We start from the raw sequence: 72089 nt of genomic DNA, 5'->3' as shown, positions 1-72089 counted from the left end.
AAACGATTACACTAAAGAGGACATTCGTACATGGTTTTGGCCGCGGGTAGCAGCTTGTTTCAAGAAAAATGTGATTGGTATAAGGACAGCCAAGAAAAATCTACCCGCTGTCGTCTGTTTGCCTGATATCATTGTAGACTCATTTTCTTCAGAAAAACAGCAAGAGTGGAGAAACAATTAGTGTACATAGAGTGAAATAAGCGCACATTTTAAGTGTACAGTAATTCTAGTCAGTGTTACAATATTTTATGCGGATTAATAGAAAGCCGTTTAGCTGCTTTTCTGAGTCAAGTCCGACAATCCGGCTGTTTTGTCGCTCATCAGTGATGAAATCGCCATATCAAGTCTCTGTGATAATTAGGACATGAACGCAGTTCTGCCATTGTCTTTCAAACATTTACCCACCTGTTTTACACATATTCCTATTTATATACATCTAATGTCCCGTGTGCGTCTTTGACTTGTTTATATTCTAACAGAAATATATATAGCCAGTGCGTCAAACTTTTGTTTCAGTTGAAGCTTCTGGGTGCTACATGAAAATTTGTTGAATTATACATGCTTTTATGTATATTTTTGTTTGTTTGTGCAATGAGATTAAATTTGAAATATGTGCTGATCAGAGCGTGATAAATAAAAAAAAATGAAAATAATCTTTTGAATATGTAAATATGAATATAGTTCTAGGAAAATATTATCTGCTGGATTGTAATAAAACGACATTATTGAGATAAGTTGGGTTGCATAATAAATAAAATAGCAAAAAAAAAACCCTCTCCCAAGACCTCCCTTTTAAAGAAAAGAAAACGAAAGAAAGCAAATACACTATCTTTAAATATTGGCTGAAAAAAGGTCTATTAGAGGAAATTGTTCGAAATAGAACTATAACATCGAGTATACACTCAAATCTGTTTTTTTCTTTAAGAAATGATACAGGTAGAATATAATATGGCGGAATAAGTCACCAAGAAAATACCGATAAACCGATTGAAAAGAACCCGAATGCAAGTTTCATGATGTATTTAATTGTCGTGGATGATACCATACTGTATACCCAGTACGGACATCGTATAAACAAATATCTATTAAAATCACCCCATAACACATACAATATTCACCTATTGGACCTTAGTAATTGATCGATATTTTTCCAGGATGAGGGAAACATTCTATGGATATCTCAACAACCAATCAACTCTTTTGTAATTTTCCGGAACTAGCGGCTTTGCCGCTTTACACTTTCAACGTTATATTGATTAAAATATTTTATCAATTCTCTGGAGATCGCAATACAGTAGAAATAAATACATTGCCCAGTAATTAATCTTTAAGTACCGGTAGTCACTCACAACGATTCACTCGCTCGCAAATATGTTTCTTTAAATACTCTCCTCATAATTAAACTAAGTATTATTTTCCGTTAAATATCCCGACTTTAATGACGATATTTCATTGGTTAGTGTACCTAGAGGTACACCAACCATAACACACGGTTTTTTAAAAATTAAATGCTTCGTACGCGGAAGATAAATATAAATCATTTATTTATAGAACTAAAATAGGGCTCTGGAGCATTAAAGGGGAACGGTTTCTGTGGTGTAATCAGATACAATACAGAAATCATTCCGCTCAGTCCTTTATTAACAAGAAAACTATCATATCATGTATGAATTTTAATTGAAAAAAAAATGCATATCTGATCCTCAAACTCTACATGTTTTTGACAGTTTGAATAACTAGGGTACTTTAACCAGATTTTTAAAGATCTTGGTTAATGAGATAATTAAACTGCATTTAACTGATTTTTTAAAAGGATATCATTTGTTCAGAATAATTTTCACATCTAAAGTAATTCTGCACTGCAAAATATTGCAGTAGCTCGAATTCCACATAAAGACGTTTTTCCAGGAACTGAAAAAAGAAATCAAAATTGCGGTCAAAGAAAGGTGTGTATATACCTTAAGCTGATTAGATTTAAAATAATGTACTGCAAACACAGGGGAAAAGGAGGAAATAATAATTGTTTTTGTATTAAAACCGTTTATAAGAAGTGTTTACTCCAAGTTTTCATTTTATAAAATATATCCTAATGATTGGGTCAAGTTAAACACAGTTTACGAAAAAAGAAAAGTCATCTTAATTCGTTTAATAATATTAACATTGCAAAAAGCCTTCCTAAAATAAAAAAAGAATTATGTCATGTGCGTACAATTCTTTTTTCACATTAAATTGTACATCATGATGTTTTCCAATATTTTGAACAACTTAAAGTGTGATACTAGAATTTAAATTTAAAACAGCAAAAACCGAAATATGAATAGTTTAAATACAACGATGAAATAAACAGGAAAGTGTGTGTTAATATTTTGAAATTCCATTTGTAGCGTATATTTTAGATTTTCCTGATTGTTTGTCTAATCACAAATCAGATCTTATAATGTTGATTAATTTTTTCTCTCTTATATACAAAACGTATACGTATTAGCACAGTTCATTGTGAAAGTTAATTACAATCTTTCATCTTAAGAAAAAAATATAAATCATTTAGCCTTTTATCATTTAATATGACTTGTCTTTCTTTCCAGTAAAGACCTGAAATACGGGAACAACCGTCACTTGTGTTTAGAATAATTTTCACATCATATTAAAAGGCCAAAGGTCAATGGACACATAACCCAAACTTCATCAAAACTTAAGTACATCACAAATGATCCAAACCAGAAGAAGATTACTGACGCGTTGGTTCCGTTCATAGCAGGAACTCTGATACTATCTCAGTTGTTGAGAATCCAGAATTTAAGTTGTTAATTGAATCATTGAATCCCCGAAACCAGTCCAAATCCCGTAAACAATTCTCCACAAAAGTTTTCCTTGAAAGATTAACTAAAATACAAACGAGTTTAAAGGACAAGTTGCGGGCTGTAGAAAGAACCTGTTTGACTGTTGATCTCTGGTCAAACCGACAAATGAAGGGTTCCCTTGGATCCCAGGTCACTTCATATTGGAATGGTTTATGGAATCGATCATGATGTCATGCAAGCGGTACAGATGTCAACATTGAGCTGAAAACACACGACAAGAATATGAAGAAGCAGAAGCCTGCTACAGTATAGCAGATTATAAACATTGTAACAAACATTGTTAAAACCTTTCAGGTTATCCTACCATGATTTACATGTGATAAATATACATCATTGAAAGGAGACCTCTGCGAGTCTGATAGTGAAGATGAGGATGAAGATTCTAGTTTCGAGTCTGTGGTGTTCGATTTCTCTACTGAAGATATCCCGAAGCATGGTAAATATGTTTTTGCACATGATCTAAAATTGGTGCATTGTCAAAGATGCGTCGAAAAAATGAGCCCCCATTTTAAAAACTGTCATTGCGAAGGCAGCAAAGTAAGTCAAATATGTCATGAAATATGTGAAAACCATTAAAACTTTGGAAGACAAAAAACCCTGCAAGTTGATAACCCACTCGTTGGAATTCCTAATTGGCAATTATTCAAGTAACCGAAAAAAAAAACAAATTACATGTAACTGTCTACCATTAATTTAACTGGGTATGAACGTAAACTACTGCATGAATTCTGTTTGGTTGAAAACCTTTGAACATGCCATATTGAATATGCAACAGGAAAACAATGTTTCCGGAAGTCTAGTTATCCCTGTGACACTGGGTATCGAACACAAGCTTTCCGACTATAAACGACATTCAACAGGACAATATTAACGTTGATGTCTTTGATATCAAAAAGGCTTTCAATTTACAAAGTTGATGATGTTTACTATCAGCAGCTTTAGATCTGAAATTTAAACTTATGTGGTCAACATCTCCTGTTGACGTAGGAAAAAACTACTAGTGTATGCTAGGAAACAAGACTTGTCTTGTGAAAATTCTTGTGTGAATGTGATGAATGATCTCCTCCAAGGAAACTTAGTAAGTTTGAGAATGGACTTTTCAGTTTTATGACACCTACAAAGGTGTACATGTGTTTCGGTGATCATGTTAATATAGAAGTATCACTGCACCTCCTTGGGCCATGTAAAGGGGGCAAATTTGTTGCATTACTGGAAGGAAAATGTAGATAAAAACATATTCCTGCAAAATTATACCGAAATGAACCTGCTACCTCTGCACCAGTGGAATGACTTTTTAGTATTGCTGGGAAGATCCAATACCAGATAGTTGCAATCTAAATGACTGTACACATCAAATGTTGATGATGCTAAAATAATCTACCTGTAATCAATTACAATAAAATTCTGAGTAATAATAATTTAATCGATTAGTTTTGAAAGAAATCGACCCGTCCTTGATTATAAATTATTTCAACTGTAAGTTATCAGTTTTCATAAAAAAGGTCTCTCTTTGGCTTGTATCTTGGATTGTACCTTGAATGGAAGCGCTTAAATATTAGCAAAAATATTATCCACTCTTTAAAGATTTGTTTTCGCAGTATAGGTCTTTAAACGCATTATGGTTAAATGTTTGCTCAGAAAGTTGGTGACAATATTCTTTTTGCTATCCATATATTTAGTAACTCTTCCCATGTATTAAAACCTTTTCTAGTTAAAGATTCACTGCAGACTTGACCTCTTGAAAATAATATTTTGAAGAACTTGTTTGATATTTGTTAAAACAACCATGGCTTTTCTGGTAGTTCATTAGTGGGTGTGTGGGCAGCTTGCTAATTCTGTTGAAATATAACAATTGTCATATATATATTATATATATACAAAGATATTGATGTAGTGAAGAGTCAAGTGTGTTCCACGCACGAGCTTTAGTTATATAATCATAGGACTAGTGTATAGAATACATGCATAGAAGATAATTTTTGCACCAAAAGCTATCTTTCTTGACTCTTTTACTTATGTACACTGAATTATAAGTTTTCCATAATTAGCGACAACTCAGTAAACAAATACAATATTTAAAGACAAGAGTTATCGATCTTGTATTTCTTATTTATTTCACGACCGAGTAAACAAACATGTTTACAAAGTGAAGCTTGACCGTGAAAATGAAAGATCTGACTGTACGTTATTTCCTCATTATTTCAGAAAACATGTATTATGTCAAAGTAATAATTAAATACTACACTCTCTTAATGAGCTCCTCGATTGCAGTAAATTTAATAAGATTACAACTCGCTTAAATAATTTTTATTACAACATTATGTAGTATTTCCATACTACATCATGTTGTAATGAAAATTATTTAAGCGAGATGTAATCTTTTGTTATTAAGTTAACTAAAAATTTAATAAGATTACATCTCGCTTTATTATTTTGTTTTCTTGTTTTCTATCTCCGCAACGTGAAGATTTCCATCACGTGATTTCAAAATTATATTTTCATGTTATATGATATTTTTCAATGTGGATATATAGTTTCAATTGAAATTATATACTAAGACTATAATATTAAGCAGTCAATTGCATTTTGCATGCCATTCACGAAAAAATCAAGGACATTAACTGGTTTAAATGCAAAGGAAGAAGAAATCTATCAAGGAATTTTTTTTATAAAACTAAGGAACGTCGCATGTGTCCTTAAAGTATCCTAGGTAGAGGACATTGGTGTTTTATTGTTTTCATTTTTAAATTCACGTGCACTTTATATATTTTACCCTTACAAAAAACGCATGTAGATAAATAAAGATACTAGAATGCGTTAACTTTTGAGTCGCAAATTGCTTTATACAAAACTATTGCCTGTGGAAGAAATAAGGGAGAAATTCAATATCTGAGCTCGATCAAAATTTATTTCCGGGTGAGAAACGGAGTCTAGGAAAACACCACTTATGAAAAATCCCCAAAATATTTATATTCTATGGAATCACAGCACTTCTGGGAAAGGATAAAGTAATACAAAGATTATCAAATCACTTTTAGTTTCTTACAATGAGATTTATAAGAAAAACAAGCTGTCTGGAGTACCAAACTGGACTTTTCTTTACATAGAACCATTAGTGGACCTTTCTCATTTTGGGATGAAATAAAACAAGCTTACAACCAACTAAAGTAGAGTAACTTGTGCGCTGCAATTTATTCTTGCCATAAACTTTCAAACGCGAGAAATTTTATCGTGGCAATACCATCCACAACGAGGAATAACCACAGCTTATTAAATGTGAAAAAAGATGTTTGTTTTACCTCGGACTAAAATGACGTTCTGTCATTTGACAAGAAGCGTCACGTGATTGCCGTCTAATTTTCTTTTAACGCCGAGCGGCAAAACCTCGACGGCAACATGGCGGAAGTACCGTCATTAATAAAAACATGCATAGGATGACAAAGAACACCTTCTAAGTTTTTACTGATGACAAAACAGGTCAAGAGAATATAAAAAAAGGTAGTGGACGAACTCACACAAAATCATAAAGTTGACATAGAATCGTTTTCAGAGATAAAGCCAGAAGTGCAGGGAAGGTGAACTGTTAGTACATATTTTTTTAAATTATAGAAAAGGAAGGAGTTATACCAGGCTATTACATTAATTTACAGCTTACTTCAATTCTATAAGGATATTAAAACTTAATTTGAGAGTTTATTTTTTTGCCCAGTACTCTCATATGAGATGTGTATTTCAAAGTTGCGGCCAGATTGTGACAAGTAAGTTTCAACAAATAAACAAAAGAAAGGAAACTCATACTAAATTTGTTTACCAGTTATCACATTAAATATGTTATTTGAATAAAAATTAATACATGTAAATAAGTATTTTGAATACAGCTTGTCAAATATAATATACTAGTAAACATTAACTTTTTGCATTTTTTTTTGCAGACTATGGTAACGTCCTCTAAAATCTTTGTTGAGTCTGACAGTGTGTGGTATTGCAACGCCTTGGTTGGTGAAGAAAAGCTCAGCACATTCCTCAGCTGTCTCAGTAAAGCAGCAGGGTTTTCACAAATTTATACCAACTATTCAATCAGAGCTACTGGATCATCTATTTTATTAACATCCATGGTTGGTCCGTCGCAAGCCATCGCAGTAACAAGACATAAATCTGTACAAAAGTGTATGTCAAAACGTCAGTGACGAGAAAATTATAATAATGACGGGCGACTCATTTATCGTAAACATTCTACCTACAATGGCAGATTTACCAAACTTAAAAAATCCTGCTATTAAGCCTGCAGTCCGCACCGAAAATAACGATTTCCATGAAATTCAAAATGTCAATCTTGACTTGACAAACATTAACATGAATGGGCTATTAAGTGACTTTGGGGGACAGGAATTCATATGTACCCAGTTGTTAATTTCCGACCTTTAACCTGTCTCCATGTTCAGAAATTGATTCATTACCATACACAATCTTAAAAATAGATGACGGATCTTTACCAGAAAAGCACAATTGTGTAATTTTTTGAACATTGTCGAGCTTTTAACGTTTCATTTCTTGATAGCTTTTTATAAACGAATATAATTGTACCTTTTCTTTTGTTGGTTTATCTCAGGTTGGGTTCTCGGCGTTAGGTTTGTTATTGACTGTCTACAGAAGTTTGTCGGGTTGTTAAAGTCCATAGAAGGCTCGCCTTGCCTTCTTTGGGCTCAACAGGCTTGTTTAAGTCCATAAAAAGTTCGCCTTGCCTTCTATTGACCTTAAAAACCCGTCAAACTTCTGTAGGAACAACACGTGTTATTTTGTTAGGCTTAATCTGGATTACTTTTTGAACTTGTAAGGAAACAATTAATACATATATTTCACAAAATTGCGTTAAGCAATGAAGATATATGACCTAAAAAATTATGAAGAAATATGGTATCGGACGGTGGAAGATGACATCAGTTATAAAGAACGGAATTACGACATCATCTAAACGTTAGAACCAGTTTAACAACAGCGTGGACTTTCAGTATGATGTAACATTTTTTTCTTGCGTCAAAACAAGTTAAAAATGACGCTGTTTTCAATTGAATAATACACAGATTGCGTAGTCTTAGCTCAAAAGCCAGACAAATCTTGTTAACTTCATAAAACCACGGCTGATTGGCCAGGGATTAAATAGACAGGCCTACGTCACATTACAGTTTGATACAACTACCCAAAGTCCAAGCTCTTGTTAAAATGTTTCTAATTTGTTATTTATGTATTAAAATACAATTCAAACTCCTATATATTTTCAAAAAATCATGAGAATGTTATACTTGAAGGGTTAAAAAGTCATTAATTTATTTAAAACAACTATCGAATAATAGTCCATTAGTTTCATGATTAAAATATTCTGTTCTATTCTGCAAATCAAATCAACTAAGAATATTATAAAATGTTCACACTTTTGTGGTTAGCGTTACTAATTAAGAAAAGGTTTCAAAATAGTAACCATTTAGCTTAAATTTAGTTCGATTAGTCTAGTCAATCTGTGAACATTTTCAGCAAAACCTCAAGAAAATTGCTACAAAGCTAATTACCACTGAAATCAAAGGTGTTTGTTTATACAAATAACATATTAAAAATATACATTTGTACGATATGCGGAAAATAGTTTTTTTTGGGTAAAAATGGGTTTTCATTGAAAAATCGCGGAAATCTGGAAAAAATTAATAACCAAATTAAATCAATGAGTATCAATTTATGCTGTTTTGAAATGAAATGAGTTCATATGTACAACTGATTAAAACGCTTTTACAACAAATATTGAAGGTATTTTGGGGTAAAAAATAGCATTTTTATTGAAAAATCGCGGAAATCTGGAAACATTTTATAAATTAGTATCAGCTTATTCTAAACTATGTTTTAAGTTTTATTTTGTGCGAGTAATACATGTAAAACAATTTCACGAGAAATATTTAAGATTCTTTTTGGTCAAATATTGCGTTTTTTATGTATTGTTATAAAAAATTGTGGAAATGTGGGAAAAAGTAAAAACAATATCAAATCAATTTGTAACGACTTATCTTCACTCCAAATTACAGAATTACATCATGGTAATAAAGAAATAATTAATAACCAAATCAAATCAATATGGTATCAGCTTATTTTATAACCTGATAACAAGATTGGATATGTACAATTGATGCAAATTGTTTACATCACAACCATGAAAAATAAAATGGAAATGGAATTAGCATCCTTTTATTGTAAAGGAATATAACAGTTTTCTAATTCTAAATTTCGTTTTCTGTCTCGTCATCAAATTCTGCAGCATTTCTTGAATTGGAACAGTTGGTTCCACATCCACCTGAACACGCTATGCCATTTTTTCGACATTTCTTATTGTCGCAGTTGGTTTTACAATTGCAGTGGATGATTTTCAATAGGAAGTCGGGTGCAGGTGGGTTGGACATTACAATAGGTAGAAGTTTGCCAGTTTTAAGAGTCCAACCCCATTCTGTAGGATCAAGATCTGCCACTGATTTGCCTTTCCAGTACTGACACTGTAAGTAAACTCGCATTGAATGAAATATGGCAGCATCAGAGGTTGGTGGAAAAGACTGCAATTGGACCACAGCATTCCTTTAAGATGACATTGTTTTTGTCGTGAACTTTCTCCATCTGAGAATGTCTAAACCCTCTAGCAGTACCCCACCATACAAGTTTACTAATGCTTCTTCTCCCGCCTTTATTATATCTTCCTTGCTAGAATTTTCTTGCAAAAATACAGCTCCTTGTGATTTTAGATAAACGTCAGTCACTATCTTTTTCAAGGCAGCAGGTTTTCCAATGCTATGCAAACGACTAGTTGTGTCACACCCTGTTAAAGCATGAATAAACAAGAGTTGACGACAACTATCACTTCCAAGAACTGACTTTGCTTTTGATATATCCCAAACTCTGTGGTTTTTCATCGACGTTTGTTTGTCAGTGGTGAAAAAGATTTGTCTGCCTTCTTTTGCATAATGGCACAGCAGAACTAGCAAATCAGTGTCTTCTCCATACACAACCACTGCGTGATCGTCTGCCTTATTAACAGCTGTCTGACATATCAACAAATCTGCATCACCCTCACTTTGTATAGCTTCGATATTGCTCTCTTGCAGTTTTCATACAAGGAGTTCAGCAAAGCGTTGCTTGTTTGATACATTCAGAAGAAAAGTTTCCTTCTTTATTCTCAGTGGCATATTCTCAGTAAAAGTGATTGTGTTTGTTTGAATTCCTTTCTGCATTGAAGTAATATAAGCTGATATGGCCAGATGCAATTAAGTCATCAGTAGTAACATCCAAGCGTTGAATGCGTAGAGGATTTTTCTCTAACCCGGGAGACAAACAAGATATAATCCCTATACCATGAAAGGTGTTATTTCCATCAATGGTGTTGATGTTATGGTCTACATTATCTGCTACAAATTGTAGACAATGTGATTCGTCTAAAGGGCATGTCTCTTGCTTTGATGAAATGACAGCAGATGATTCGAATTTCTTGATTTCAGAGTATGATGAACAAAACCCCATACTGTTTAGGGTATCTATAAGAAACCTGGACCCAAACATATGATGCAGTTGCACTGGAAGTCCAATTTGAAGAGGTTCTTTCACTCTTCTTGGTCTTGTGGCTTGTATGATAGCTTGACCAATTGAATTAATTTTGGTTGATGAGACATTCTCAGAAGTTACTACTTTCAGAAATGATGATAAACTGTCTGGTAAATGATCCTCTTTTGACAGAATATCCTGAACACTTGGATAAAATGCTTTATCTACCGGCATGTTTAGTATATCATTCTTGATCAGTGTTGCCGCTGTTTTAATCAGAAACCTTTTATTCTCTTCGTCAGACTAAAAAACTGCATGATTCCTTATAGAAAGTATGCAGTATGGTTGCGGCATTCCGGCGAAATGTAACTACATTTTCTTTGCCGTTTAATTCAGTTATTATGATTGAATTACCATAATGCTCCTTTAATTTTATTTTCATATGTTGATTGGAATATGCCGCATCTTCTGAAAGACTTTTCATGTGGTGTACTAGATCTTTGATTGTTGTCTGTTCGTCGTCATTTTCTTCCAAGTATTTTGTCACTTTAAAGAACAATGTGTGTCTAGTATTTGGTCGACCTCGTGAATAAGATGCATTTTCCTTACGTTTTGAAAACACCTCTGGCACTTTTTTCCCTGATCGAAAATTACCACTACAGGTACTGTGATAAACAGCATCAGCCGCATGAAGGTCCCTAGCAAATTCTATCCTACCTTTAACTTCGACTGCCCATTCGTCGTTTCTATCATTGCAAATCTGTTCTAAAGTTGATTGAAACTGAGTTGTTTGAACCGAGTGTACACCATGTTTTTTTTTCGTTTTGCATTGTCATTTGCCGGTTTTCCGCAAAATAGTTTTCTTAAGATTAAATTGCATTTCTGATCTAAATGATTTGGATGGAATAGGGATTACCGGTGATGTTGATTTTCTTTTCGAACTTTTTATAACTAGGATTGACATAAGTGCGTCGGCATTCCTCATGAACGACTTGTCCAGCCCTAGTAGATATAGAATCACCTCTTTCAGAGCTTGCATTGTTAACACCAATGCTTCCCTTTTCACGTTATTCAATTGTTTTCCATGTACCTAGATCTTTCTTGCAGAAAACACACAAATCCATTTTCTATATTCATTCAATTCATAGTGTTTTGAGTTTTTAAATCACGTGAATCAAAGAATATTATTTTTTTAAAATTGTTTTATCGATGTATGTGCATAAATTTTAAATATTAGGCTTAAAGAATTATAAATCAAACTGAATTTCAAAAACTGCTTTAGAATTTGTACTGTTTACCTTGTATGCGTATAGAATGCATAAAATTGTCACACATGGCTCACCGTAGATGATTTTTTCAAATTCCCGTTCAATAAGAAATTGTTATTTTGGCATCTGCTTTGAAATATTTGATTTCAGATTATGGAACTTATGTTAATCTACGGGCAAATATCAAGAATCGGGCACTGGGCGATTGTTCTGGTATGCAAGCTTAGCTAGTCGCCTACTTGGCCTGAATTTATGTCGTTACCTACTTACGCAAAGCAGCGAATAAAAAATAAGTTACCTAAGAACCCAATTTTAATGTACTTATGTAACAGGAATGATCATTGCAGCTTATCTAATATCAATGAGCATGCTTTCACAGCGTCTCAGGGACTTGTGAAGTGATACGTCACTGTCTTGTGTCATCATGACGTCATATTTTCTGTGCATCGAGGACAAACCGCACCATAAATTAAAATTGAAATTTTACAATTCTCGGTCACATTAAAGATCCCTTATTCAACGTCTTCCGCAAATTATATTTTTTTATATTTTTAATGTTATTAAGACTTGTAATGTAGTATAACTTAAAGCAGAAAAACCTTTTGTAGCAATTTTCTTGAGGTCATTTTGTAAATTGACTAGACTAGATGTAAATTAATGTAAATATCGACATTTATTTTGAGCCTGCAACTATTAAAACCGCGGTGATTTTTATCGTGCCAATACCTACCACGACATGCAATAGTCATTTGCCCACGAATCCGATGTGAAATCTACCAGACTATTTTTTTTACCACTGCCTTAAAATTTTGGCAAACTCCCCCAAAAACTGATGTTCTTTCACATTCTACCAAAATTGGACCAAGGTAAAGATGCAGGTGATATTCTTGACTTTTGGATAAACCATTAAAATAAGATATAAGATAAGCCATTAAAAAACCACGCCGATTCAATGTCCTCTTTTGCAAGAAGATTTAATATTAGTTCGGATTGGCCTCACGCCATTTACCTGTCTAAGACCGTTTAATCCAAACCTCTTTATTTTGAATCTTTTTCTCATCTGACTTTGACCTTCACTTCCGAGTGTATCACTTTTACAGCAATGAGTCGAGATTTACCGGTGTGTAAACTTGGAAGATATGTTCGAGGATTGATTGCTGCATTCTGATTTTGAAACTACATTTTGGTCAATCAAGCGACTGAAACTAACGAAAATTACATTTATCAGTTTTTGATTGTTTAAAAGAAAACTCGAGTGAAAATGTTTGGTTAAAGGTGTGCAGTGATCATGAACCAAGTATCTAGGCCGAAGGTTAAGTTCATAGAAGAATAATGTGAAAAATACTTGTTCAAATCATATATTCTCTTCTTTTGGTCCAGTCTGGCTCACCCTTCACCTACTGAATGCCTTTGGTCAAAGCGTCTGTACATGAATTATTTAGATTAAGGTAATATCAAACACAGCAAACAATCTATGTTCAAAGCATATTATAAATGCTAATCTCTTAACCCTATCCAAACCATGATTTAATTAACAGAGCTTTTAGGAAAAGGGTTTAAAGTGGCCTTGAATCACGTTTTAGGTCAAATGTGAGAGCCAAATCAGATTTTTTTTTTTAAATAAGCTTAAATTAAAGTTCTATACCAACTGGAACATTTCTAAGTCATAAGTTAAGGTAAAATCAAAATTATCTGATTCAGAAATGCTTTTATCCTAAGTCCATTTTTTAAGCCAGCCGAGATGGTCATTATCTCAAAGATGTGCAGTTGTAAATAAGTTCAAATATTCTAAATACACGAAACCAAATGTTTAAAACTACATTTCCATGTAGTTTCCTCAGTTTCAAAGCTGACAGAAGTAATTTTTATATGTAAAAATATCATTGTCTAAATAAAAATAGTTCTTGACAGAAGGGCACGCATCTTATTTTGAAACTTAATAGGTCATAATATAAAATTCTCATATAGTCCAGGCATAATTTTTATTAGTGTAGAGAATCCCTAAATACTGCACTATCTCCATTTTGTTTACATACATCATTATTTGAGTGCGGAAAGGGACTGTTTTCATAGAAAAGGCTATTCAAGCATTATGTAAAATACAGCCACAAATCATAACTTCATACCAAAAAGTGACTCGCCTAATGACCATTATATATTATTTATATCATAAATTGCAGAACAGTTCCTTTTTCTTGATATTTCCATACATATGGAGAAAAGATTTTTCCATTTTAAAAGATCAGAAAATAAAAAGTAAGTACAAGTTCGTAAGCACAATAAACAAGAAACGAAACTGCTCATGACTGCTTAATGATTTTAAGAGCAATTTACATTTGCATGCACACAAGTAGTAATATCTATAAAAATAAACACGACCTGAGCGTTATGTATGATATGAGACAATACGCTTACTTTCAAGGACATAAATTAAATCTAAATAATTAAAATTATGCCGCGCCAAGTGTTGATTTACTATCATTGAAGCACTCGTTGTGATGAGAGCGTCTGTCATCCTTAACAAGCGATGCTATTGACAAGTGCGCGACAAGGCCACTAAAACTACAAATTAATTTACCTAGCGCTTGCGGTCGTATGCTAACGTGTTGCAAACCAAAGCATACATCAAGGCGTTGTTAGAATTGAAGCTCTCTTATTCGCCGAACGCTTGACTCTGCTGTCTGCACAGATTTAGGTTTAGAAAAAAAAGTTGTGAATTAATAATTGATTAAGAGATATATTCTAATAATTTGTATCCCCTTGCGCATCTCTTAAGTGTATATGTGGGTGTATTTTGTGTGTTAATGTACAAAAGCTTGTAGGCAAGATTAAAAGAAAACCTAAAATCTTGGAATCATCAGACAAACATACTTGTTTTAAGCGCATTGTTATATGTCAAACCCTTTTTATTTCCATTTATCGGTGAATTTTATCTTAAAGGCATGCAAAACAACTGATTGAATACAGTGTTAGTTAAATACAAATAGGCTAACTGAATCGAGGAATTGATGTTATGCAAGAAAAGACCGAATTACAATGAAAAAAGAAATGTGATCTGGTTTTACTGCTTGTAATTTATTTTTCAAAATAATCAAAAAATCTTTCCTCTCGCAACTGATTAATCCGTTTGGTGGTCCTACTGTTACCCCTTAGCACAGCTTGTTGCAAAACTGATACAGCATCGCTAACGGTGGGTGTCTTTATGTTTAGTTCTTAAGTGTTAAAAATGCTAGTGTGCAAAAAATGTAGGGAAGACTTAAAAGTAAAGACCTCGAATCCTTTAACTTTACATATACATGTTTTTTCAGCATTGCTGTAATCAAAGCCTCTCCAATTTCCAAAGTTTGTGGTGATTTTTTTTCTTCGAGATGTCCGATGCTACAAGCATTTACAACTTATTGTTTAGGTACAAGTTAACAAAAGAATACACAACATATACAGCAAAACAAATCAGTTAACTTGAATCAAAACAACATTTAAAAAAAAAGAAGATGATGTTCCGCTGGGCGATAATTGCACAAAATCTCAACTATCGGCAACGACATTTCGAACCAACGCTTACATAATAAGCCATATTGATCCCATTTACCACTCTGGTGAACGCTTGCGGTAGTAAGCTTGTACTTTAGTATTTTTAGTTGACCATAGCTTTACGGTCCATATATTCTACCACAAAAAGAATACGTTACGTTTGACAAATAACAAAGCTTTCCTCGTGCTGCCTTTATTATTTTCCATAATAAACCGTATTAAACAATTGAACTATTTTCAGACACTTATAACCACAATTGTTACATAAAGTGCAATTTAGGGAGGTGCCCTTGGACTCCTAACATACAAAATGTGCTCACTTTCGTAGGCAAGTATCACCAAAGTCGGTAAAAATGAAACTTTACCCCTAAACATGTACCATGAAGCCATTCCAAACATTTCTTATGTCTAGGGTCCAAACAAAAGTAAAAAACCTCTATTTCTTTCAGGAAAATAACTCACACAAATCAAACAGAAAACACATTACGTTTTAGTACATTGATAAATTTTTGTTTAACTATTCGAGTATTTCTATTGTATTGTAACAAAAATAAACACATGAAAATCCTAATCTTTGGTAGACATCATGATAGTAAAACAATAAATTTAAATCATAATACATGTATTTTGAAACATGCAGAGTACATCTGCATTTTTGGTACAATCATGAATGAATAGTAAAGTGTATAATATACAAAAATCACAACTTAAACTGCAAACGGCAGAGATAGAACATGTTGAATTTGTAACAATGAGAGAGCTATTGCTCACTTCTGCAAGACTTCATAACTTCATTACCTGATTAAGAATTGAAACATTAAAAAAAATCAAACAAGCCTCCCCTGTCCAGCATTGTTGTTAATAATGCGATTTAATACATTGTACTTGGTAAATAGTTATTTGGCTGGGTACGTACATAAAGAATTGATGAGGATAAGTTTGGTACCATATATTCGTAGGAATTTCTTTCAGGAACTTCTTAGAAGGAATGATAGGAGAAAGACAATTTCCTGAAAGCGTCGGCTGATAAGTGCCTTTTTTGGATTAAAATTCAAGTTCATATCACATACTTTCTAAATAAGGTACAATATTTAAGTTTATTTCTGTAGCAATAAAACTAAACCGATTCCTTGATGTGACTTTGTCGTTCTATGAATGATTTATTACAAATACCGTTCTGCATAATAGACAAACATTCAATAATTTAGGCAAGAAAATGTTCCATGACTTAGCAAAATATTAGTCATTGTTTCATGCTAGTATTTAATGAAAAATATTAAACGTGCAAGATACAGTGTATCCTATAGGGACTTAAACATAAAAAGGAAATTCCCGCCAAAATTGCATTTAATTTTGTTTTATTTTATTTGCTGATATTTTGCACATTATTCACGGGAAAATCAAGACAGGTTAGTTTCCGTCAGTTACTACACTTCTCATAAAAACTAATGCCAAAAATATTTGGTTTTAGATCTATTTCTGTTAGACGATCGTCGTCGGCTGATCTAGAATACAACAGTTATGACATATGTCCGCATTCTTCATACCGATACTCTCTCCATTAGTCGATGTCAGTATTACTCGAGATAGCCACTATTAACTAAAATGTATTGACAGAGGACCAAAATATACTGTAAAAAGAGTGACTATTCCATTACATTATGACAATTTGAAACTAAAAATTCATGCATTTTTGTTCATCAAATCAAAATATTTCCTGCAATATTATTTTTGGATCCGACATATACGGGCTCCCTTAAAATTTATATTAGTTCTACTATAGAGGTAGCTGTTCAAATTGAATTATAAAAATGCAGATTTAAATTTGTGAAGTGAAATGGTACTCAACAATTGAACTGTGTGGTATGAATTGATGGCGTTGTATTAGCATTCGAATCTGCTATTTAATTTTGCACATTTCTTTTTATGTGTTATTTACAAAAAATTATTGAAATAAGCAGTTTGCATTCGACGAATGCGGATACGATTGATACTCATTTGCTTTGAAGGGTCTCATGTTGTAAATTTTGAATTAACTGGGTGGGTGTAAATACAAAATTTACAAAATGACGAAAATTTTGTATTTACACCGACCCAGTAAATTCAAATGACAAAGGTAAACTTTTTTTTTAGGTGAAAATATATACTACATGTAGTATGCAACATGTATACTCATTTTCAGTACAAGATCGACGTACAATACTTGTATGCATAGACACATTTATGAAGATGAAATGAATATTCTAACAAGTATATTGATAAGATGTATACATAAGCATCCCCTCTCCATCCCGAACCCTAGACCTTAGACCACCGCCAAAAGAGATTAGTATACATGTATATAACGACCTACGGTCAACAAGTGCATAACCCATTGTAGGAGTCGATAAAAACAAAGAGGAACAGAAAGGACATGTATGATTGAATCTGACCAATGAACAGGCGAGTCGCCGCCCTACCTGTTTTTTGCACGATAATGGTTTTGTGTAGAATAACATGGGACACAATTCGTAGACTGTTCTCTGTGCTTGTTTTGTTATTGACGTAAACGTGGAAACACCCTTCGTAAAATTATACACTTTTAAAAAATGCTTTAAAGAAGTTTTTTGCAACTTGCTTACTAGAAAGTTTGTATAGTGGATGCTTTTAATGTAAGCACAAAATTGACAGTTATGTGGTTTATTTGTGTATATCTCAAAGGTGCAAATGACTTCTAAAATAATGTAGATAAAAACAATAAGCTTTGTTATACCGGTATTTCATTTCTAACATTATTACAACAAACATGTCAGGTAATAGCTCGATTATTTCAAAGAGCTTCCAGGAAAACATTAAAACTCCCGAGGGACTCCGATTTGTTGAACTATTTTCCAACATCCCGTCGCCTGTTGACGTGCTACATTCAACATAGCATGATCCAGGATGCGAAGCGTCACAAACCCCGAGACACACGGTAAAGCGACGGAAATGGCTTTTAACTTATTGATAAGCCATCAATTAAATATTTATGCTTAGGGTTTTCAGTGCTTTTGATTATGAACTGTTCTCTCCTATTCGCATGTCGGACTGTAACAGTTTTGAGTCATTTCATCATTCTGACACCGGATTTGTCGGCACGCAGTAGCAACAGTCATTAATCATTGTAAAGATTCTACTTATTACCATGAATAATTCATCACATAAGTACTGCATGATTACTACATTTAATGGTCGCTTATTAAAACATTTTCCGGAACAATCTCGTACGAAGTATCGTTTAGAATGTTCATTTTTCAAGATGTGTTTGAAATTAAATTAAGGTTGTAACCAATGAAATTGAAACCAAAGATTTTTAAATTTATTTTATTCATATACATGTAATAAATGTAACATTGAAAGTTTGTGGAAGTAATACATTGCAGCGGGTATAAAATTTAGTTAAAGCCAATGTATTTGAGCAAGAAAGTTCTACAACATTGCAAAAAAGCGTGCACAATATAAGGGAAGTGCTGGGTATAATGTATTGATATATAAAATCATTAGTATTCAATTGGAAACCAATGATATAACATTCACATACGTAATGCCACTGTTCTAAGAATGGTTTTATAGAATTAAATATATATAATCACAGTTAGAATAAAAAAAAATATTATGCAACGGATGCTTTCAAACGCCACCAAGACTGAACTCTTTTTAAGGGTGAAGTTGGAATCAAATCCGGGAGCGCTCTTTTCTCTGGAAGTGACACGGCTTTTGATATTCTAGACTTATAATTGTCATCACAATTACAGAAGGCAGAATTAAGCCTGTCCCAAACAAAGACTCTCAGCTCTTTCTTGTAATAGTCACATGATGTTGTAAATCGTATCACAGCCGGTACCTCTGTGGAATCCAATCGAATTGGAATAATTTTTCTACTCCGAGCACCTGCACAAAAATAAAAGAAGTAACGCATCATCAAATGTGAGCTATAGTTATCAATCACAGTTGATTTATTTATATGTTATATTACATCATACATCAACTGATATACGTAAGGTTTCCTCTTCGTTCAAAAATAAATCAGCTCTATATCAAAGAATGAAGAATAACAAAGCATTCCTGACATACCTGGTGACATGGAATGGGCAACTTTAAGTTGAAAATGAAACAGGTCACTTTCTAAAGATGCCGCTGATATAACAACCAGAACTTTTTTGCATCTAAAAAATAAGATAAAAGTAAGCATTCTTACTTCAACATTAGCAGAATACATTGTGAGTGCCCAATTGCGGTTCTTCGTTAAAAGTGATTAACATAACTGGAATTAAGATGATCATAAAGAATTGATGCTATTGGAAATAAAAAAGAATGCATTCACAAGCTTGTTTTTTAATTTTATCAAAAGAACTCTCACATTTACCTTTTCTCGATATTTTCAGCCGTGGCTACAGCTTCAAATGGTTCGTTGTTATCCGTCCATGGCACGTAGAGTCTGAGGTTGTATGGAGGGGAGGTCAGCACTTGAGTCATAAGACTGACAAACTCCTGGTCCTGACCATGGGGGTTGTAAATCACAAAAGCGTCGTAGTCATATGCACCCATCGTAACCCTGTAACACGCAACAGTCCGTTTTTAAGCCAAATTCTATTTTGGCACAATTTTTGTGTATAGATAACACGTTAAACAACAATCACGAAAAAAATTAATCGCTTAAAAACTCGAGCATACTGTACGTTTCTGAGCAAAAGATATTTGGTGTTTGCATTTTCCATGATAATTTGAAAATTCTCACATGAAACACCTTATAAGAATTTTATAAGGATTTTCCACTTTTCTTAGAAATAAGCATAGAAATCTTACCACTATTATTTGTGCTTTGTTACTCATTCAAAACTTAAAAATCCAATAACTAAAGTGAAACCAACAATGCATCAAATATATAGTAGATTTTAAGTGTTTGATTCAGAAAATGCACAATCCTGAAAATAGATACTGAATGAGTATACAGCATTAAAGCCAATGATTGATAAGTTGAGAGGTCGCGAAGGACCAATCATAACGCTTGCCTTACAGAATACATTATTGACAGTGCGGTTCGGTGGTTTTCAGATAAGAATATTCAATGGGATGTTTCCGTATAAGTTGTGAATGAGCTGGTCCATAATTATACATCGTACTACAATTTGACTTGCGTACTGAGAAGGAGAACACGACTATTATCAGACGAGGAGAGTGCATGTTTGCAAGTAAAACGAGGAAAAATCAAACGCTACACGGCCATTTACGACAAGCTTTGCGGAATTAATCATCTAAAATTAGCAGGAAATTGTTCAATCTAATCAATGTGTTGTTTATCTTAATGCCTTCCTGAGCGTTGTAACTTGAATTTCTAAAAAACCATAAAATACTGACAATTAATGACCATGCACTGTTATACTAGAGAACACGACAATCAATGTTTATATACATGTACGCAAGGAAGGTCACATACTTGGTAAGGAAATAATTGTAGCTACCATAGTTAAACGCACTGTAAAATTGAGAAATATCACAGGTGGGTTTTTTTCTAAATTAAACTGATATTTGTCAATAGGGGTTTCTTGCTAATTGCGATATTCACGACAAAATCAGAATCGCCAAAATATAAAACCATGCACATTTATGAATGCAAGTGAGGATAGTCTCATGTTAATAACTAAGAAAATTACCCAACATTCACGCGTTTGCTCTATAATTATGTATGTCACGTGATGCACAATTTACATTTCATTCGTTAATCAATGAATAAACAAATTTACCAACTGATTTTTTAACATTAAAATATTGGATAAAGATATTAAAGATTTTTTACCCGTTTTTTGGTTATTTTTTAAGCGTGGAGATAAAAATAACTGCCTCTGTATTATCCTAATTCACCAGTTAAACATTGCGTTATCCGATATCAAACAATCACCATTAATGTACATTTTTTCTTCTTCCAAGGAATAATAAACGGTAGCTAAATTTCTCCATCACGTATTACAGAATGATTTATATTAACGTTATGATATATCACAAAAATACAATACACTCTGCATTATCCATTCACAAACCATTAGTTTTAATTACTCACCAACTGCGTAGTTCGACACAATTAGGCAAAAAACTTCAAATGGTCATATTATCCAATGAACTTTTTTGCAACCTGATAGTTCTTTAACGAGTGTGATTAGCTACTACTCTTTTCATTTGAAAAAAAAAATCCATTATATAATCGTTTGTTGTAATTGAGATTTACGTAATGTGTGTGTACGTGTCTAAATATACATAAAATCCTCTGCAGTAAAATTTTGAGGCCAGGGATGAATATATTTCCATAAAAAATCATTCGGAGAAAAGCAACAGCGAGGTCGTTTTGCGCTCATAAAGCTTCAAAAGAAACGTCAACATAGCTTCAATAGTAGCAAATCAGATATCTCCTGGATAGTGGGAGAAGACAGCGAACCTATTGTGATTAAACCTTACCTACTGATCGTTTACATAACTTGTGGGTTTGAACTGCAAACTGTTTATTCTAATCAAAGAAAATAAATGTTTTGTTTTAAAAACGTTTCCGCCTTCGCCGCATGCAAGTCATGCAAAACTCTCCAGTGTTGTCCTAGTTAAAACGGTTTCACGTTAATTAATTTTTTTTCTGTAAGTTACATTTTTCCATAATGATGATTTGCGATTTAGGCAATGCTTAACTTCAACGATATTATTCAGATTGCATACGTCCTAACCATCAATAATCTAAATTTTTGTAAAGGACAATATCTCAAAGGGCCTTGTTTTCATAAAAGACGTTGGGGGAGAAACGTATTTTAGATGACTTTGCTTTGTAACCACTGATTTAGAAATTTTGTATTTGACATGGAATTTTCTTTCACTTAACTGCAAACCAAGTCCTTACATACATGCGGCCATTTGCTTAGAAATAATGGTCCAATGCTACATTAAAAAAATCTGGAATGACCGTTACATTTCACTTGGAAAGCTTTAACATTGTTCAGGTCACTTCAAACTCTTTTCCTGAAAACGTTTTTGATATGTTGTATAAGCCAGAAAAGGCAAAGGGGAGAAAAGATTTGGTTTGGACATTTGTGATTTTAACAAGGTCTTACATGACCTTGATTTTTGATATGGTTCATTGCACATTCTTTGACGAAAGGCACTCAGCTAGTGAAGTATACTAAACTGGGGAGATAATATATGATGACAACATTGATTTTTCAAAGTTCTGCTATGACTTTTGTTCAAAGTATATGCACATATCTTATTAAAAGGGTCCTAGTGCGTGAAGTATCAGTAAGATAGGATGGAAGGGAAGAAAATATACCCCTAGCAAGTGATGATAAACAGAATTAAAGACGGACAAGGGATTTTCTCATTATTACAGGGCATCCACCGAGCAGAACATTAATGAACTTAGTAAAGCATAAAAAATCCAAATGGCTTAAACTTTTTTTCTTTATTGCAACTGAATATATATTATTTAAGACGTTTTCGACATTGCTCATATTTATATTTGACATAGCGTTAATCGCTTTATAATATCGGTAAAAACAAGAAGTAAAGACGACACATGGCGGCAAAATCACATGACTAAACTGGTCCACTATCTGTTAACAAAGAAAAAAAAGGACAAGTTTTGACCTGAAGTGATTATCAAACGATCATGGATTATGTTGTTATAGTATTTGATCCAGTCACTCTGAATTTCTTAATCTTATCAACGGACCAAACATACTACATTTTTCTGTAAAAGTAAGGAATGGAAAGAGAGTTATCGAAATGTTGAGAAATATTTAAGGTGGCCGACTTTAGTTTTCACTACGCATGTTTTTGCACAATCTAGTAAAAAATACAATGTATTTATACCTTTTAAGAAATTGTTTGATACCATTTATGAAATCAAACTTTATATTTTTTTTTTGGGGGGGGGGGGCTTTACAGTCGGAGTGAACGATATAAGATTTCTATGTCAAATGCATCCTGCATCCTTTTTACAAACTATATTGTTAACGCATGTCTTTTGTCAGAGTGCGATTATTTCATCTTTTGTTATTTCTTAGTTATATTCTACATGTAACTAGATGCACACGAACAAGCAAACACATACGGCAGTATTGAACGAAAAAAACAATAATAAAGGATTACAATGAGGGTCTTTGACAAATATCATACACATAGACAAGTATTTCTTATCAAAGCCTCTCAAACATATCCAAGTTCTATGACTTTTGGCAACGCATATCAGACACTTGTGAGTTTCAATCGGTGCAAACTGTATGTTCAATGTTAATTTGACAAATACTTTTGACGTTATTTAGGACATTTAAGTACAGTCTAATTTTTAAATGGATTTTGCGTAACATTGTCGGAAGTTTAAAATAAAATCAAGAGATATAAAATAATTGAACTTACGATTTAGGACGACAGTACTAGGAATAGCGCATGTAAAACTTAAAGCCTGCAATTCGAGAATTACGCAGGATTTTGTAAGATTAAGGTTACATGTAAATACGTTCAAAAATACTAAAAACTGAAATTTCATAACAATCTCTTTCTAACGGAAGATACGTCTTTTCCACTTAAAATGAATAATTAGTCAAGAACTATTTTAAACGTGGCTTAAATGTACATGAGAATGTTCGGTGCATTTGCCCAGGTAAGCGCGTCATTCTTTCGGCGAGAGCATGTTGTGCTTGAGAGATGGGTGGCACTGACGTATTTCAAAGGCCTCTATAATCATTCAAAATAAACGCTCCGTTTCTTTGCCCCTGCGTTTTGATTGTATGTTTTTTTTTTTTGAAAGTATGCATTGAGATAAGATGAAATAACAAAATAATAAGATTTGTACAAAAAGTTGTTTTACCTGCAATTGCACTACGACCTATCATATTTATCCTTTTCATTCTTCTTTCTTTATTTATTGTCTAAACAAAACTCTGTCCAATATATTTTTACTATCTGGTGAGAGATTCAACTAGTTAACATTTTTGAAAACAATTGACGTCAGTAAATTAAAACAATGCCCCTTTCCAAAAATTAATAAAAAAGTTAATTGTATATTTTATCAACAATCGAAATGAAAACTTATTTGAAGCTGAGGTTAACTTTGGTTAACCTTTTTTTTGTTATTTGTTTTGCAAATTTCTATTCAATTATTAATTAGTTTGATTTGAAATATAACAAGCTATAAATGTTTTGATTTAAATAATGCTTTGAATTTATGATTGTTATTTTTTATGCTTTTTGTTACTTTTTAAAAAATATTTCAATCTGAATGTTTACGTCATGCTTGTTCGCATACTATTTTGCATGTAAAACTGAAATACATTGATAAATACATCTACACTTCGCATTATGATTATTAGGTGAAAAAGATTAGATGGTAGGTATTAAACTAAAATCTATTTGCTCTGAGCTAAAATTTTCTGTGAATAAAATCTTTAACTCACACAAAACTTGTTTTATTTTTTCTGTCAGTAAATTGCGTTCTTTGTGTAATTAATGCCAGGGGGATACATTTTTGTTGATGCTTCCTTAATTTAACGAAATAGTAGCGTACGATGACACACTTTGTTGCACAATGGTTTCAGGAACATAATTATTTAGCTAACAATATGACAGAAACCGATTTGGTATGATGGGGGAAAAGTCGCATCTTATTTAGGAAAAAAACCTAAACCGGATAAGTTTGAGTAACATGACAATGTTTTGGATCAGTTAAATAAAGGATTAAAATGTAATTTTTAAACATATAAAACAATGTCCCACATAATGTAAGCTGTAATTTGTTTGGAACAGTAAACACTAGTTGTTTACGCACATGGCAGTTTTTAAAGAAAACAAAATTGGATAAATTATCACAGTTTAAAAAAAAATTATTTTGTGACATATCACAGTTCAAGTTGCAAATAATATTATGAACGATTTTACTACATTATAACCATTATAAAATAGGTTATATTCAGGTGAAAACAAATATAGGAATTTTTTTTTCTTATATCACACATCCTGTATCTTTCAGATTCTTAATCTAAAAAAATACTAATAAAATACTGATACAAACGGGAAAAAAATCATTTCAATTTTTTTTAAATTTAATTGCATTTTTTAAATTCAAGCAAACATTGACAAATACATTTTAAAAATAGGTGCAGCAAATTTTATTTGACATATTTTAAAACGTTAAAACAATGTATGTAAAAGAAAATTTTTAAATCTCAAGGGCGTAAAAGTTTTTCAAGCTGCAATATTTTTTAATGAATTTGAGCTATTAATCTTGTTCCTTTATCGGGAACTTCCTCAATTAACAGGTTATTTACAACTATTTAACAAGCCTTTTTGTCAAAATGTTTCACAAACTCTTCCTCTCAAACCCTAGAACCATAAACGGGTAATATAATTTTTCGTGTTTGATGCATTTTAAAGCAAACCCTGTTATTTCCTCGACGACAAAAATTCGTCAATTAAGGAATACTAAGTTTTTTGATAGGGTGTAACGCAGACAAGAAAGTGCTTCAAACTCAATGATAAATCTACCTCGCTATATAAACATTTAAAAAAGTGAAATAGCAGTTTGAAATGCTTATGAAAAATTTATATTTTTATTCTCATGCAGAGATTGTACGTATTTCCTTTATATTTTGATGAAAACTTGTCCTAGTACAGGTCGACCTGTCTATTCTAAAGCCTGGTTTAAAACTGTTGTTTGCTGCCGTTGGATTAATTTGTTTACAATTCCCTTTGCGATTTGTTTGTTTGCGTGCAATGTTGTAAGTGCATACTTTGTAAGGACTACGTGGCGGTTCTGTTACTTCTAACATTAATAAGATGAAGATAGTCGGTTATCGTGCGCCATTTCTTACAGGGACTGGACCACTAGAGAGATTCACCTAAATTCGTATGATGATAGTGAAAAGATTGTTAAAAACCATGCAAAGATAAAACAGACCCAGTTTGGAATCCTTTTGATACAAGTAACCGCCGCTGAGTTGTTTCTTGTATGAAAATTTAGTCATGACATGTTAAATCAATGAATGAATATTTCATTTTGATAATACAAATTACTTTATTCTCCATCATTCATATCATTTCCCATAACAATAGGTCGAAAAAATGTCACACACTGTGAATTTGCTACTGACATTAGAAGACTGGCCACATTTTCTTTGATCCTTTATACTAAATTTTGAAAAACATTTCAGAGGGCATTGTCTTTACCATACGTTGATTAGTGGTGAACCTCTCGATCTTTACACTGTCAAATCAAGTGACTTGATTCACGCAAGTGTGACGCGGTAATTCAGAAAATGAGCGATTACTCCTCACTGATTTGCTACTGTCCACGACTGCTCAAAAGTTTTTATGAAACTCATAATGAAAAGTAAATTCTTTCAAATATGAACTTGCCATTATCAATCATCAATTGTGTATTTGGGCAAATTTCATTGGGTTTGGCTACCTAAATGCTTCATTTTGAATTTAAAATTTCTTTTTTCGCTGCATAAACTTGTCACTAATTGGGGTATCAATGTATCATCTTTATGAATTATATAAATCGTAACAGATTGTGACCCAATAGTATGTTTAGAATTTTTATACATATGTAATGGAATTTTTAAAGAATAATTATCATCTTACAGTGAAATATCTAGATTGTTTAGCGTTCAATTTTTTTAATTCATAGTGGCGAACTTTTTGCTTAAATCTGCTGAATATGATATTAAATTAGACATCATTGAGATGGGGACAATCTCAGATGGCCCTGCATTAATAGTGTACATTAGGACAAAAAGCAATCAAGAAGACTTGCTTTGTCCTTAACCTAAGATTAGATATTCTGTAGTTGGCATAGAACCTTAATTCAAACTCTTAGGTATTCATTTGGTTTAATCTGACCAATATTAAGCCAACTGGGAAGTAATTTATGGCCAAAAACTGGATTTGAAAAATATAAGCTATCATGAACACCTTCACATTGGACCTAAAATGGTACGAGGTCACTTCAAACCCTTTACCTGAAAGCTGTGAAGTATACGACAGATAGGGCTAAGAAGAGAGAACACTTACAAAGTATAGTACTAGTATATGAAAAAGAATTTTTAAAATTATAGTCTAACATGACTTTGACCCGTCACATAGAAACTTTGTGTAAGGTCAATGAACACCATTTGACAAACGACACTCTGTTGGTAAAGAATGTATTTATGATCCTGGCATATACTCTTCACACATTTTTGATATGACCCTAACCTTTAACCTAGAAACTTTGTTCAAGGTCACTGCACACCCTTTACCCAAAGACACTCTTTGTGTGAAGTATGAGCCAAATTGGGCTAAGGAGACAGAAAATATGTTCCGAACAAGAGATACGGACCGACAAACGGACGGACGGACAGACCAGCGGGCTGAGCGGGGCGTTAATTATCACGAAGAATATCAAGTTACATTTGTACTACACAGAAGATAAACTTGAACGAAATGAATATTCAGAGACAGTAAATTCGGCAAGAAAGTCCAACAGTATTACCATTGAAAGTGAAACCATCTCAAATCTATATTAATATCTATGTTTATCTTAAAAGTCATATCTAGATTCGTCGACTTGAAAGCCGTCACTTAATTAATGTCGGTGAAAACCTAAGCCTATATGTGCCGTTCCACTCTTGGGTCATTGAGCACTGATGATTTAATATCATGCCAATGCCAACCACGTTAAAATGGCTTTTGTTTATTTACATTTAAGAACTTTAATTCTACAAAATCTTGAGTTTTGGGGGGTTTTCAACAAAGCTTGTAAAACAAATCGAATGTATTTACACTGCTTACATAAAAAAATTACAATAACAAACCGTGAACCATCTAAAAAATCCATAAAACGAAATACAAATTCAAAGCAGAGCAACACGGACCTCCAAATAGATAGAGGCAGGATCAGGTGCCCAGGAGGAGTGAGCATCCTCTGCTGACAGGTCACACCCGCCGTGTGCTCTTTGTCGTAATCGGGAAAAAAATTACAAAAATTTACACACAAAAAAAATCTTGCGGGTCTTTTTAAAGTATTGAGTTGCATGAGGACTACTATTTTCACATTTTCAAACCAACTGGTATTACGTCTTGCGATAAAATATTGAGTTAAACTGTATATCGATGAAAAACTAATTTTAAGTCCGGTATGATCTTACCTTATGGTTTTCATTGGTAAACGGGTATAAATCAAGCACTGAATACATCGTCGTCCTATAACACACCAGACTGTAAACTTACGCGCGTTTTGATAATTTGTCTACACAGCTTGGTGTGCTAATGGACAAACGATATTCAAAAATAAGTATTCAATACTTATATATATATTGAAGCTTATTCATATGAAATATTTTTCTATAGTCACTTTAAATCGTTATGTCTATATTTTCTCCCTTTTATCTAAGAAAGCCTACTGTGATTCAGTACTCTATATAAACTGACAGGACTGAAACCTACACGATCCGGTTCTAACCAGTTTATCGATCGGTCGAAACCTTCAGCAATTCTAGGAAAATCATGGACTGCACGAAATAATCATGATGAAGTCAAACTCCAATTCGTGTATAAGACGACTTGGATATAATATATATCCGATTATCCGCAAAGGACGATAACCAAATTTAAATAATATTCCAGAAACATTACTATTATGAGTATAATATAAATAAATAAAATTAAACTGCATTCAATTAATAACAAAACCAGATTACAAAAGATATATTCCCGCCACTGTCAATAGTGAAAAATCCAATCATAGAATTATTAAAAACATCTTTATGTAAATGGAATATTCAAAGACCGTTTTTTATCAAAACCATTCTACAATGTATTACAGGTCTACCAATATAAAACACACATTATTATATTGCAGTGCAGTTTAGAGTGAGAGATTGAATAAATGAACGAATTAATAAAATGAAATTAATTTGAGTAAACAAAATGCTTTAATACTAATAAAATAAACGAAAAATTAAACTCAATCACACTATTACACATTCTATTACATTAAGACTTTAACTCAACATATTGTAGATTTCCCTGTTTGTGAAAAATATATCTGAAAATGGAAGTTTTAACATGCGAGTTATAATTAATAAAAATTTGTGTCAACAAGACACCAGAAATTGCGATGGATGTTTGTCGATTCAATGTCATTGCGCTATTCATATAAAAAAAAGTAATGGAATATATTTGATCGTTCAATATTTGATTGTCATAACTTACGATTATCGGATAAGAAATAATTTTGATTGATCAAAATAATCAAACAGATAATCATAAATAAAGTCTACAAATAGAACGAATTCTCAACCAAAGTCAAAAGTAAACGTTCAGTGTGTAGTGTAAAAATGTTTCAATTTGGCCATTTAAGTATGAATATAAACAATAGATGAATTTTATTTTACATACAAGTCATTTAGAACAACTACCATTTTAACGAATTGCAGTTTAATATTCGTTAAACTATAGGAAAAAATATTCAAAAGTAGATAATTGATGCAAGACCCTACTTCATTTCATTGTATGTAAGGTGACAAAACCCTCATCATTTTTATTAAACGTGAATGTGTATAAAAGTACACGTATGTTTTTTTCATCTGACGCGTCAATTCTGAAAGGTGAGCACATTCCTTTTTTGACATGTTTTCTTACAATGAATAATTTTGATTTCAGATTAAAGTATAACGATGTCATTAACAATTTTATTTGGGTTAAATTTGCAGAATAATTTTTTATAAAATTTTCTGTCTCTTTAGTTGTCTTTCTTTATATTCTGAACTTTCTCATATTGAGAATTCTAAATGCTAGTGACATCAAATGCCTTTTCCCTTCACGTGTCATGAATTGAAGAAAAAAATGAAATCCATGACCTTGTGTGATTGTGTCATTTACAGTTGCAAAATAAGTGACCAAGATTGAACAAAATCACAATCGGTATACATGTATTCACTTACCTAATAAATGGGATAAGGTTTAATGGTAAAGTAAATAAAATTTAGAAATGTTAAGTTGCAAATTAATGCATATCTAAATAATGTTAAATTCTTCATGATAAGATTGCCAAAATGAATTTAAAAAAAGAAATACATAACTGTTTATTAATTCTACATTTATCACTGTCAAATCGAGAAAATGGCCTAGTTTTATGTTAAGTACAGTAAAAGGAGGAAGAGAAATTGCCATACGTCCTTTAATTCTAGCCTTGGATAGCTTATTTGAAATGCATGTGTTGTACTGTGCTAATTTCGAAGCAAATGAAGTAAACCCTGATTTGTTGAAAAAAGTCGCATGAATATTAGCAAAGACCCTTCTTTCACGCGCAGTCAACGCCGACCAATATATTCTTTTAATGCAACACACCGTTTGGAAAAATTTACAGCTAATTTAGACATTTATTACAAAACAATGACCTGTATTTACAAGAGCTAGAAGCAAGCGTATCGAAATGGTCAATAAAACAAGAAACTGTTGCAATGTAAATTAATAAGATCGTAAATAATGTTGAAAATAATTGTGATTTTAATGACTCTTGTAAATGAATTACGCAGGTGGTTATTGCAAATGATTTATCTACACACAGCTGTACAACCCAGTAAGTGTTGTAGATATATCCGCCATCAAAAACAGTATAGAATTTGATAATATATTTGTTATTTATATCAATACTACATGTATCAAGTTTTCAATTGTTATTTCTATCAATACAGTCGATTGACTAACTTGATTAATGTTGATGTTATATCCATCAATACAATCACTTGACTAGTTCAGGTAGTGTTGATGTTATATCCATCAATACAATCACTTGACTAGTTCAGGTAGTGTTGATGTTATATCCATCAATACAATCACTTGACTAGTTCAGGTAGTGTTGATGTTATATCCATCAATACAATCACTTGACTAGTTCAGGTAGTGTTGATGTTATATCCATCAATACAATCACTTGACTAGTTCAGGTAGTGTTGATGTTATATCCATCAATACAATCACTTGACTAGTTCAGGTAGTGTTGATGTTATATCCATCAATACAATCACTTGACTAGTTCAGGTAGTGTTGATGTTATATCCATTAATACAATCAGTCGACTAATTTGATTAGTGTTCATGTTCTATCTATCAATACATCAGTTAACTAATTTAATAAGTGTTGATGCTGTATCTATTAATTTAATCAGTTGACATTTTTATAATTCTTGATGTTGTATGTGTCAATACACACAGTTAATCAATTTGATGATGATATGTTTATACAAACAGTGTAACGTCGATGTTATATTTGTCATTGTTATATTCAGTAGTATATTCTCACTATATAACTCTATATAGACAAATAGTCAATAACTGTAATATTAGCTCGTCCGAAAAATATTGACCGGTTAATATTTTTTTGATATTGACCGGCTAGGAATAATATCCAGAGAACATTCCCTCTATTTCAAATAATCGCCTCTGATTTGTTGATTCGTAAACGATGACATAAATAGCTCTTCGCGACTCCGAAACAAGGGGACGTCATAATAGACAGTCAGTCAATGCAAGTAAACAACGGACGCGCAATGCGACGGTTTGCTATCATAATGGATGTAAGGATTTGCGAATTACTGTGAAATGAAATCAGGTAGAACGTCTGTTTGTTAATTCTCACGGTCGGCGGAATATCACCAGTGACTGTTTGATGCTGAGGATATTTTGAAAATGAACTTTGCACAAAATTAAATTCGTGAATTCTTTGTTGAGCTGAGAAAATTACGGCGATCTGTTTTCAATTACTTTCTTAAATTTTGCTTTGTTTCTTCATATAACAAAACAAATGTTGACTGTGTTTTCGGGCAACATTGATTATATTAGCCCTCTTGGGACGAAAATATTGCCCTCCGCTTCGCGTCGGGCAATATTACGTCCCTCGGGGGCTAATATAATCAATGTTGCCCTCAACCCCAGTCAATATTTGTATAATATCTGTCAGTTGTAAAGCTTGAACCATTGCATTTACCAGCTTACCCGTCAATGAAAACATTATATCTCTACCCATGTTAGGTATGCTACTGCTAAACAGTAGCTTTCTTAGTAACATTAAGTCAGTTTATTTCCATTTCTGATCCAGGGGTTCCATTAGGTTTGACCACTAGCAATCCAACACCCCTTATATAAGTGTATCTGATAACCTTCGCAGACAATCAGTACATTGACCTAATCAGGATTGTACAATCCGAGCTTGATTCGGATGATCAACAAAATTCATAATAATTCAAAGTCAGCTGCATGACTTTACAACCCCAGCCAAATCAAAATGAATTCACTTTTAATCTTGCACTAATGCATTCTAATATTTGCCATAATCTACCTTATTGAGTATTCAAATGACGCCCATTGCATTTTAAAGTACATGCAACCTCTATTTAAGAGGGCGAGGGCAATCGCTGCAATCACCATTGGTTCCATTTTACCCATCATATCAACATGTACTCTTGTGCAAAGGACCCAAGCAAACACCAACAGTGAAAGGCCAAATCCACCTATGAGTTAGTAACACTCAAAGACTACGATAAAGGAATATTTAATACCGCTACAATCACCATTGGTTCCAACTCATACATCATGCTGGCGTATTTTTTGTTCAAGTACAACATATGCATCTTTTCATAGACACATTTACAACAAAGTTATATCGGACAAGATGGTTTCACATTATACAATTCAATTCATATATAACCAGTATAAAAAATGTTTAGAATTGAATCGCATTATGATTAACATCGTTAAAAAAAGATTAAATTAGTTATCACAAATGACAGTGGTTACATGCATGTACATGTAAGGTATTAGTGAACAAAACGTAGGGACGTAGGATCCGGGGGGAGGGGGGCCTGCTCCCCCATTATAGGTATTCTACGCTACACCCCCTCCCCCACCACGAATAAGGATTTTCAAGATTTTGGAAATTTAAAAAAAAAAATTTTTTTTGCTTTTCAAGATTTTTTTTTCAATGTGTTTCCCCCCTCCCCACAGTACAGATATAGCCTTTTTGAGAAATACTGTCTTTTTTGCAATTTGTTCTTTTATTTTTGAAGTCTTCATTTCTTTTGATCATATTACCGTTAATAATTTTCTCGCCAGCTTTTATCGACATAATCTGTCGATACAAGAACAAAATATTTTTATGACACGATATTTAACATTTCTATAATTTATGACCACGAGTTGATGATGCCCTTAGCATTAACATATTACGCTTTATTTTTATTTTAAGATGAATTGGCTGACACTACACTACAATTAAACTACATCGTTGAAATTCGTATTTTATGACGCATTTTTACTACAGTCATATTTCATTTTAATTTCTTAATATCGCAATATCTTTTTCAAATTTTGTTACAGTTATTTTATCACAAGTAATTTCAGTTAGAGTTTTTTTTATTGGAAAATAATTTGTAATTGTGATTTAAGGTGAATCTATCTCATTTGCTTTTGACAGAAAATTAAAAATATTGCATTTCAATATAAGCAATAAAATCATCATTAAATCTACCGAAACATACATGTCTGTTTAAGAGGGTCAAAATCAAATTAACAAAAAATGTCTTTCCATGAATATAAATTTGAATAGAATAAATGTATTTTTAATTTTTACATTTACACCAGATGTTTAAAATGATGCAATATTTCCAGAAAACCAGTAACCTCCCGTCATTTTAATTAATGAATCAATATCGTAGATTAGAGTTTAATAAAAACCTCAAAGGAAGTCTGTTATCACAATTTGTCAGTCTATAAAAAGATAAAAAGTACCTTGCAACAAGGTGGAAATAATAAATCAAATTCGAAGTTATTTTATCTTCTTGTTCATCCTTTTCTTGATGTGAACTTTAGCTCAGATGACCTTATGAAGAATAACTCTGAATTCTAAGTAGCTTAGGTATTTCCTTTTCAGAAAAGTGACCAATTGATTCGCTGAGCAGGAAGAGAAGGATGCAGATCGAGACGAAATTAGAAGGCGCAGAGAACTGATTGGAATTCAGATATATTATTTTGAATGAATGGTGTGTATATATTGCTTCGTTGAATTATTTATTTGTACCTGTATCGTACCATACACCCTTTAACCTTACGATTTCAATAGATAAATATATGTAGATATTAAATAATAACATGTATACCATAAATCAGTTATTTTAAGAATTCAAATAGTCTCTGTATGTATGTGCACTTCTTAAATTGAGTTAATCACTTTGTAGATTGAATATATCAATTGTAAATGTAGATTAACAAAAATTCCATAGAATATTTTTGAATGCGATTTATCACTGCAATAACTTTAACATCAGAATTGCAGTTTGTGATAACATATCAAAATGCATATATAATTTCTTTTAAGCAACAACATTATAGAATTTTAATATAGGCAATGCTTAAGATAAAAAGTCAATAAGCATAACTACAGCTAGATTATACTATTGTTATAATGTAGCTATATTAGTTATCACAATCAATGATAAAAAAGCGAACAATTTTCCTGTTCCTGTCCCATCGTGCTATTTGGAAAATCTTTTTATGGTTTTAAATTCCAAAAATAGAATTATTATTACGATCTATATGTTAAATGGTCAAGACCAGAAATACTGAATTTTTCTTATCACTAACATCAACTTTACATTAGAAATACCATAGATATCCATCCGTCGGTCGTAAGGTACATGTAATAAGTAATACTTATTTTATCTACCCAAAATTGTTTTATATATCACTGTTAAGAAGAAAAGGATTTATTTAGGATAGGGAAAAGAAATTAACTTTGCCGATACAAAAAGTACCATGTCTTATTTACTTGAAGTGAGATGCCTATGTTTCCGATCCATAATAGCCCAATATTCAACGAAACTAGATGCACAACAGGTATGTTTGGGCTTAATACTCAGTTCACAGAGACATAAATTTAATGTTTAAGGTTTAGATCAAATGGAAAAAAAAAATGGAAAAAATGAAAAAAAAAAAAATGGATTTTTGAGATGGTTCACGGTTTGTTATTGTCATTTTTTCATCAGTATTTAAATGTGGATGTGTCCTATTAAGTTAACTTTTACTGTTCTTGAAGAGTTACCTCCCTCCCGCTTTTATTCTATAAAAATCAGTTCTAAAAAATCTATTTGGTATAAAATTTATTTTCAATCGTTTTTCTGTTTCTAATGATTGAATACATCTTTTCAACAGCTGCTATATTATTGATATTCTCAATATTAACTTTTTCATTTACAAAAAAAATGTTTGTCCCCAAAAACCTAAATACAATCTTCATAAATTAATACTACTTAGATAATAACAACTTTGAAAATTTTTATTGTAAATCCTCTTCTACTTTAAACTGCTTCGAATTAATATCAGAGTATTTATTAATATGATGGACATATTTATGTTTAGAAAATTAGGTCATACATGTAGTATGGATCAGATACTTTAAATTAAAGATAAACTCACATTACTATTTCAGTTTATTTATATTTCACATTTCTTAGAATCGCACTTGCGTTATGTTTTTTGCAATTAAAGCAATTAAAACAAGAATACAAGATAGGCAAAACAATGTTAAATGATATGCTATTGCCCAATTAGCAGACTCTCTTTGTGACCACAACCAGACATTTTTCCAAGTTTTAGTTTGTTTCATAAATATGCATTATATAGAAACAAGCCTATAGATAAATCACTTTGAGAGTTGTATTGTAAATGAAGTCACGTATTTTATTAACAGCTAATCAAAACATTGTAAGCTAATTTATTGCTTTTTGTTCAGTTCCATTTTGAATTGATTGATTCATGTAAGACATCGATATTACTTATTTGCTCAATTAAAACACGTCTCTAAACAACCATTTGAGCAGTTAGTTACAAGTTACCAAAAAGAAGAGGTACTTTTCCATTTTTACGTGGGTGATATACTTAGGCATCTTGTTAAATGATTTCCAATTTTCAAACACTTACAATAGTTGCTTGTACTTGAAATACATCTTAACTATCTCTTTAATATATTTTAAAACCTGCCTGCTACAGATATTTGTTAAAAGCATGACGTCTTTTCCTTCTATTCATCTTTTAATATATTTTATCCAATATTACAACAAATATGTTTAAGTTCCAGAAAAAAGTTACTTTATATCTTGTTGATTAGTACCATCATGCGACACAACTACTGGTCTATAATTAGACTGTAACCAAATTTTGTATTACGATAGATACCAATGATTTTTAATTTATCTTCCTCCTCCCACACATCTTTTATATATATATAATTTTGAGATTCTTGGAAATAATATTATATGAAAGAAATATTATTATCAATAACCATTGGTTTGTAAAATAGTGTCATTACATAACAATATTCATGTACATCTGTGAATGAATACAAACACTGTAAATATGTTGACTTCGGTTTTTTAGTTTCATTAAAGTACATTAAAATCAAACTTTCTTGATGGGCACTGATCATTACTTATTTATGATCAGTTTGCTTGGCCTCGTTTTCTTTCATGTCCGGAAATTGCTTGATGATTTTGTCAAGCCCGCGAGTTGGAGACAACTCTAAAACATTAAATTACACAAGTGCTATTGCATATAAAAAAGTACTCGAATTGAAAAGTATGACAATCTTTTTATAGAAATATGAATCACACAAAATTTGAAGATCAAACAGACATAATTTCTCAAGCATTAAATTATAAAACTGCAAACTATTTTGACTTGATTTATTTACATTGCAAAAGGTTCAATACATACTTGTTTTTATCGCATTTAACAAATTACATGTGGTTGTAATCTTATCTTTTGTTTTGTTTCTTTATATGCAGAATGTTAAAAAAAACCCACAATAGTGTCTTCATTGTGTGGTTATATATCGTGGCTCACGATACGTAGCTATAGGAACTGAATGCATCGGAATGACAATATTTACAAGATGGTATTTTTTAAAGCATGTCAATCCAAGTCTTTTCAAACTGTGACCCCGAACCAATTATGGAACCCATGAGCAGTGCCAAGTTCAATGTAAGAATACACGAATAATCTTTTAAAACGCACTATGCTACATATTTTGATTTTGATAATGTATATATGCACGCATTTTGTACTCAGTATATACATGTAGATGCCAGTGTGTTCAAGCTGAAACTTCTAGACCATAAACGGGACCCTATATATCAATATAATTATGGTAAAACCTATCATGTTCTTCTTTTAAAAAGACTACAATACTGCAAGTTGTGTTATTATTATACAATCATACATTGATATATTGTACTTTATGTTATTTAGAACCTTGACATATGGACCAAAATTGGTTTTCAATGAAAATTAAAATAATCAATATTCACAAAAATTCAACCACATATTTAATCGGGCAACCATTGAACCATCTAGAGAGATGAAAAGCTTGTTGATATGTATTAAGAACCTTTTAATACTGCTTTGTAAAAAAAAAAGAAGGATGTTTACTGTTTGCAAAATTATAATTGAAGCATACTGTTGAATATACTTACAATAACTAAATTGTTCAGCCTGTAATTTCCAGAACGATATTAGTGTTATTTTGGAAGTGCATAGTTTATTCTCTTAAAGTATACTATGAAAAAACTTTAGTCTGAAGAAACATTTGGCTTCAGCTCACAAATACGTAGGCACCTATTCCTTAATTACAAAAGTTCATGTTGTTTGGACCTCCCCCCGGCCAAAAGAATTCCGATTTTGAAATTGAGGAACTGGGAGTTTACTCAGGTAAGCGTTATTATATATATAACACAGATCACCACGTGCACGAAGTGTAAAATTGAAATAAAAATATAATAACATTGAAAAGTCATAGTCTCTCTGCTGTGAATTTCCAAAGGAAATGTGTAGAAAATATGGATATATTTTAATATGCATTTAAATTATTGCACATAAAAGTACATAAATCTGATAAAAAATTCAATCTGCAAAATTGTAAAATAAAAGTGGCAACAATGTAAAAAGAATAATTCGTTGTCACATAGCTATTCATTTTATTACTATGAATAACAATATCTCGACAATTTGATTTAATAAGTTCCTTTATAGAAATTATTCCTGGATTTATAATAATATTACAGTGCGCATAGACAAGCGGTTTTGCATTCAAAACGCCGTTTTCTCTTTTCAATGTGGAAGTACACAATTGAAAGATATGCATGTTCCTTTGTTTTATAAGTTATTTCACACATATTTTACCCGAAAAAAAACCATGTAATGCATAACTGTTAAACAAAATTGTGTGCATAAAATCAAAGTCAAATGAACCTTTTGTTGCAACTTTGTTTAGCAACAGAAAACTACTCTGAATGAAAATCCACAAGACTATTCATTAACTACATGTTAAAAGCATTTGTAAATGACTTCACAGACGAGACAAACAAAAAACACAAATAAAATATTTTTATTCCTCTTTATTGTTCAACATGTCAAGGTCTGGAAATTAGACCAGCATGCATACGTTATGTAAATTATTTTTAATTATCATCTGAAGCCGCCAATTTTGACAATTTTTTGGTTTTCCATTTCCTGAACTGCACAAAGCCAGCAGCCCACCCATACAAAATATTTAATACTTTTAAGCACTCCTTGATTTTATTTGTGCGTGACGAACTATCATTCACTGTTAAGTATGCTCTCTTGTTTTTATTATATAATTAATATTATTTATTTTCAAAATAAGGTAAGTGCGGTGCCAGTAAATTTTAAAAGGGTGTCTTCTAACCGTGCGTCTCTTGTGTATTATTAAAAACAATGTAACAATCAGATATGCATTATGGATTATACCACCAGAGCTATTGCTGTCTTTAACATTAAGTTCACTGAGAGACGTTGTTTGGAGCTTTCATTTAAAAAGGAAATTGTTATGATATGTAAATGATGTTTCAAGGTCTTAAATATTATGAGGAGAGCAAATGCACTTTTAGAAATTAACAACTGATAATAAGCATAAGAAAGAGCAAAAGGTATGCTATTGTAAATTTTATCAATAAATGATCAATCCAGATATTATTTACCTATCGTTGCCCAATTTCCATAAAAAGCATTAAAACATTGCTTTTACTTGATACATTTATTCTTGCTATCGATTCAAGTGAGTTAAGCATTAGTCTGATATAACTGTAATATCAGACTATTAGAATACTCATGGTACTGGCATCCTTCGAAATGACCTCAGGTGAAACAACAAATAAATTGAATAAAATTAAAAGGCAATGTTTAAAAATACAATATATGCCAAGTTCACTGCTCTTTAAAAATATATCACTTTTCGACCATTATATAACTTAAACGAATACTGTATTCTGGCAACTAGTACATCGAATACCTAGGAAAATATTTGGGTTTTTTATTCAATAACTGTTTATACCAAAGACTAAAACATTTTTATTCTCGTTACCTTATTTTGTTTAAAAGGTGATATATTATACCATTTATTATAGCTATTTAATTGAAATAAGTTCAAATCATCATTTAAACTTGTTGGTAATGTAATATTCAGAGAGAAATTAAGTATATTAATCACTGTTATATGATAAATATATTTCAAAACGATTCAATGCATTCTTCTACGTTGATATTTAATGCTGACAATTTATCATGCCAACAATTAGTTGACATTTTAGATGAGTAAAGTAATGTTGTATCATATGAAATGCTGTCATCTTACATAATAAAAAACTGGCTCAATGGTGGCTTGACACCAACGTCTGCCATCAAGAATAAAAGAGGAGACCGTTTACACTAATGTCGAGTTCAGATTTTCATGACAAACATTTATGTGTTAACCGCAAGGAAAGGTGAGATTTTCTAGATTTTCAGCTATTAATGTTATCTCAGCAAACCGGTGTTTATAATTCCGTTTTCTTTTGAAGTGGTTTAGAAGTATAAATACTTAAAACAAAGATCGAATAAATAAGGGAAAGTTTTTAAATCGTTTAAACTCCCACGTCAAATAGAGAAGTTTTGAAAGACATATAGTAACATTAATTATTTTTGGGTTGGTTGGAGGAGGAGGAAGTGTTTGGGGAGGTCTTCTTACATTCTGAAATAAAATGTCCTCGGTAAAAGCTGTGTGATCCTCCCGTTGTCAAATATTATTTGTTGATTGTTTCTCTCTCATTAATTATTAATTACAAGAAATGTATGAAAATATAAATTTTTATTAAAAAAATGTAGTTTTTACAGTGCTTTCTTACAATATTTTTGTATAATTGCATATCATAGGAGAGTTCATTTTTTAGTCTTGACAGAAAATACAAGCATAATGAAGATGAAAATTTGAAATGATGATGATATTTGCAAATAAAAGAAAAACCAGAAATAGTAATGACGGAGGGAAATTAAACTGGCGACAATGAGACAGAGATTGTGTATACAAATCAAGGGGTAGGGAGCACTTCCATACTGTGACATACTTCCCAACGAAATAAACAATAAAATCAAGTATGATTAAGAGTTGTCTTTCCAACAATTGTAACCTAACAGCGTAGCGCAATAGGGTAGAGCATAAATTACGAATCTGCAAGTCATTAGTTTGAATCCTAATAGGGCTTTTATATTTTTTACCTTTCCAAAACATTTGTATACATATCTTTTGGTCAAATATTGTAAAATTTGAAAATTCTAAATTGGTGAGAGTATTTTGATTAATATGAAGTATTTATCTACGGTAATATCGACAGGTGCCCCATACCATCTTAATGTTGAATAACAGACCTGAAAAAAAATCATTCAAATTAATAGTAAATTATTTAATAATGCTAAATATGATGATAAATAAACTGTACATATGTCATACAACCGAACAATTTGCAGTTTCGGGATAAAAAACGAACTTCTTAAAAATTCAGTTTAGTAAGTAACACCAAAATCCCCTGCAGGATTCGAACTCGGATGTTCGAATCACAAGCCCGACACTTTATCAACTTATGAAGTAAGTTACGTGTTGCCGTCGATAAAATCCTTTTAATGAAACGAAATGCTTTTACGATCAGAGTTCAGCGATTTTGAGATAATGTGTTATTCCACCTTAAATAAATCATAATAATATTGATATCATCTATTTACCAAAATGGTGGAATTTAGAGACAGCAAAATTTACCTTCATAGGAAGTTGTATAAGATGCACTTAATGCAATATCTTTTGGGCTCAAAAAATCATTATATCACAAGTGTACATTTTATATGCAATGCCAACAGTTTTTTAATGGAAGACTAGTCCTTTTCTGTTGTAGTTTGGCAAAAAAATTACTGAAAGTGTACAACGAATAAACTCTTATCATTTAACTGTTTTATCTTTTGCAATTGATAGTTTGATATCAAGTTTAACCGTAAAGTGGTTATGCTTGCTATTATTACATACTTTGTCATTAAAAGTAAAAATTTACTTATAAATATTTACTTCTTCTAAGTATGATACCCTTTGTTTCTGCAAAGAAACTGACAGGACTGAAATCTACACGATCCAATTCTAACAAGTTTATCGATCGGTTGAAACCTTAAGCAACTAAAGAAAACTCACGGAATGCACGAAATAATGATGATGTTGTCAGACTCGAATTCCCATTTAAGATGATTTGGCTATTTCTTATATTCAACTTGCTTATGTTCATTATCAATAGTTTAGTTACATTTACCTACTTTTTACGGATCAGATCTTTAATTTGTTAAAAGAATTCAAAGATGTGAATATAAACAATAATATGTTTTCTTTGATGATTCATGCGGGTTATCCTTTAAAAAACTCATAGTAAACGGTCAAACATGTTTTACTTGAAATACATTCATTGTGAAATCAATGACATCAAAAACGTTTGATAATAAATGTTACATAACACATATACTTTATTAAAATGGTCCATTTTTTACTTATCTAAAACAATTTCATTCCTCTTTTACAATTATTACAAAATTAACATTATCAAAAACATTTATGATATCCCTTCTTTCTTTGTCACTCAAAAAATCAGTTTTTAAAAAGGTATCAGCAAGTTCAATATATGCTTTGTATTTTTTTCCGTTCAATTTAAGGCGATATTAATTTATTATTCACTTTTAAGCAATCAAATCTTTCTAGCTCTTTGATAAAACTAAAATACGAATCAGATTTTAATTTACATTCTTTAATAGAAAAAAGAAACAGCGCGAAAAGACATGCGGAAAGTATTAAAGGAACGTGTCAAGAAAATATCTCACAACGATAGGTGTACCTGTCAATTGTATGCACGCTGAATTTAAACAGTTTTATTTAAAATGTATAAGGCCCTTAGATTCTTATTCATATAATAGAGGAAGTTAATATATATCTCATAAAAAATGTTTTACTGTGATAGGCAATGACTGAATGGCTACACGGCAATTATCAGTTACAACATAAACTCATTAGATAAATTACGGTCAACAATGATCTGTATGTTGTTAACAACATTGTTTTCATGGATATGAAAAATGAGTGATGCTCTTTATGTCTTTTATAGAGCTTGATCAGTCAAGCCACTGCAAAAAAAAGTGTCACACGGACATTTGGATGAAAGGATTTAACAATACATGTATAGTGTATTAAATATAATACTTATCACAATATCTTTCATTAAAATTTTAGCAAAAATTGAACAAACAACAAAACAAAACAATATTCACTGCAAAATAGGTTGGATTTCAAGATTTATTACAGCAATGCTAAGATCCTTACATCAAACACGTATTGTGTTTCCCGCACAAATATAAAAACGAAAGTTTGCAAGGATAATGAAGGATGTTGATATTGCACAAAACTTATTTAATGTCAACATAACTTCTGGATTTCCTTTCTACGCGAGTGAAACAGAAGAGTTTCTGGCAATATTGTTTTTCTCACTGGACCTATACTGCACCTGCAAATAAAAAAGTTATGATTTATATTAAATAGTCATAAATGCCCAAGATAATAAGAAAACGACATCGTATAAACTTTAAAAAACACTTATGTTCAATTTCCAATCGACAGACACTTGAATTTTCCAGACAATTTAACAGAAAATCGTGTAACAAACCTTTGATGCAAAAAGTCTTGTAAAAGTGATTCGTCGAAATGGATGTAGAAGGTCCATCTTGGTTTTCCTTTTTCACTCATGATGTCTCTGGTGTGGTTTGTCGTCATAGTATTTTATACAAATTCCAACATGGCCTAGAGTAGTGGAAAGAAGACCAAATGATAAACTACTAGGTTTTAGACGTACATTAAGACGATAAATGATAGAGCACGACAAAAAATACTTTAACTAATGAAATGCTAGTACCTTATGCTACAGTTGCTCTCATTCTCCACCAAGATTTTACTCTACGCAGTGGCGAAAAAGTTTGTACTGCAGCTGGGACTTGCCGATTGGGTGGAAATGACACTGTTTTAAGAACTTTGGATTTCTTTGGTCGGGAATAATCTTTGAACGATGCAAAAATCCTATCCCATATGAATACACGGAGATCTTGTTTATAATAGTCGCAAGGAGTTGAAAATCTAATCATGTCTGGAACCTCAGTACCATCAAGTCGAATGGGTATTATTTTTCTAGTTTTGGCACCTGTAAATGTTTTATATCATGGATTAGAATAAAATTTAATTAGAATATTAATGTTCAAAATTTATGGCAATTTGCAATTCCTTCTTGTCTTATATAAACATTTATGTACTTACTTGGCGACATGGAATGGGCAATTCGAAGTTGAAAATGAAACAAATCACTCTCCATGGATTCCGCCGAAATTACAACTAAAACTTTCTTACATCTGCAATTGAAACAAATACTCACGATGAATCAAATCATTTTCTAAATACAATTATGCAGATAAATTTGGGAATTGAAAAAGAAAAAGTTATATATAATTCTTACCTTTTCTCGATATTTTCAGCCGTGGCTACAGCTTCAAAGGGTTCGTTGTTATCAGACCATGGCACGTAGAGTCTGAGGTTGTAGGGAGGGGAGGTCAGCACTTGGGTCATAAGACTGACAAACTCCTGGTCCTGACCATGGGGATTGTAAATCACAAAAGCGTCGTAATCAAAATTGTTCATCCTGACATAAAAAAAGTATTTTTCAATTAAAAGATCTTAAAATTCATTTTAAATCCATCTGCAAGTTTACAATACATATCCTTTTGATGATAAACATTAAATCTTACCTGTGCAACAATATATTCCTATGTTAAATATTAGAAAATAAAATCCAATATATTTACACCTCCAATGATGATAAGCTTATGACTCGATTCTTCACTTGATTCCTATTTATATTCAGTTGCGTAAAGGTCGAACGTCATAGTACAGAGAAATACTGAAGGCATGCAAAGAAGGCCAATAGGGTTAAAGTTGATGACTAGCCAATAAGATACAAGTTTAACAGAATACTTTATTGACATTGCGGTTTTGCGGTTTTGATAGTGTTTTTAAGTAGATGTTTTATGAATATAAAAAAGCTGTTTTGTATATTCATCAAAATATGTTAGTACAAGCATGATTACTATCAGAGAAGGTCATGGGTTATTTTATTTATTGTTATCCTGATTCTCAAATCAAGATCAATAAATTACCAAAACGTACAATGCGGGTAGTCATTTCAGCCAGAACAAAGGTTACCAATCATCCAATCATGTTCAAAATTTTGATAATCCATACAAGTACGCCTATGTTTGATCTAATCTATTCATTATATATGATAAAGAATTAGATCTGATAATTCGAAGGTATATAAATTTTATAAGTGAAATTCGCTGTAATAATATTTGAAAATTAGAGCACTGGAACCTTTACTTGGATATTTTTGCTTTCTATGATAGAAAGATTCACTTGATTTGATTTTGATTTTTTTTAATAAAGTTTGCTATTTTATTGTATAAAATGACGCAAAAGAAAGCATTTCCGCGCACATACAAGGGGAGTGTTATTTCAAAATTTTATCTTTAGAAAAAAAGGAAATAAAATGTGTAATTTGGAAATGATAAAAGATGTTATTCATTTTGAAATACCGGTAATCAACTCAAAACACCGGCACAAATGTTACACTGTCATATGTTTCCAAGTCAAATATATTATCTAGGTCACCGCGGTTCATGTACATTATATATCTATGGTGAAAAATATGAAGTATTTAATCGTCACTTTATCTGCTTTCCTGAAATAAAACGTGGACGACTGAAATATACATTTTCTACATGTAGTAAAAGGTAATAAGTTTTTATGATGCTTAGCATATAAATTGTAATTTAATAAACCTGTGCGTCAAGGCGCTAAACCTTGAATGTGTTTATGGTTATGTTAGCTGTCAATCAACGGGAGTCGACTTACATAAGCCGTTCTAGAAGACTGGATCGTGCGTCACTAGCGGACCAATTTAGTCTATAGAGCGTAAATATATTTACTTGTATTGGCCAGTGCTCGCCAATAAATGGATCACAAATTGTCTGTTTTAGTCAAGATACTTATTATGTTAAGATATTTTCTCTATTTCTAGTTTCTGGAGCATGCCTATTAGAAATAAATTTGCTTCTTTACACTGACAAATGATGCAAAAAAGCTCAAAACAATTCCATAACGACCAACCAAAGTAGGCTTTTTTTTTAATCAAATCATTTTGTCAATCTTGATATATGTAAAATAAAAGTACAAGTGTTCCGAGCAACATCAACCATGATTTAAAAAAACGATGAATGAACTTTACTCTCATTGGGATGCAATTCTCATATAATCATTTTCAAACCTATCTTTTTTTATATCTCAGAATGCAATTCATTGATTAAATGAATATTTATGACCGCAAAGATCTTTTATATCAGTTTGCTGGAAACTAACTAGGTTGGCATTGGACGATTCTTAGACAATTCATAGGAAATTAACATAAATTGACATTTGATTAAATAACAAATGTAAAATGTTGAAAAACACATCTTTTTTGAAATTTTTACATCTCTTAATGCAAAGGTCAATTCTTTTGTTTTGCATTTGAACTATCATTTGTTTTTTTTATAGTTATGACGTAACATATTTGAATTTTCCACACGATCACAAAAGTGCATGTTTTAAATGCAGATTGATGTCTTGTTTTCTAAATACTCAATATGTGTTATATTTAAGAAATATACAAGAACAAGTGAATTCTATTCATGCTATTACATTTGTGTGTTTTTTAAAAATAGTTTCAAACTAATTATTGTTGCTTTTCTCCGTAAGAATGGTTCCATTACGCGTGTCAGTTTACTACACCTCGTAAAGTATGCCTTTCACCTGACAAGAGTTGCATTAAATGACGTGATAAATCAAATCAATACTTTCTTCATTTATCAATAACAAATGAAAGAAGTGAGACCTAATCAAAGGGTCGGGATAATTAGCACAAATATTTACATTAATCACTGATTATCAACCAGATACTGTCACTCAAGAAACAGAGTTACACAGAGAAAGGCCCAGCATGGTACAGATGATGCAGACGAATTAACGTGCAAATTCCATGTATAGTATTTACCTTGTTATTGGAAAACTTGCAAATAGTGGCCTATGTAACCTCTATTATCTAAAAAAATATTATTTGCATAAAACATTGGAGTCAATCGATTGGGAGAGAGTTTGAATAATTCTTATTTTATATTTCAGAGAAATCTAAGCTATTGTTATACTGTCATGTTAAATACTGAAATCTGATTGGTTAAGACGCAGTTAATAATATTTACTATTACCCTCAGCGTTAGCAATGCACTTGGCAACGGGTAACATTAAAAAATGTTACATGCGCAAAAATTATGCGCGTACGGTTCGCTGTAGAATTCACGTTATTCCTATATAAAAGCAGTAAAATTTTCTTAAAAATTTTTAAAAAAGACATTCAGTATAACAAAATAAATAGTGCCTGTTTGGGAGGATAACAGTTGAAATTGACATCCCTCGAAAACCATTGTCAACCTCCGCTTCGCGTCGGTTGACAATGGTTTTCTCGGGGTGTCAATTTCAACTGTTACCCTCCCAAACAGGCACTATTTATATAATATTACATAGAAGATAGGTTGTATGCATTTACAACTCAATGATCAAATTTGATATGAAATTAGATATTGAATTATTATATCATATTAAATAAAGTGAGCATTCTAAAATCAAATTCAAAGGTTAGAATAACAAAGCAGCAGTTTATCATATTTTTATATTGTTTTCTTGGGGTATTTCAGTATGAGGATTACGTTTCTAATCGGTAGAAACTGCAGTGGCTTTTTATTTTTTTATTATTATTATTATTATTTTTTTTTACATTTAACGAGAATTGTTACATCGTAGACCCCGAGTATTCTGATATATGAAAGGCAGTGACACAAAAAAACTTGAACAACTTTGACATTTAAAACTTTTCATTTTATAATAGATAGAGATTTAATCATTTTTTTGAAATTTATGTCTAGGAGCATACGTGTCTTACATCTACAATACAGTACAGTTCTTAAAGGACACACTGGATTTTAACATACATCTCGACAGCTATGGAGACAAAATGACTGAAATTTTTATTCATAAATGTGGCTTTTGTGGTGGGTAATAAATTTAACCATTGGAATTTTGAAATTTCCTGTCATTCATTTCAAGGTCGAATCCAACGAAAGTAAAGCTAGAATAATATTTGATTAATCTTTCTTGTGTTTGTTCAAACATTGCATAACCTTTTGATAATTATATTTATTTTTCCATTTAAAAAATGAATTTGAAGTTGGTGACGTCTTTCAAAAAACTAATTGATTTGCATGCAGCCATCGGAGAAAAAAATTCTCCTGATAAATATGAATATCAAAAATCTGAATTATATTTTTCATAATCTTATAAAGAAAAATCAAAAGAATGTAAAAAGTTTCTAAATGAATATTTAAAGGAGAATTTGATGTAGGAAATAAAATTTTCCTGCTGGATTTAAAGGTCCAATCAAAAATTGTGGTCACATGGGAAGTCATTAAATTTCAGATAAAAAATCCAGATATCTTTCTTTTTTTTTTTGAAATTTACGTTTGCATCTTTGTATATTATATAGGATATAAACATATTCACCTAACAGCTAACACCAAAAACAAAAGTTGATATAAACGTTTTAAAAAATGGCATATGAGATTTGTATCATGTGCGGATCAAGAAAATTTTGTAAAAAGGGGCTGGGGTGGGGATCCGAGGAATAGTTTTATTTGCCAGTTGGGAGATGGCTAGGGGGTCCAAGGGAAGAATATTTATCTTGATAATTTAACAAGTTTGAGTTATCCATGTGGATTGATTTCAGACCCTTCTACGACCCCTCTTTAAACCACACATAATTATGTTTTCATATATATTGTCAATTAGCTAAAGGCTCAATTAAGTTAAAGAACAACCAAATTGCGTAGACAGAAAAGTCGAATAAATCAGCTGGATCTAGATTTAGTTAGTGAAAATAATATTACCTAAATAAAAGAAACATGTAAAATTTCTTTGAAAAGAACTTTTCTCTAATTTAATTTTTTATCTTGTTATAAAAAAGGTAATCTGGTGTTTGTGGTTGTTATTCATATTAAGGAGTTAATATCTTACCGTATGGTACTTTTCTGAAACCGATAAACAGACATACTTTGATAAGACCGCTGTCATAAGAAAATGGCTGCCTCAGAATGTGCCAAATTTTGTGTTGTGCTTTTCACAATAATCATTGCCCTTGTCTCAGCCTCTAAATCGGATAAACGCAAGGATGTTATTGATGTTCAGGGTTATATAACTTTACAGAACTTAGTGAAAGAATTACAAGCAACACTAAAGGTCCATGAATCTCGATTTGAAATGTTGGAGAAGAGGCTACTTCAGTCGGAGAGGAAAACTGATCTGCTGGTTAGAGAGAGAAAACGAAACTTGCAAGTCATTAACCAACTCAGCCGACGTGTATCTGGTATTGAGAACAAGGAAACTCAAATAAAACCGTTTGCAAGTATGAAGATCCGGCGAGACAACGCACAGAAATACGTTTCTGAAATAAGAAAAGGTACACTTATGATGTTCCATGTCAATTTATATTGATGTGTGTCAAATCATGGTAATATGACACAAAAACCCAATAAACAAATCGGCGACTTAAAAAATCTAAAGGAATACATAAGTATTAATGTTTAACGTAAATAATAAGACTTTCATAGTGTTTTTATAACTTTAGATGCAGATGCTCTTTGGTGAAAAATAGAGAAAACAGGAATGTACAGTTTACGCTTTCAATTTTAATTCTAATTCGTAGGATAAAGTAATTAGCAATAAAGATATTATCTTTATTCAAATAACAGCAGTTTTTTTTTTATCAAAATAAGAAGTTTTAAAAATGAATTTTCATTCTTTGAAACATTATCTGTAAATGTATACATATAAAATATTTTTGAACTGCGATGAAGTTTTATTAAGGTTTAAAACGTTTGGTGTGGTTTGAGGGTATCCTCTTTCTTGCAGAACGTGTACTCGTTCCTCCAACATCTCCCACTGATCAAGTCGCCTTCTACGCATACCTGACCACCAACTTAATTAGTCCTGGTGCTAATCAAATCATAAAATTTGATCATGTCATGGTTAACATTGGCAATGGCTATCACAACAACTTGGGGGTGTTTATTGTTCCAACATCTGGGGTTTATGTCTTCTCATGGTCGATTCGATTATATGGGAGTGCCAAACACTCTGCAGAATTGGTTGTCAACAATGAAACTCACGGAAAGGTTTATCTGGATTCTACTCACCTTGACGGACATGTATCCGCCGGAGGTATTGCTCGTTTGCAGGCAGGGGATGACGTGTATATGCAAGTAAAGGCTGGTGTTTGCAACAGTCAGGGAGCAATCATCAGTGATGCTTGTGGTTGGTCTTCGTTCATGGGATGGAAAATCTCCTCTTTATGAGAGAATTAACATGTAAAAAGAGTAACGTGTCTTAAATTATCTTTATAGATAAATTACAAAAAATCTAAGATTTGTATACAGAGAAATAAAAATGGTTAAAGTTAACAAATACTTTTTCTTTTTAAAACCAATGTTTATGAGTTATAATTCCTCACATGGCTTTCGTTCAGCAACCAAACATCTTTTGAATGAAAGCTTACGACAATCTCGTGGTTTGATGTCTGATTGGTTTGTCTTCGCAATTCGTCTATTTTAAAAGAACCTCATACAAAATGATGAAAGCATATGTAGAGGATTCCCCAGCCTTAGAGACATTTAGACCTTTACCCTTTCTACTGCCAGAGTCTTTCAAAAGTTTCAATTGTAAACGTTGAGTGATAATCGTATTTGATTTATGCACTATTAACTTCAAATCCGCACCTGGCTTCTGAGACAAACTTAGTTGAGTTTTAGATTCCTTTTAAATTATAAAAAATGTATAAATCTAGGCGGCACATATAAGACATGTTTAGATGTCTTTCTCTATCAGAAATGTTCGTTGCATATAAAAGATACAATCATTTAAGCTTTTGCAATATAAAAGATATGAAAGGTTTTTACCAATTTTTACCCATAAGCTTACACGAAACAATTTCCAATTCGATAAAATAAGAGTGCTTACCAAATGAAGTTAATACATGTATAGCTATTGTTATAATTCAGAAAAAAATAATAGGAGTTTACGTACAATATATCACTGCGTCATAAAGATTACGATAAACTTTTCACAAAATGAGGGCAATCATAGATAATATATATACCGGGTAATTCTCTGTAGTATTTTAATATATGAAAATATATACACAAGATTGGGGTGAGAAAGAGAAACTGCCGCCAAGTTCGAGTTTATATTTATGTGTTACGTGTACAAATATGCAAATAATTTATTTAAAAACCCATTAGCCGTTTATTGATGCACAACCCATACGAATCTTTTGATTAAATTAAAATAAAAGAGTATTGGTTTTAACTTACATGCACTATCTAGATGCTGAATTCATTTCATCGATTTACTCAGTAAAGCTTAAAATTTGAGAAGAGGAGTTGCGTGGCATATCTTATAAAATATTACAAATAAAGCATATTATTATATAAAATTTCGTAATATGTAAGCCTTGCATCAAACTGTTTTTGTTTTGAATAATTATTTACGTTACTTGGTATATTGAACATTATCAAATTGTTATCCTTACGTTTAGGAAGGTTCTAATTATGATTTAATCATCATTTTTTGCTGTTAATTTCAACTGCTTTCATTATCAACATTAACTCATAAAAAAACCCAGGAAAACCTGAACTTTATTTGTTTTACAACGATTAATAAAAAAGTTTCACAACTTTTATAAATATTCCTTGTTGGCACGGATGCGAGCGCAAGGGTCATTTAAGTGCGAGGAAGCAGGAGTACCCGAAGAGAACCCACGTGTCCAAGCGGGCGACCGCCATACCCTATCACATAAAACCACTACATTGATCACCATGCTACTTGGAGACTTATTAATTCATTAAATGACATTAACTGACAGTCTTTAATCAGGCGGTGTTGCATTGCATTGAATGCTTGCAATTAAAATATGATTATTTAATAAAAATAATAATGTTTTAATTTAAGTACTTTATTCTATTAATTCATTTCGACAGAGTGATAAATTCATGTAGAATTGTGTTCCTGCATACCACCGAATGCAGATGATATCTGGTCTCTTAGTGCAGTGGTTACTACGTGCGAAAACTTGTTTTACCAGATTATCTAAAGTTCAGTTTTTTCTCCAAGTACAGTTCAAATGCATCTGATAACTAAAGTGTCAACCTTCACACGGAAAAATAAAAGAAAATGCCGTCTTAAGGGAATAATTTGTTTAGGTATTCACATAAATTAACTTTCGGTTCTACAGAAATGACATTTGAGCAGGAACAGCGTTTATTTTGAAGGAAGTTCAGAATGATACAGCCACGTACAAACAACTTATTTAACTTTCTGTGATTGAAAAAAAAAATGCTTGATTTTGTATTTTTTAAGAGATCAGTGAAAGTAGACTTCAGTGAAATGGTTTTCGTCAGTTTAAAACATTTTGGTGAAGAATTTCAAAAAATGTTTGGAAATTAGAAGTATATTTTGAAATTGTTTTATGGTATACGAACAAATATGGCTTCTTTTTAAAAAAAATTAAATGAGTGTTTCAATTAAATTGAGTTATAATACATATTTTCTATGAAAATATCTCAAATTGTTCATAAATGCACGAATTTCTTAATACAAAAAAGACAAAAAATGAATGTGACCTGACAATGAAGTTCAAAAATTAATTTGTTCAGCAAGCCAATGATATTTCTTTTCCGGATGTCTGGGGATTTTTATATCACAGCAAAAATTTCCTAAGGTAAGGTTTTTTGAAACCTTAAATCATCATTTCATCGGGAGAAACAACAGTAAGACTCCCAGGAGCCGATGTCATACCGTGAGCTTATTTTTGTCCGACTAAGAAGTAGTTTCAATATGCAAAGGACTTTGCAAGTATTCAGAATGTCTGAACGTCTATAGATACGTCTACTGAGATTTGCTCGCAACATTTCAAATAAAACAATGTACTTTTAAATGGAATTACAATTTCGAAGATATCCCAAATTAATATTCAATTATGCTAATTCAATAAGACGAAAACATGTAAGACAAAAACTTGTTTTTTAATGGCATTTTTTTTTTTAAATCAGAAAACTAACCAAACAACAACAACTGATTCAAAAAGAGATTAGTTATTTAGTTCAATATGTTGACATAAAACAGAGTAATGAATAATGATCATTCAATGCATTTTCCTTACTGGTTTATGCAGCAATAAACAAGGTGTTGCCTGACCAATGCAATGCCGTTTCTCAAGACCATAAAGAATAAAAATCCCATAAGATGTTCAGCAGTCTATTTTACAAGAGAAAACATTTCCTTGAAGGGAGGTGTGGTTGAAGCACAATTCTAATGAATGTGGTGTCGAAAGTTCGTAACCATAGCACTCAGATTTGTGCACAGCGAATTTGTGAATAAATGTAAAGTATAATATAACCTAACAAAGTATAAAATATGCATCACAATGCGTATCAAAGACATGACTGTCGTTTTTTATACCCAAAAAAGTATTTATTTTCAGTGTGGATGCTGTAGAATAATTAAAAACGACCTTCCAAATTTTTAGAAAGTTAAGGTACGATTAAATAGTTCTTTTTCTTTTAGGTAGGTTTACGATTGAAATTCAATATTCAGCTTCGAATGAAAAATTATCAATGCCCGTTTGTGTTCGGTCCTCAGGGTCAATGTGGGTGTGTTTTAAAGGGTTGTTCTTGAACAGACCATGTCACAGACATCGATGTTTGGTTTGAATGATCAATAAGCCCACCTTGAAAAAAAAAACGTCGGGCGAAGACTTTTCACCCACGTATTATTATCTTGTTAGTATTCGATTTATTGCTGACGAGACAAAGACCTTCTTCACAATGAGCGACCGCTACAACGACGGTGGTTTGGGGCTCTTTGATGAAAATAGCTTGTACAAAAATTAGAATAATATTCATACCATTACCAATACCGATCAGTAACCAAAGGAAGATAATGATGGGAACAGCCATATTTTTCATTACCACATTTCTTATGAAAAGCTTACAATGTCTTAAAAGTTTTTCGAAAAAAAACCCACCAAATTTGTAAGAAAAAGGGATACAGTGTAGTGGAAGTTTATTTTCAAAATTACTTTGAAAAATTACATTTCATTCGTCAGTTTCATTAAGTTTAATTAATCAGGAATTATAAAACTTTGCCATTGCATTGTATAAAGAAATTGTTATTATTGTTTAACGGATCTAGATGTAAAATGTTATATTTGCATGTAATTGTTGTGACTTGCTTCGAAGTATATATTATATTCAAAAAACTAATTCTAGTATGCAACTATAGGCAAGGTTTATTTAGTATTCCTCATGTAAAAATATGGCTAATGAACATCATGTTATGATAGTATTTTATCAGTACAATTTTTTTTGAAAAGAAAAAATTGTGTAATTGTTTTAGTTGTCGATGTAATTAAAACACATAATTTAATGATTATTTTGAATTCATTTTAAACATTAAGTATTTAACAATGGTAAAAGGAATAGCTTGAAGAGGAATGAAAAAGAGGTGGTGTTTGTTGGAAATTGTGTCCATAATAATCAAAGTAAAAATTTACATGTTTGTGGGGGATTAAAAATTATATAGAATTAACGACAATTTTGTATGAAATATTCATCGACCCAGTTAATGACATACAATCTTTAGATGACAGGACTCTACTGGCAATTGGTGGGAAAGTTAAGACAAAGATTGTTGCTGTTTTCGCCTGTCGTCTCTATTCATTCGTTTTTAATGTTAAATATTCATTCATAAAGATTTTCTCTATAAACCAACAGCTTATACTTTGTTGATTGAAGTAAACTTTAATACATGTCACAGGGGCTAGGTAAATGAAGTAAAATAAAATGACATTAAAGTGCATTTTATTATTCTGACTATATTTTTGCAAACTTTTAACAAAATCACTGTGGTTTGATGTAAAATGATATTTCATCCTTTCAACACATTAGTATGTAGATGAAATTCCAACAACCAGGCGTTTAATGGTCACTGACCCCCTTGAATATTAGACAGTACATTGATATATTCGCAAATATTGTGACATAGTCAGAGCCTAGTGTTTAAAAATAATTACTCTTCTTAACTCTCTATCGTATTATACTAGAGTAAAAACTAAATTGAATAAAATGGATTTTACTTTTCTACTCAGAAAAACATCAGACAATGTAAATGAAAAAACATTTTTACAATTCAGATGAATTTTATCAAATAACCGTCTCGTTTTAACTTAAGAATAACTATTTCAGGAATTTGGCAATTTAAAGAGCGTTTTCTTGCAAATTTTATGTTTTGCGTTGGAATTTCACAGCTAAACTGCTAGCGAAGCAATGGCAACTCAAAATGCTACATAAATCTCTACAACATTACTCACTACTTTAGTTTGTATTTCAAAATTCATAAATTGAACGGGAGCCGTTGTATACCGTATATTGTTGTCAAAACGAGGATAGAGTAAGTATGCAATCATTAATTTACGTATGGCAATATGTATGATCAAATAATCTTATAGAGTTTATCTTTACATATAAGATAAATTCATATACCAATTGTTCACAACGATGTTAACGCTTTCAATCTGTGATGGTGAAACAAATATCAATATCTATTTTTTTAAATTTAGTTTTAGAACTAAATGACGGTAAGTTTGAGTTTTGAACTTACAGAATTAAACCCAAGATTTGACCAACAAAGGTCAATGGAGCTTAAGAAACGTGTATCTTCGTACGTATGAGAGGTCAACTTTAGCTTTTGAATTTCGTGTCGCCTAATGTCACAGCATTGTCAATTATTTGCATTTGAGATTATTGTCGTAAAATAGAAAGTTAACTGAACTGACTTGTATTTTATACAATCTCAATGAGGTCACCTGTGTAATAATAAAGAAGCTTTGAATGTTAATTACCTAATAAATTTGCAATTCCCGATCAAGAATTGGTTCACTGACATTTTAACAGAACAGTATGGCTTACCACAAGAACATCTAATTTATTTTAAGCCAATAGAAACTGCAGTTTTTTGTAATATTTTCAGTCTCAAATAGCAGAGGAAATTCTATTGAAAAAAATAAATATTTCCTTCAGGTGCGAGAAGTGAATTCATAGATTTTGGCATATATTATACTTTTAATTATTATATTTTTTAAAAGTTTTCGTCTCGTACCTGTCCAGAGTACACGTAATATATTATATCCATCTAACTACTTAGAACTATAGAAATAAAATAATATAAAATCGAACGCAAAAAATGTTAATATCAACGAAAAGGATTTAATCCTTCATTAGATCACCAATCTCGATTCCAATTTGTAATTTGTAACCTTGTATAATTTTTGTGAATCCGACTGGGTTTTAATTCCCGAAGATAAACTGCATCTCGTATAGGTCCTGCAATAAAACACACGTCATCTATTATTTGAAATGTCATTTCAATATTTAGTTAAAAGTTGGATCAAATCATTTGAGAAGTATAGATCCGTTCTATGATATTTGATTTTAAGGGCTAGTGAAATTCGCACAAAATACAAAATTTTATTGTCGATGTGTGGTATTGTTAAATAATTTTTGCTTGAAATGAGAGTACATACCTAAAGATCATTACTTGTAGAAAAATTAACAAGAAAGCTGTATAATTTCAAGTAGAGGGGAAAATACTGTTAAACAAGAGGCCCATGGGCCACAAATCGCTCACCTGAACAATAGTCCTTGCATCATTTTTTTTCGAAAGGGTTTATTATGATGTGAACTCTTAATAAATATTGTAAAACTTAAATATTTCAAGATTTTGCCATATATTAAACAATACATAAAAAGAAGATAATAACAATTTTATCTTTCGCATGTTGTCACTATTCACAATTGCTCCACCTGTAAAATACATTTTATTAATGTATAGAAAAATCATATGCTAGGAAAGGGGAAAACTGAAAAGCTCATAAAAAAAACTACCTACCCTATTTTAAAATCTGATGAAATAGGAAACACACATATTTGTTTTTCTTGCCTTAGCAGTGTCCGAGAACCTTACTGGAGTGCGACCATTTCTCGCCGAGTACCATTTCTCGCCAGTATATTGTGACGTCAGTTTTCGTATATAATTTTATGTGTTGATAAAATGACGCCACAATGTCCCGGCGAGAAATGGTACTCGGCGAGAACTGGTCGCACGCCAGTAATATAACAATAAATATTGTTCTTTATAGTTCATATTTTAAAAATAAGGGTCCATAAAAATCAGTCTAACAATTTTGATGTTGATTGGCCTGACAATTTATCGTAAAAATTGTTAGACTGCTATCACAGCTTAAAATTAAAATTATGTTTACTCCAAATGCAATACAGTCATGCAAACTAATTATTAATAATAAACAAAACATTGAAAAACAAAAACAATTTCTTTTATTTCATTTTATGCTTGTCAAAATGTAGCATCAACATGATATAAACGTCTGTAGAACATCTAACCCCGATTTTAATCTTTCATTGCAAAAACAAATCGTAGTAACATTGTTCTCCGATATCAGTACCATTCATATTTACCAAGGTCGTGGTTGCACTTGTTTGATTCGATCGGTAAACTTTACAATTGAATTACGCAACAATTATTCCAATAATCGATGACAAATTAAATAGCTTTAAGTATAAAAAAAAGAATCTTGAAAACGCGGTGTAAAAACAAATGGCACGGTGATTATGCTGATAGTTTACTGTAAAGCTGAATTCGGAACTACGATTTACCACTATTTCATAAAATATTCTTTATATCATTCTTCGTTAAAAACGTTACTTTTATTAACCGGCAAATCACAAACTTTTCTTTTATCAAAATTGACGTCTGAAATCTTCTTCAAAATGGCGGTTAGTTAGTACAAACAAAGAGCTTCCGTTTCGTAATTCCGAATAACGAGCCCGATCTTATATAAATGAACACACAATCAGAACACGCTTACAACACATAGTTTGAACCCTTCTAAGGGTCCCAGTATTAGACTGAGGGTCACCATTTTTACAATTTAGAATCTGCCTTATATATAGAAGTTGTCATATAAATATTGGTAATATTGGAGCAGCGGTTCTTGAGAAGAAGATTTTAAAAGATACCCCCCCCCTTTTTCACAGTTTCATGATTATTTCTCGTTTAAAAAGGGATTGCCCTTTGAATTTTACAATTTATAATCTCCTTAATATAATAATGCTTTCTGCCAAATTTCGTAAAAATTGGATGAGTGGTTTTGGAGAAGAAGTTGAAAATGTGAAAAGTTTACAGACGGACGGACAGACGGACGGACGGACGGACGGACGGACGACGGACAACGGGTGATCAGAAAAGCTCACTTGAACCTTCGGTTCAGGTGAGCTAAAAAGCAATTAGCAAAGAGAGATATTTCTTTAAAAGAAAATATATTATACTACATTTCAAGAAAAAAACAGCATGTCATTTATGTACCATCTGATATAAAGCGTGTTATCATCCATTAATAATCGTCGCATGGATTTCTTATCAACGATTCTAACAACAATTTTAACTTTTAGTTTAGTTAAGAAATGAACTCAATGTCTCTCCAAGTTACACTCGTATAACCTGGGTTGGGGCAATTTACGCTTTATAATCCGCGAAGCGGATTATAAAAAAGCGTAAATTGCTCCAACCCAGGTTATACGAGTATAACTTGGGTAGATATTGAGTTCATTCCTTATAATTTAATTTTCTGGAATTTGCTGTACAAATTGAGTCCGTTTTACTTTTAAAAATTATATAAATCTGTTCAAAATTCAAACGTAACGTCAAGTGAATTAGTACGTTGGTGCATTGTGACGTGTCTTGTGACGTGCAAACCAGGTTATACAAATTTAACTAAATTTTTCTATCCAATCAAATGCCGCGTTACAACCAGAATTAAATTATTTTAGATTACATTATTTCTTCATCATTTAAGTTTGCTAAAAAAGCAACTAGACGAATATCTTCATTTACATTGCAACATATACAGTAAGAATTTACACGATTACACGAAAATTTCCAAATTACAATCATTTAGCCATGTTTTTTATTATTTTTAATCTAAACAATATGTTATTATGCAATATGTATGATTATATAAAAGGTAATTTGGTGCTGTGTCCGTTCTACACTAGTACAATTCGTTTTTTTTCTGAACTTTTATCTGTGATATCAAAAGTACATTCAAATTGGAAACCGAAATGAACCCCTAAAAAGGGTTACTCTCTGGGCTGGGTAGATTATGATTCTCCAAAATCAAATAATCACTTAGGAATTTTTTTATTTAATTAAATATGAGAATCGATCCCATTCGACACACTTAATTTTAAATTAGAAGGGGCCGAGCTCTCATACCGGTATTTGTGGTTATCCAGAGTCTCATTAACGTACTAAAAACCAAACATAACAATAATGTTATGTAATTATTCAAACAATCGCTAGATTTGAGGTGATTGGCAAATTGTTTTCATTAGTGATTGAATTATATTATAGACTTTGATCAATGATAACGCTCCTAGCATAAAAGACAGCAGGGACCACCCGATGTGTTCGTTTTCTCAATGAAATGTTGATGACGGTGCGTGTTTGTTTGAAAATTTTCTGTCAGTGAATGATTATTCAATTTAATTGCATTAGATAAGTTTAAATAAATGCTCAGCTCAGTTTATTTTCACTTAAAACCCATATAATGGGACGTGAGATACAAGAACAAAAATTCATATATTTACATATTTACAATATAGTTGAAAAAAAAGTAAATTGGGTGAACAAATTTGTAACAAACATACACAATTTTCATAGTTATTTAAAGACATGATTTCACAAAAAATTTTAGTGTTAAGAGAAGAACATTAATATGTAGCTAAAACTGACTTCGTAAGTTACATAATGCCTTACATTCTAAAATAACATGATATTCATCGCCAATTTTTTTTTTTTTTTTTTTTTTTTTTTTTTTTTTTTTTTTTTTACAATTAAACAAATTACAATAACGCTTACTTCTTTCAACACTACTCCACCTTCCTGTATCAATAGGAAGGTGATAATTTTTTTTAATTTACAAGAATTTAAAAGTGTTCACATTGAAAATTTGTTTTATAAAGGGGTTATATATCGAATTTATACAAGTATTTGTGTATTTTTTTATAACTTTAACAAATGTTGACCTCCAGGTTTTAATCATTTTGGTCACCACCAGAATCAAAACCAAAATACTATGCAAGAATGTAATCCTATTGTCATGTTCATGATGATATTTAATTAAATGTTTTGCATACATAAAAAACATTTTATCAGCAGCTGGCTCAGCTTTAATTATAGTCCTTTGCAAATTTGTACTTAAAGAATAGGATATGCTGCTAATTCAAATTGAAAAATGTGTGTGCCTCTTGGCCATAATTGATCATAACATTATTTTTAACAAGAAGTATTCTTTCACTATTGTTCTGTTTTAATTTCTTATACACATCTATTCAAGGAAATCCAATGTTGGTATTGGCCTCTGGTTCTATTTTAAATGATTCAATTAAATGATAATCTTGTTCCCAAAAAATAGTTATCGCACATCAGATGTTCGGAATTTCTGAATATATTATTATTTCTTCCATGTATAAAAGGAAAGACATGAAAGACAACTCTTAGTACATTATTGAATATCTGCAGCGTGAAAAGATCTTCCACATGCATGTAATATCTAAAATTGGAACGTTCAAGCTCATGCTTCAATAATTGTTTTAATAGCCCGACTTTATCTCTTTTTTGCATTAATTTCTTTTTCATGTCCTGTATTTTGCGATACAGCATTTGCGTCTCTGTAAGCTGATGATATGGGTCAATGGTGAATTTAATATTACATTCAGAAATGTGTTTTTCCTAACCATTTTTGCCCTTTCTCTAAGGTAAGGTGTCACATAAAATTTACCCTTCTTAAGGGATCCATCAGCAATTTATCCTTAAAATTTACTGCAGACTTCATTAGTTGTTTGTCATTCTATCCTTATTCTTGATAGATTTAACATGAGCAATATTCGGTTTGTAACTAAATAAAGAAAAATGAAGGGTGGGGGGGGGGGTTAAAAAGAGGGTAAGCTAATTTAAAAGCAGAATTCAATCTATTATCCGCCTATTCTAATGTAGACTTTCTCTTTAGGCAAAGGTTTGAAATTACTTGAATCTACATTAATAGTACTTCAACACAATTGCTGATGTAACTATAGTAAAAGAAAGATTTTATAAAAGTTTATTGCTGAAGAGTTTACATCATACCGTTGAAAGAGGGATATTGGAATATCCTTATACCTAAATCAAACAAAAGGTCGTTCCGAGAACAAAGTTGTATTTTTATCAACTACAAAATGAGACTTACCTGCAATATATTCTCTTTACTACATATCAATGTTATAATAAAAAAATTAAAATGCAATCAAAAGACTGAAATAAAACGTATGGAAATGGCTTGGATTGAAATCTTTCTGTATTTTATTGGGGCTCAATTGTTTCAAACTAAAAACTGATTAATGTCCATAATCGTTATGAACTAGAATACTACATGTACATAATGTATCGATGTTTGTAAAACACGCACTCTTTTCAAATTACGACCACGTGAAATATTCAACTACAGCATTCTTTATTATTTTTCAACTTAGGTTGAAGGTTTATAACCAATAAATTTCTAAATACATACAAATTTGCAGATTAAATCTATTCATATCAACCGATCGACCTTATTAAGACACATTTTAGACAATATTCATTCATCATATCTTGCTGGGTGTCCCGTTATTGTGTTTCTGTTAACAGAGTCGTCATATCTGTCTTCGGTATTAACATGGACGACGACATTATCTATGTCAGTTCGTCTATAGCGTGCTGGAAACAAGAAGAGCAGAACAAACCCTAGAAATAGACTTCCTGATAAGGACCAGTTCATCCAGCTAGTTCCTATAATTAAACAACAAATATGAATTGCATTTTTGATATTATCTATCATAAAACAATATACTTTTATAGATTTGGTTATGATGAATTGTAGAATTGTACTTATTTACAGATTTTATGCTTAATTAGCTTAGAATGAGTCTTTATTTTGTCGCAACTACTATGTATGGTTAAGTCATCATAAAGTATTTGCACTTTAGCACATACAAAGCATATTATATACAAATAATATTTCTGAAGGATTTAGCATGGGTGCAAGATCCATCTCTATTTCATCAATTTAAAGTTTGCAATTTCTTATTCTTTGCAGCCGTATACGTTGTACATGTGATGTTCAAATACAACATTTTACATGTAATGACAAATCATACCTATGTTTGGAATCATAAGAACCAGTAGGAAAAAAATTCCGAAAATCTCCATGAAACATGTCAAGAGTCCCCCAACTACTGCCTCCGACACGGGGAATGCCAACTCAGATCCCATCTCGTAAACCAACGGAAAAGAGCCGTTGATAAACATTCCTCCGATGATTGCTGATATGTAGATTTCAACTTCAAGAAATCATATTTTGTTCAATTTTTACCATCTTTTACATCAAATGTGACAAAGTTTCTATATTTTTATAAAATACTCTACTAAAATACGATAAGGTAACTTTTCAACAACCGCGTCTGCACAGTAATTTTAAATCGTGGTATCATCTAGATAACAAGTGGTGATCACTATCATTGGGAAACGGAAATTCAATCTTTCAAAAAACGTATTTATTGATAAAGAGAATGATAACACTTACTCTTAAATTCATAAATTTGAAACAATGATACCTTTAGAGATAGGTATGATTCCAGAGCTCATGAGAGAAAACCACACATAGCCTAGGACTGCTCCGCCATTCATCAGGATTAAAAAGAATTTAGTGTGTCTCAAAAATATATCTGAAAATCTATAACAAAATTTAATACAGATAACTATCACAGCTATTTATGAATTGTCATTCAACCCGATAAACATGATTAAAAAGATGTTCGTGTCCAAAATACCTCCCAATAAGAAGTCCAGACACGCCTCCAGCTGCTGTCATGTAGAATCCTAACCATCCGGCTTCACTCTTAAAATATTATCGAGAAAACACAGCATTTCGCTTGTATACTTTAGTCTAAGGGGACAAATTAATTTTCTTTGCTTGAAGTTCAGGGTCCATAAACTGCTTATAAACTGTCTTTATGCTTTAAGATTTCAGTATGAATGTAATTTGCTAAACCCCGACTATAATTGTAATATTATTGTATTACAGAGAAAAATGAATCCTTATAGACATTCTATATCAACTTGGAAAACAAAACCCTAAAAAAATAATCCTTTAACCTTTATAATATCGGTTTTCGCGAGCCAGAAGGCAATCTGGAGACATTTGTACTTACTTGATTCATACCGACTGGGTCTAATAACACATCTAATACAGCCTGCCAGCTTCCAAATACTCCATTAGGTATTGCATTGGCCAAACCCAACAATATGAGAGATTTGTTCCTTTAAATGTTTTGAGAGTATACTCAATTATTGAATAACACGCACGAAGATGTGTTTCCGCGAATGTTGCATTTTATACTGCATTAGCTCAATCGTTGCTGTTTCTAAATGAATCTTTTCAATGAAATGGGATGGGAATATCGAGAAATCCTCATACGGTACAAGTGTTTGGATTGATAACAACAATACCCATACCTAGCCACACTTCCAAGGGATTCCTTGTAGTTGGTTCTCTGCACAGAAGCAGACGTACTTGGTGGTGTTGGTGGTTTGGCGGGAAGATACAAAAGAGAGAGTAAAAAGATCAAACCAGCGAGGCCGCACTCTACCAAAAATAAACCGAAGCAATCGAAAGCCTTTTATTGAATGTGACATTAAAAATTGATTGCTGGTTTTATATATATATTCTGTTAATGCTTTAAAAATTAGTAAGAAAAACAATGTTGACAGAAAATCTTCAAATATATACTTAATTTTACAACATTCAAGTTCATATTAAATTAAAAATATTTTTTCACAATACATACCAGAATACAGCAAATTCATAATATCTGTTCGCATTGAATCCATGTTGATTACTTTAACTAGAAATACCACATCATCATTTAATAATTTGAGATTCACAAATTTTGATTATTTACCATTAGTGTCGATGTTTTATCAGCATTTAAAGAAGTAATCTACAGGCAAGTATTTGATATAATGTACTGACGAAGTAAAGAACAGATTTTAGAAGATATTCATGTATTCACTTTAAGCTTTCTGTGTCAGTTGCCACATATTCTTATGAAATAAGTTTTCTGTATTCGTAATACTAGTAACTATAATGTCGTAGGGCGATCGTCGCAACCTTTATTACTAGTATCTAGAGTTAGAGGCACTTTAAAAAAAAATACTTTTAATTCTTTTATTGCGATTTTGATATCTTTATTTTCTGATTTCTGCTCAAGAGGAGATGCCTAAAGTAAGTATTTATCTTATAATTGAATTTCAAATTTGACGGGTTGCTTTTCTGTTGTACTATTTGTAATAGTATATCATTATCAAGTTTACAAAAAAATACACGACGCTTGGTGTTGGTTTTATTAAAATTGAATATGAAATATTGGAGATGACAACGATAACAGAAAATATTTGGTATGAAAAAAATGTAGCCTGTTTTCATTTTTAAGAAAGAAAAACATGAAAGGCGTTGACTGTTTTCGTACCTGAATGATTTGATGTATTCATGGCTGAATCTGAATTCGAAGATGATAGCCTACACAGAGAATTAACATTATTTACATCAGCATATCGTTTCTACTAACTATTACAGAAATTGTCTAATAACTGACCTACTTATGGATTCAATATCTGCATTGAAGCCAACATCACCCGTAGAGTTTACCTGCACGGGGGATGGAACCCATTCAGATCCTAAAACCATAAAATAATTGGCATTCATTTAGCGCATTGTCATTCTAATATTACACGTCTGATCTATATATATCACTAATAACATTAGAAATTATGACATGTATGCGAAAAGTTATTTGAAAATGTCAAAATAAGGATTAAATGAGGGGTGTTTTGCGTATTTTATGGGTTGCTGTCAGGAACCATTGAGTTTAACTAAGGCTCTCTTTTGTCCAAAACTTCAAAATTTTCTCGAGGTTTTCCCGATTAGCAGAATTAAAATCTTTGAAGAAATAATTGAACTGAACGGGTTATTGTTTCACCGATAACAGAATGCTTAAAATTTGACTGCAGACCAGGTGATATTATTTCACCAGTCGTATGGTCATGTGTCAGTTTCTGAACTTTGACCGTCTTCTTCGTTTATAAGGTTTCATTTTTAATTTCACTAACAATCGAATCATTATGATAAAATCAAAAATATCTCTTATGTGTGAGACAATCAACGTAATGTTTCTTTTCTTTTTTTATTTTAACAAAATTTGTAATTACTGTGATTTTTGTAATTTATTTTTTATCATCAATTTCCTTGGGTAAACATTATGAAAATCTACGGCTTAGTAAAAGAAAAATAGGAGCATTTAAAAAAGAATAATCTATGCGTCACTCATTTTGTGACTTTCAATTGCTTATAAGTTTTTGTAATCCATTTCCAATGTTAAGTTCATGCAATGCTCACTGACGATAAAATTTTATGATATATATCTTGACCAATTTATTGAACAATACAAAATTTTCGAAAAGGAGAAAATATACAAGAGGGTCAGAAAAATGACTGCATGCCGTAAACATAATTATCACATTCTCAACATTCTATTTTCCATTATAAAACATAAAAAAAATCTTTTTTTCTTATCTTAGATACCCTGTATTTACAAAAAGAAAGATATTTTTGTAGCTTTCTAGTATTTTTCCACATACTGACTATTCAAGTCTTTGTAATTCCCCTATTATTGATACTAAAATTCTTCATGACAAAAAAGATTCTCACCAATGATAAAGGAAAGTCCAACGCCCATGTACATGAACACTGATGACACTGCAGTGGCTGTTGCACGCTCACTGAGAGGAAACCAAGTGTTGGCCACTAATGATGGTCCTGCAAAGGGCACTATTCCTCCTATTCCATTCAATACTGAACACACATAGGATAACCTAGTTGATTGCACAATTATTCCATCATATAGCAAATGTTAAAGACATTGTTGTTGATATTCATTTACACGTTCAACAATGAAATAAAAAAATTCAGAAATATGCTTTTATCAGATTTCTGTTCCAATTTACCATGTTGCTACTTCTTTTTCATACGTTATACATCTTAATCCTGTTCCAATGAATATCAAAAGAGTACAGCCAAGGATTGAAAAACGTAACCCTGTAATTCAAAGAAAAAGTTACGCTTCATGAAGTCAGTAAAAGAAATCTGTTTATGCATGCGAAAATACAAAGAGAAATAAAAGAAGCAGATTTTACACATTTTATGAATCATGTACGTGTATTCTGTGTAAAGGACTAAATCCATGTTTAGTCAAAATCGGCCTAACGTCAAAAGCAATTAATATTGTATTAAAAATATTCTAAAAAAATTTACCGGTTTTGTCATTTACATATTTTTGCAAGCAGACGTTTTGGCGGGGAAACTCTGGCATGTCAAAATAGTATCAGGTCTAGACTAACGCATAACACAATTTTTATATCATTTTGATCTAGTTTAATTTTTGAGATATCACAGGGCCATATATAGCTAAACATGGATTTAGTCCTTTACATTAGGGACAGATGTATGAATATAAACTTAGATGGAGAGATGCATGAAAATATACACGGCGTATTTTTGATGATTCGGTTTTAAAACTGCATTAAAACTTTTAAACACAGTTTTTAACCTTCCCTATATTCTGTTGATAAAGAGTTAACTTTTCTTCCAATTACAATTTTAAGGGATTCCATACACAGCGATATCGATCCTCGTTTGCCTAATAGGCATAGTATTTTTGATGCGGAAAAATTACTTTAAAAAATTGGTCACGTGACTTCATCAACAATAAGGTGCCCTTTGGATCGATAACTATGTAACAAAAATATGAAGATACCTTATACATTTGTATTTTTACAAAATAAAGTTAATAAAGTGAAGTAATATAATTTAAATCATAGTAGATCATACACATATCTAACCATTGTGAATTTATCATTTTTCTTATGCAAAGATTTATCGAAAAGAAAAATATGAAAACATTTCTTGGTCATAATTTATCTGCAATTTACGAATATAATAGGAATTGACAATTGTGATTATAGAAAATATAAAATGCAAAATATAATGCGATACTATGCGTTAGGACTTGCTTCTACAGTCACAGCTCTTTTTGTCCTATACAGCATGAATTTACGAGGGCCAGGTCGCCCTCTAGTTCATTATATTCTAATACTAATAATACAATATTAATTTATTATTATTCTTATTTTACAATTTACAGCCTTTCAGAAAGAGGTCTAAGTATAAAATAATCAAAATTGACAGTTTGTGCTTGCTGATTTACAAGGAAAAAGCTTGCAATCGATGACCTTAAAAATAAAATTATGCCTTCGTTTGTGACATTGTCTTCTATCAATTTACATTTCATTTTGTATTTAAAGATTTAACATGCAATGAAGGATACTACATTGTTTATGACTACATTGCTTTGGTTTCCATTATAAATAAAACCCAAAACAAGATGTTTCCAAGCAATATTAATTTTAAGTATAGCAGAAACCTTTTTCCAGGTGTTTTTTACAAGTATACAATCGAAAACCACATGTTTTGTATTTTAAATTTCTCGACAATACGTACAATATTTATCAATAGTTTTATTCCATTTGCTAAGGTATAGATTATTTGGCAACAGATTGTGCGATAATTTAAAATTAAATTCAGCAATGCTTTTATCATTAATTTTTACAATTTTTTCATCATATATTTTTCGCCAACACAATGAGTTTATGTCGCTAAATTCATTTTTCCATTCACTCTCCATGATAGGTTTTTTTTGGATTTGTCATCAAGTAGTATTTTGTAGAAGAAGCCAGATTTCGTTTTTACCGATATCTTTTATTTCTCCTTGTTATTTAAAATGAAATTCATTTTTGATATTCATATATCTCCTCCTGCTTGTATCATTATGTATTTTAGAATAAAAAAATGTTTTTCAGTGTTAGATATTCACAAAGATAATTTCTTTTTGATTTTGATATAGTAGCTATTTCATTGAGCGATTTAAAACCATAAGCATTCACAAGGAAAGCCGCTTTCGTACCAGTTCTGAAAATATAAAACTTTTCCTTGTATTTACCAAATATTCTGCCGTAATATTTTGTCCATAGTATCAATGTTTTATGGAGTTTTTGCATTCACTAAATGCAGTAAATACCTCTTTGTAGAATTGTGGAAGTCTTTTCAAACTATTAAAATCAGAAGTGTTTGTTACATTTGATTCTAGGATATATTCGATTTTCATCTTATGATTTGCTAAACATGCATTTAAAAATTTACTTCAATTACTCTTATTTTGTGTAAGTTTTGATATCCAAGCTGCTTTAGTAGCTTTAATTTTGATTTCTGGGTCAATTATTCCTATACCCCCCTCTTTTATTTCTCGAATAAATGTGTGCCTTTTTATGCGTTCACGATTTCCCCATAAAAATGAAAAAATTAGTTTATTTAATTTTATAATGTAGTCATGTCCTGGATTTTTTAAAACCGTTGCAGTGAAAATGATTTTTGATAGAATAATTGAGTTTACAATTTGACATTTACCAAAGATAGTAAGTTTTCGACATCTCCACGAATCCAGTATCTTTTTAAATTTCTTAAATTTACATATCCAATTTTTGTCGTTACATATATTTTTGTTCAGTCCAACATATATAGTTAAGCATTTTAAAGTACCTTTAATTATTCTTACTTGATATACGTGTGTTTGGTGATCTAATCTTTCCTTAAAGAGGTCCTAAAATGATGCATTCCGTTTTAGTCACATTTAAATTTGTGCCCGACATTTTGCCAAAATTTTTAAAAATGTTTAGCGCATTTTCAAATGATAATTGATGTCCAATGTAAATGTACTATCATCAGCATGTTGTATACATTTAATTTCTTTTTCTAACGAATTAATTTTTAACCCTTCTATAACTCCACAATTCTTTATTTTTAGATTCAATATTTCCATTACGAATAAAAATAATAAGGCTGATACTGGACAACCCTGTCTTATTCCACGTTCCATTCTACATTTCCGTGACCGCCAGCCATTATTTTTCACATAAAAACATGGGTTTTTGCATAAGTATTTGTATCCATATTATTAAGTTCGGCCCGAAATTGAATTTTTGTAGTGTTTTAAACAGGAAGTTCCATTCAACCGAATCAAAGGCTTTTTGAAAATCAGCGAAAGTAATATATATGCCATCTTTGTTATTATTTTCACAGTACTCTAAATATCTTATATAAGTCTAGAATTATTTCCTATAAATCTACCTTTGATATACCCTGTTTGGTTTTCATTTATAATATTATCCATTACTTTTTGTAGTCTTTTAGCAAAGACAAAAGCTATGATCTTGTAATCTATATTAGTTAAACTTATAGGTCTGTAGTTTTCTATTTTTTCTAGAGACCCTTTTTTATATATAAGTGATAAAATTGAGCATTTTTGTGTTGTGGAAGTTCACCTTCTTCGAAAGAATGTATCAGGGCATTGTAAAAATATGTTTTTTAGTGTTTCCAAAACATTTTATAAAATTCTACTGGTATACCGTCATTGCCTGGAGATTTATTTTGTTTCATATTGTGAACTGCCTCAGCACATTCTTTTAAAGTGGGAAAAATTTCAATTATTTCTTTTTCTTTATCTGATATTTTGTTTTCAAGATTTATTTCACTTAAGTAGTTTTCAATATCGCATTCGGGACATGTCTACTCGAATAGAGATCATCATAGAATAAGTAAAGTTGTTTTAAGATTTCATCTGTTTTAGTGTATATATTTCCATTATTATTTACCTTATTGATTACATTATGAGATTGGTGTTTATTTTCAAGCCTAAGAAAGTAGGACGTATTTCTTTCCCCTTCACCGATCCACTTTGCTCTCGATCTGATCTGTGCGCCTTTCGCTTTATATTTGTATAATTCGTCTGACTCGTTTTCTAGTTCTCTCTTCTTTTTGGCATTAATTTGTGCATAATCACAACTTTCAATTTTTTCAATTTCCCTTTCAATCAGTTGAATTTTATTTCTTATTGTTTTACCTTTTTGTTTACAAAAAAATTATACTTCAATTTCTTATCTGTATTTTAATTAAATCCCATTTGATATGCGGATTAATCTCATTTTCTATTTCATCTGGTAAGTTATTTAAAAAATCATTCATTGTTTTAACATAATTTGCGTCGTGTAAAACAGATACATTTAATTTCCAAAAGCCTTTTCCTCTTGTGTTACCCGATATTCTAAACTTAAAAACTAGTGATCACTCAGTCTGCAGTCATTCACATTGGGAGCTTTGCGTAAAAATATGTTCTCTGGAGCATAACAAAAGTGTTCGCTCGCTATTACATAATATATTCGACTTTTTGGTGGCCCATTACCATCACACCACGATATATTGATAAACTGTGAAAGATGAAATATGCAAAAGTTTAATTAATGGATCAATGGATATCGTAACAGCAGGTGAGACAGGAAATTACGAGATATGTACCAGATTTTAAAATAAATAAACTTTTATGTGTATACATGTCTTGTGGAATCATTTTATTCGTGGGGGTCAGTGTTTGTGTGTAGCCAACTTTTTGGGGGGACGTAATTTCGTTGGTAGCAAGTTCTTTTTCGTAATTAAATATTAAACATATGCTTGCATATTGTTCGTGGGGGTGTAAATTCTTGGATAAGGGTTATCCACGAAAGCCACGAACATTGGTCCTCCACGAACAATGATGATTTCACAGTATTTGTCGCACTTCTTCGTCCTCGTGCAGTTCTAAAGCGGCACGTGTTGTCCACATAAACAGAAACACAGTGATGGACGTAGATAGAGTATTATCGGAGTAAACGCTCGATTAAGGAGTTTGATTTTTATATACCTGGTACATATTAAAACTTATCTGAAAAGCTATCAAATATTTAAGGTTATATGGGTCATATATACCTGAAGAGTCTACATCACCAGTTAACGACACTGCTCTAACATTGATCAAACTAAAGTTGAAAAATTCTAGCTGAAGTTCAGAATAAAATTAATAGCCTAGTGGGTTAAATCGCCATTAGATTGGTATTTAAATTAAAATACAAGGTTTTTTTTTAATTTAAAAAATGAAATGTTCTATTTACAGGACAGTCGATGAAATGGCCTCTCTAGAAATTATAAAATACGTACCCAGTTTTCCCATCAAGTAACAAACAGGAAATACTGTGACAAGGTATGCAATGTTTCCCATATTGGCAAACTGTCCTATCTGACTGTCACTCCATCCAAACACAGCCTTTGCAGACTGTGTAACAGGACCCCATGTGTTCCAAACAAGATTCTGTGTGAAATTAACCATCCCAAACATTGTTAAAACATACCACCGTCGAGTGTATACCTGCAGTTGCCCATCCGCGGGCAGAAGAGATGCGGTAGGATCGTCCGTCTCTTTATTCATGTCTCACTGGCAATCGGTTTGCCTGTTTCACTTTGACTTTAAAGAATATAGGACAAAATGATAACGTAAAGCTGTTCTTTTGGTTTGTGTTTTCATAAAGGTTCATCCATGGGGGGACAGTATCAGGTCCTATCTGACTGTCAGTACATCCAAACACAACCTTTGCAGAGTGTGCAATAGGACGCCATGGTAGCTGTGACCCAATGTAAGATATGAAATGTAGAAAACAACTACAAAAGTAATTCTCGTTTATTACCGACAGAGCTTGAGGAAAAAAACACCCTAATTTTATTACTTGTTGTGATCGGGGACCAGATGTTGCATTGACAACAGTTTTGAAATACATGAAATCGGATCCCGTCCGATATTTTTCATGTTATGTTTTTATTTTTGGTAGCTTGTTTGATTTGAGAAAATGATGTCTTTTTACATTGAATCAAGAAATGCAGTGACAAAATGTTACAGGATGGTGTCGAGGCGTCAGCTTTGCTAGGTTTTTTCTATTCCTGTCCTCTTTATCCAAATCGATTTTTCTGAAGGTATGTCTAGTTACAATTGCCGATCTTGTATCTTTTGCGTATTTA

General features: G+C 31.6%; 5 protein-coding genes and 1 long non-coding RNA gene across 10 annotated transcripts in view; 3 read left to right on the top strand and 3 right to left on the bottom strand.

The window, feature by feature from the left end:
- LOC128157944 (myeloid differentiation primary response protein MyD88-like) overlaps positions 1-614 on the top strand; it is a 1792-nt gene extending 1178 nt beyond the window's left edge. The window contains exon 4 of the mRNA XM_052820625.1: positions 1-614. This exon is cut by the window's left edge and continues 76 nt beyond it. Coding sequence (XP_052676585.1) covers positions 1-181 — 181 coding nt within the window. The 3' untranslated portion in view covers positions 182-614.
- A 1092-nt stretch (positions 615-1706) lies between these two features.
- Positions 1707-7444, top strand: LOC128157954 (uncharacterized). Of its 2 annotated transcripts, none has more exons than XR_008239894.1 (3): positions 1707-1946; positions 2586-3939; positions 6794-7444. It is a non-coding gene; the product is annotated as an uncharacterized LOC128157954 (long non-coding RNA). The 2 variants fall into 2 exon arrangements; XR_008239892.1 differs by having other exon boundaries at positions 1708-1946; positions 2586-3297.
- An 11140-nt stretch (positions 7445-18584) lies between these two features.
- Positions 18585-21325, bottom strand: LOC128187983 (myeloid differentiation primary response protein MyD88-like). 4 transcript variants are annotated; one of them, XM_052858736.1, is made up of 4 exons: positions 19919-19962; positions 19611-19799; positions 19319-19410; positions 18585-19135 (listed from the first exon to the last, which is right to left on the bottom strand). In XM_052858736.1, the coding sequence occupies exons 1-4, from the start codon at positions 19960-19962 to the stop codon at positions 18858-18860; spliced, it is 603 nt and encodes a 200-aa protein (XP_052714696.1). In that variant the 3' UTR covers positions 18585-18857. The 4 variants fall into 4 exon arrangements, with proteins under 4 accessions (XP_052714696.1, XP_052714717.1, XP_052714708.1 ...); XM_052858757.1 differs by lacking the exon at positions 19919-19962 and adding an exon at positions 21303-21325 and having other exon boundaries at positions 18586-19135; XM_052858748.1 differs by lacking the exon at positions 19919-19962 and adding an exon at positions 21042-21275 and having other exon boundaries at positions 18586-19135.
- Positions 21326-42933: 21608 nt separating this feature from the next.
- Positions 42934-44557, bottom strand: LOC128188009 (myeloid differentiation primary response protein MyD88-like). The gene is made up of 6 exons (XM_052858771.1): positions 44449-44557; positions 44160-44342; positions 43964-44055; positions 43569-43850; positions 43323-43456; positions 42934-43163 (listed from the first exon to the last, which is right to left on the bottom strand). Exons 2-4 carry the CDS (start codon positions 44339-44341, stop codon positions 43570-43572), a joined length of 555 nt encoding a protein of 184 aa, XP_052714731.1. The 5' UTR covers position 44342; positions 44449-44557; the 3' UTR covers positions 42934-43163; positions 43323-43456; position 43569.
- A 4342-nt stretch (positions 44558-48899) lies between these two features.
- Positions 48900-50238, top strand: LOC128164973 (uncharacterized). Its single transcript, XM_052829109.1, has 2 exons — positions 48900-49298; positions 49751-50238. Exons 1-2 carry the CDS (start codon positions 48920-48922, stop codon positions 50191-50193), a joined length of 822 nt encoding a protein of 273 aa, XP_052685069.1. The 5' UTR covers positions 48900-48919; the 3' UTR covers positions 50194-50238.
- A 9717-nt stretch (positions 50239-59955) lies between these two features.
- LOC128169764 (solute carrier family 49 member 4-like) lies at positions 59956-71757 on the bottom strand. The gene is made up of 12 exons (XM_052835848.1): positions 71238-71757; positions 66104-66194; positions 65808-65971; positions 64696-64777; positions 64570-64619; positions 63889-63945; positions 63557-63686; positions 63253-63361; positions 62872-62939; positions 62656-62774; positions 62200-62382; positions 59956-61831 (listed from the first exon to the last, which is right to left on the bottom strand). The coding sequence occupies exons 1-12, from the start codon at positions 71503-71505 to the stop codon at positions 61641-61643; spliced, it is 1512 nt and encodes a 503-aa protein (XP_052691808.1). The 5' UTR covers positions 71506-71757; the 3' UTR covers positions 59956-61640.
- Between the last annotated feature and the right edge of the window lie 332 nt (positions 71758-72089).

Source organism: Crassostrea angulata, chromosome 1 (assembly GCF_025612915.1).
Source record: "Crassostrea angulata isolate pt1a10 chromosome 1, ASM2561291v2, whole genome shotgun sequence".
Lineage (NCBI taxonomy): Eukaryota > Metazoa > Mollusca > Bivalvia > Ostreida > Ostreidae > Magallana > Magallana angulata.
The sequence above is the reverse complement of the archived record's forward strand: the minus strand, read 5'-3'. Positions and strand labels throughout refer to the sequence as shown.

Bases quoted from the DNA above. Each gene is read 5' to 3' on its own strand.
- LOC128187983 (XM_052858736.1), bottom strand. From the start codon at position 19,962: ATGGAAAATGCAAACACCAAATATCTTTTGCTCAGAAACGTACA. The intron at 19,800-19,918 runs GTATGCTCGAGT...TGCGTGTTACAG, and splicing joins CTTTTGCTCAGAAACGTACA to GGTTACGATGGGTGCATATG. The intron at 19,411-19,610 runs GTAAATGTGAGA...CTTATTTTTTAG, and splicing joins GCTGAAAATATCGAGAAAAG to ATGCAAAAAAGTTCTGGTTG.
- LOC128164973 (XM_052829109.1), top strand. From the start codon at position 48,920: ATGGCTGCCTCAGAATGTGCCAAATTTTGTGTTGTGCTTTTCACAATA. The intron at 49,299-49,750 runs GTACACTTATGA...TCTTTCTTGCAG, and splicing joins CGTTTCTGAAATAAGAAAAG to AACGTGTACTCGTTCCTCCA.
- LOC128188009 (XM_052858771.1), bottom strand. From the start codon at position 44,341: ATGAACAATTTTGATTACGACGCTTTTGTGATTTACAATCCCCATGGT. The intron at 44,056-44,159 runs GTAAGAATTATA...TTTCAATTGCAG, and splicing joins GCTGAAAATATCGAGAAAAG to ATGTAAGAAAGTTTTAGTTG. The intron at 43,851-43,963 runs GTAAGTACATAA...AAACATTTACAG, and splicing joins TGCCCATTCCATGTCGCCAA to GTGCCAAAACTAGAAAAATA.
- LOC128169764 (XM_052835848.1), bottom strand. From the start codon at position 71,505: ATGAATAAAGAGACGGACGATCCTACCGCATCTCTTCTGCCCGCGGAT. The intron at 66,195-71,237 runs GTACGTATTTTA...TTTGAATTACAG, and splicing joins TTACTTGATGGGAAAACTGG to GGTTACGTTTTTCAATCCTT. The intron at 64,620-64,695 runs GTCAGTTATTAG...TTCTCTGTGTAG, and splicing joins GATATTGAATCCATAAGTAG to GCTATCATCTTCGAATTCAG.